At 38.4% G+C, this 72,089-nt stretch overlaps 2 protein-coding genes across 4 annotated transcripts; both read left to right on the top strand.

Moving 5' to 3' along the window:
- The first annotated feature begins 14,692 nt into the window (after positions 1-14,692).
- On the top strand, positions 14,693-32,274 carry LOC149532745 (F-box/kelch-repeat protein SKIP30-like). Of its 3 annotated transcripts, none has more exons than XM_089805653.1 (3): positions 14,693-14,971; positions 15,401-16,169; positions 16,248-16,830. In XM_089805653.1, exons 2-3 carry the CDS (start codon positions 15,429-15,431, stop codon positions 16,464-16,466), a joined length of 960 nt encoding a protein of 319 aa, XP_089661779.1. In that variant the 5' UTR covers positions 14,693-14,971; positions 15,401-15,428; the 3' UTR covers positions 16,467-16,830. The 3 variants fall into 3 exon arrangements, with proteins under 3 accessions (XP_089661779.1, XP_089661778.1, XP_089661777.1); XM_089805652.1 differs by adding an exon at positions 31,881-32,274 and having other exon boundaries at positions 14,695-14,971; positions 15,401-16,494; XM_089805651.1 differs by having other exon boundaries at positions 14,697-14,971; positions 15,389-16,830.
- On the top strand, positions 24,052-24,354 carry LOC149532746 (uncharacterized). Its single transcript, XM_089805755.1, has one exon. The coding sequence runs from the start codon at positions 24,052-24,054 to the stop codon at positions 24,352-24,354; it is 303 nt and encodes a 100-aa protein (XP_089661881.1).
- Positions 32,275-72,089: the final 39,815 nt, after the last annotated feature.

Genomic DNA, 72,089 nt, shown 5'->3' with positions numbered 1-72,089 from the left:
GAAGAAGAAGGCACGAAACGAGCTTGTCTATATGGTAGATGATCCATCTCATGGAAATGCATATGTAGCCAACCATTGCAATCACCTCGTATATAGGATCAACCACTGAATACATAGCTCATGCTATCAAACCATCAAACCAAGGAAGCATTAGAACACCAGAATAACCCCCCCTTAATGCAGATGGGGTGAGATGACAAACAATCGAGAAGGTGGGCCAATATCCTCTGTAGACAGAACCAAGAATGATGAAAGAGGTACAAACACCTATAAAGACATGGTCACATCAATGCTGCATGGGAAAACAAAAGAATGAAGACCAAATATAGCAAATAACTATCCCCCCATGGTGCTTTATAAAAATAGTGCAAGTACAACTGTCTCAAAACAACGTTCATGAACCCAAAATGCAAGAGTGGCACTTTATCTCAATGTGTATATATAAAAATGCTTACAAATGATGTCTACAATGATCAGAAAAAGAAAAAAAGCTGACACAAAAGATAGTACAGCCCAAAACAAAAGATTCCATGCCAGGAAAATGATCCTCGGACTTGAAACACCCAAGATATCCACCATAGAGCAAAAATACCAAAAATATGATAGAAAGAACATGGGCTAGAATCTAAGGAAAAAGACCACATTTCTAAAACGATGACAAAACCATCTTTCCAAAAATATAACATTTTCAAAAAACTGACATGGGATGCAAAAGATAAGCTTGCTAGAGTCAAAAATAGAACTTTAGACTTCAACTACAAAAACAAGCAACTAAACTACATCAAAACCTTAAAATACCTATACCAATGTCTCTATCTTGGAACTAGCTTTCTGACACTTCTTTTGGATCGAAAAATAACCTCTATATGCTCAAGATATGGCCAAAAAATTGCAAGTAGCTCAAAATGACCCTGGAGAGCCTGGAAGGGGTTCTTATGCAAGATGACATCATGTTGACATTAGTAGACTGCTAGAAAAAATTTGACGGCCCAAGAGCTGTCGCAACAAAAAATATACCACGTGACATGCCATGTGGTAGTGCCACATGGCAGGTGGCTGGTGACATGACAGGGTTCACGTGGCATCTGTGCCATGTGTCACCCACACAAACTACCAACTATGTTGCAAAGGTGTCCACATGTGCGCTGAATAGGAAAGTGGAGCTATAGTAGAGGAGTGGTAGAGGGTAGTGCATACATTGATGGAGGTGAAGAGATCTGGGGGCGTCGCCAAGCTGTGGTGGCCGGTGGGTGGCTCGTCGGGCAACAGTGCTGCCGCAGTGGCATGGCTGGCTATGACCACTCGTGGGTTGTGCACTGGCAGGGCTACAATGGTGCAACATTGGCCACTCAGTGGTGTGCTGACAAAGCACCTAAAATATAAATTTTTAAATTTTTTTTTGCTTAGATCGTTTGTACGACCATATAGCAGGGCCTGTAAGCAAATTTTTTTGCCTCCCGGAGCTTTGTCTCCAAAATTAGAAAGTTTTATATGAATCTTGACTGTAAACAACCTTTTGGATCTAATGGTAGCATTTTTTTAGGCCCAAAGTGCTCCAAAAAAATGCTCTTCCCTCGAATTGAAGAAAAATGCACAAACAAACTAGGGTTTGTGTCTCCAAATCACGGCTTCAAAAATCCTTCAAGCAAGAAGCAGCAGGGAGGCTCTGATACCATGTAGGAGTTGATGAAATCCAACTCCACAACTCACCAAGATCACCTACATGAAAATAACCTATCGAAGGGAAACCAAAGAAAGAAGAGGTGGAGCTTGGAAAAACCCTAAACGAATTTGAGAGAAAATATTGTAAAACAAAGAAAATGTATTTACAATGAAAATGAGATGAGAAAATACAATGAGAGAGCCTGAATATGAAGGCCTCATGTAAGCTTGTAGAACAAGCTGGAAAGTGTTAGAAGATAAGGTTGACAACTAAGTACTCTTCCACAAAAAGGTGGAACATTCTAGAAGGGAACAAACTCCCATGTTGTCAACAGCTCATCACTACAACAATTAACTAAATGCATTAACCTAAGTAAGCTTAAGTAAATAGAATAAATAATTAATAATTAATTATTTACTCTAACAATTTCTATGTATTGGGGGATTTGGTTTATGAAACCAAAATTCCAAAGAGATGGAATCCTAAAAAGTTTGACATTACTGGTCACAACCATCAGTTGTTTAACATTCTTGTGATTGTAGGAGCCTATACTCACTACCAAGTAGGTCTTTTGTACCTTGAGTATATTATAGTTCTAAAATTCCTCGCCACTACCCACTTGATCTTTGTGAAAATGTCATTGGATATGAGGACAAAGACCTACCTAGAAATCAAACAAATATTTCAAAGAATATTGAAATTTCTTCAAGATTTACCACATCAACTAAAGTTACATAAGTCAATTACATTTTTTTCGCTTCTGGGGAATTTTGCCAATTGTTGTGGTTAAAACATCCCATGAACGAACCTACCTCCTGTATTTTGTTTTTTTGGGGATGGCCCCTCTAATATGTGAATTTAATAGACAAGACAGTGGTGATCAAATGCAGGTACAATTTAGAGAACCTTACAAAATATGCACAATATATAACCAAAATACTTAGATTAAGAATTGTTAATGGAATACACAAACAAACACCTAACAAAAATAGAACAAGAAGATTTTGACCAATCCATACACTTATTCCCAACCATTGAACTTGTAATAATACACAACTAGAAAAGGTTGCAACAACTAAATGTACCTGTTGCACTGAGCCTTGTAGTAAACACACAGAGTAAATTAGGAAATGTCGATAATGATGAGAAACTACCATGAGAAGTATTACTAAGAAAATGATAACATTTAATACTAATGACAAACATATGGATTCAGGGTGGTCTTGTAAATGGGTCATTGAGAGAGGTAAAAGACATTGTCTACAACATAGGATCAAAATCACCTGAATTACCAACATATTTGACTATAACATTTGACAACTATAATGGTCCCCCATAGGATGAAACAAACCCCAAAAATATACCAATACAACCCATAACATGAGGGAATCATAGTCAAATTCTACTTTAAATGACATGGGCTATTACTATACACAAATCGCAAGGCTTAACACTCAAGAAGGCAACAATTGATATTGGTAAAGTAGAATAGAAGGGCCTCACCTTTAATGCAGTCTCTCAAGTCAAAAAGATTCAAGGCCTTCAGATTCAACCATCATTCTCTTTTGATCGCTACTCCAAAATGGAAAAGAATCCATACAACATTGTAAAGAAATAAGAAGCTTGTCTAGAACTAGTCTCAAAATAGCAAGGAAAATGTATGACCAACAATATCTACATTGCTCACACTAATAAAAATAGAATGGGGACTTCTGTAATACCTATTACTCACTTCAATTTGACAAATACTTTATTTTGTTGTGTATAGATCTACTACCATACAAGACGAATAGGAACAATGAAGACTTACATTGCTCCTCCCCCATAAAAAAAAATGTTTATTTTATATGTTATTCCCTCTTTATTGCTTGAAAAAAATTAATTCTTAATTATTCCAAATTAATTTCAATGCAAAAAATAATATATAAAAAAATTTATAACAAAAAAGAAACTAATGAAACAATATAATGAAGAAAGAAAAAGCTTCCACCACTATAACTTGAAATAGAAACCAAAGGTATGCACAACTATTTAGACAATGTTTATAGTAAGAAAAATAGTTGATTTCCTTTATTAATAAATTATGGCTACTAATAATAATCAACTACTACATTTTACCTTTTACAGATTGAATGGCCAAAAAAGGAGGCAATGAAGGTTTATGTTGCTTACCAAAATGAAAAGGTGATTTTTCTATACATAATACTATCTACTAAATATTTTGAAAAATTATATTTACTAACTTGTTGTAAATTGAAATTTAGTACAATGAAAAATGAAAGTGCCTTACATTACAAAGGGAATATGAAAAACTTAAAGAACCTTGATTGCCCACCAATGGGCATATTCTACAATGGCTAATGTAACATCTATAACACATTCTCAAGGTGAATGCTCCATAGCCAATATGGGATTAGTGGAATGACAATGAACAACCTTCTTATCTATCAAAGACAATTCAAAGAATGCCTTTAGATAGAAACATTAGACTCTTGTCCATGAGATTTTAAACTGCTAAATGCTTGATACAACACATCTATAGAGATAAAACCTCACCTAAAAATACCCTAAAAAAAAGGTAAGTCATGTGTGCAAAATTACTTCTACAATACTTGTGCTGACAATATGGTTTCATATTATTATTTGTGACCTACTATTGACTCCTGCTAATAATTATTAACTATAAGCTCCTCCATAGCAGGTCAATACACAATCTATATTAGCCAAAATTCTCATTTAATTGCTATATAGAGAAAGAAAGGGAGAAATACAAGGTACACTTGGCATCTTGAAGAAAAATATGTGTAGTACCTTACACATTAATGTCTTCTAAAAATATATAAGTACAATAGTTAAAATTGGTTACATTTATCACTAGGAAAAAATAAATCATAGGCAATAGATAAAGGGAAGGAAATAACGCCTAGTGCAAAGAGGCATTCTTTAGAAAGATGTGATTCTTAAAAAAAGAAAACCATATTTACAACATTCCACTCATTCCTAATACGAAAAATTGAGGGCGACAAGGGTGCCATAAAGAAGGTAAACCAAGTATGTAAAACTATTGTTCTAGTATTCAGACTATCAAGCTTGCATAATTTTGGCTTCTTTATTAAATAATAGTTATTACTTCTAATCAACGAAAAGGGTACCATAAAGAAGGTAAACCAGGTATGTAAAACTATTGTTCTAGTATTCAGACTATCAAGCTTGCATAATTTTGGCTTCTTTATTAAATAATAGTTATTACTTCTAATCAACTACTAATTTAAAACTTCTACAGAACAAAGTGAAAGAAATAAGACAAAAATAGTGGAGATCTACTTAGCGTCTTCGAAAAGAAAGGTATATATCCTTTACAAATAAATGCTTACTACAATTTTAAAAAAAATGAATTACTATTGATATTTTTTTTCAATGTAGGCAAACTTGGACACAACTTACAAAAAAGGGCAACAACTCACACTGAAAGAACTCCACTCTCTCATAATGCAAGGACACAAATCCATGCCTTCATACTCAAATAGGGCCTTGGATTATCTCTACAATATCCATAATTATTCCTCCTCCAAGTTGTGTGTGCACCAAAGAAGTGTCCTTTGTAACATTGTTTATGACATAAGATTTAGCTTGACAATGTTATCCAAAAAATTCTTACATCAATCGAGTAGACTAATTATGTGTTACACCAAATAGAATGGGCTTCATCGATTGCATCTTCAGGGAAATACATAACAAATACTTACAAGAGTTAGTGTGTCTCTGATCTACAAAATCAGACTAAGTAAAAAATCAAAAGCTCAATCCTTCACAAAATAATGGTTTCCAACCTGCAAATGACTTAGATGTTTGCATTTCTACAAGACAACTATCTAAAAAAGATAAGGTTGTAAAAAACCAGGTAATGTAGGGAAATCTACCGGGGCTATAAACACTTGATTGGTAATAGAGCAATGCCATGTGGAAGTTGAGAAAATACCATCCTAGGGCCTATTTAAGCCTTTATGGCAACAAGAACTATTCAATCTGATATTAGGAATGACAAAATATGTAGCTTATTATGACAATGGATTTTAGAACATGCTCTCTTGAAAGAGGAATGATTAAATCACATACACACACCATAATGAATGCCTGATTCAACTCCTCTGATGGAACGACATATACACTCTATCTCTTGATCTAAGAATTTGTATCACGATAATATCATTACTAGTCTTACAAATTGGACTTGTCAAATATTATGCATTGTCGTTACCATCACAGTCTTCCCTTCATTTGTACAACCATCTACCTTTTTATTCTTTTCCATACACCCTCGCAGTTTCTTGGTTTTTCAAAAATATAGGCACATCTTTCTTGTCATGCTTTCCCCATCCTTTCAAACTGTACATTCCTCCATCCAAGCCTTGAGGCTGCACAAATAAGAAAGAAAAAAGAGATTTTGTGAGTCTAAAAAAGGTGGTGTTCACTGATACATTATTCATATATTGGGTAAAACAACCCTTTGTAATACAATTTCTTATTGCATAATGATAGATATTATGTGAATTCAATAAAAATACATACAAATCACTATTATAAGATTTACTAAACTATTGCATAATCTTCTACCTACCAATAAATATATTTGGAATTATATTTGACTATAAAAAAGAATGTCATGTTCAAATTTTATACTTTTAAAATTACATTAAAAATATAATGACAAATGCATTCATATTAAATTAATGTTTACTAATATCACATGTATACAAAATGAATATCACAAACATAAATGATACTTTATCCAATTTTTATACAGAATTTAATTGCAAAAAAATCTCATAATAGTTATAAAACAAAGTTTTGTTTTCAAAGTAGTACAACATTAAACAAGTGCCACATAGTGGTGTGTAATTTTTTGTTATAGTTTAAAAATAATTTATAATATAATTTTAGTTTTGTTTGATCCAATAAAATTTGAGATATTAAAAATGATTAAAGTATTGTTAAAAATATAATTGTTAAACATATTAGACTAGTTACAATTAATTTAATTCATATAGTTGATAATAATAATAAAATTAAATTAAGTTAGAAATCTTATTGTTTATATTTGAATTAATTTAAATTATGATGTGTCAATTGAATTATAAAATGTGAGAATGACTATTGGTAATTAACGAATTGACTAATATATATATTCTTTAGAAATAGTATAGATAATATACAAGAAGAAAAGAGGAAATTGGAGCTTGGTTTGCATACGAAGTTCAGATTTTTGATCTACGATTTGACTTCTTATTTTTCTGGTGTATGATGCATCCTCCATTCATGTGCGATTTCAGGTGGATGGCGTCATTCTATCAATGGTGAGGTGGAGGAGATTCTCTCCCCTCCACGTGGTTTGTGTTCCTTCTACCCTTACGTTGTTCACTCATTTTTGCTTTTATTTTTTTCTTTTTGTTCTTCAGCCTCTCCCTTGTGCGATCAATGGATCCATTAATGGATCCAGTACCGCCTAACAGCCATCTCCCCAAGGCCCTTGACATTAATATTGCTACTTCTCAAACCCCATTCATCTCTCCTTCATCTGCTTCTTTGAGCTTTGCTGGAGTGTCTTTTGGTCCGACTTAAAAAAAATCCTTCGCCAAAACTATTGCCTTGGCCTCCGATGACATCTCCCTAGCTGCTCGATTTATTAAGGCTACTTGGGAAAAAAGACCAGTCGAAGAAGGTAAGACTTCTGTCTTTTCCCTGGCTGATGCTTTCATTGTTCCAAATGATGAAATGATGTAAGAAATTGCTCTTGAAAAGGTTCAGCTTTCAAATGCTGCCACTTTTCTTGCACGTGTTAACATTGATAAGTGCCCTCCGCGAAATTTTTTAGATGAATGGTTTAACAGTGTTTGGAACATAAAAATGGGCTTGAAAATCTCTTTTTGCAGGCAAATTCAGCATGGGCTTTTTATTATATTTTTTCAAAACATGAGTCTCAAGTGGAAGCCCTAAACCGACATTATTGGACAATTGGTAAAACTTTGTTTAGTGCTCTTCCTTGGACTCAAGAAGCCGTTGAGGATGAGATTTTAGCCCTATCATGCCTTAGGTGGTTGATTCTGAAAAGTGTCCCTCCCTCTTTGTAGAAATTTTTGCCCCAACTCCTTGAGGAATTCTATAAGATTATCCAAATTGATGAAACTGATAGATTGGTCCCCAATCTCGATGCAAGGGTTTTAATCTCGATTGACATTCCTACGGATTTAAAAGTTAATATCAATGATCATATTTTTTCTTGCCCTACTGAAATTTTGGGTGGACTAAATGCTTGTTTCCTCTACAAAAGGGAGGGACACCAGAGGAAGGATTGTCCTATCATTTCCAGTAGGAAAAAACCTTACACTAACTTGGAAACTTCTAACCCTAATATGGGAGCTGCTGGTAATACTACCTCAAATTCCAGAGATGTTAATTCCCAATCTCATACTGTTCAATTTTCCTCTCCTACCTCTTCGGTTCCCCCTCCAAAGAACCCTACTCAGAATGTTTTAAGTATGCCTAGTGGTTCACACAATAATGCCATCCCTCCAATTGAATCAAAGGATGGAAGCACTCTTGCATCAGCTTGCCCTCAATCAACCTATAATGAAGGTGTTTCAAATAAAAATGGTTGTTCTGATGAATTCCAACCTGTCATAGATAGAAAATGAAGATGTAAAAATGTTCAACAACTGGTGCTAGAACAAATTTGTTCTCGCAAGGCTAGAACAAACCCGCTTGAAATTTTTAATCCTAGCCCTATTCTATTGCTTGAAAATGCTCCTCAAGGTGATAATATTGCTGGGGATAATATTAATCCCGATATTATTTTGTTGGATAACCAAGCCTATATCCCTCAAGACCCAGGTTTAGATCCTACTCCTAACCTCATCACCTCTAGTAAGTTTAATACTAAGGATCCTTCATGCAAGAATTTGTTTTCAACTTTAAATGAAATTGAAGATAGTTCTGTGATAGAAGTTGTCTATGCTAATCACCTATTTAACAATAATCACCCTCCTTCTGATATGGATCACTTCATGGGTCAGGATTGTGAGGGATTCAATAGTGAAGAGGATGAGATTGCTAAGCTTCCATCTTCCAAAAAGAAGGGAAGACCTCTTGGATCCAAAAACAAAAAAAAGAATGGAGACCAAGCTGGTCTCCCTACTAGAACTAATAACACTTGTTCCTCATGAAGATCATGTCCTAGAACGTGAGAGGTCTCGAGTCTCCTGATTGCAAGTTTATTGTTAAAAAGTTGGTTAGCATGCATAGCTCTCTTGATTGTTTGATGCTGCAAGAAGTTAAAGCGATTGATTTTGCTCTTGATCTTGCCTTAAATCACATCTGGAAAGATGTTGTTAAGTTTTTTTGTAATCACTCAAAAGGAAAGGGAGGGGTTGCCCTTCTTCTTCATCTTAAATGGTCTAAACATATCCATGTCTCGGGTACTCCACTGTGTAATAGGGTGTCTTGGGTTGTCATCGATGATAATGACTCTTGTTTTAGGATCTGTACTGTGTACGTTTCCAATGATTATAAAGAAAGAGTTCAGGTGTGGGAATGGATGACTTCCTTTCTTAACATCCCCTGGATCATTGGGGGAGACTTTAATATGATTGCTTCTGATCTTGACAAATCTGGAGGTGCTCCTTTTGATTGGAAAGGTTCAGAGAAGGTTTATTGGGATAGACTTTTGCATCATTTCAATCTTATCAATCCTATTTTTGATCATACCTGTAACAACTCTGGTTTAAGATTCACTTGGTGTAATTTCCAATAGGGTCCCAACCGAATTTACTCTAGACTCGACAGAATATACGCTAATCGTGATTTCTTTTCTTTTTTTTCCTCCCCTTCTATGCCTGCTATTGTTGTTCATCCTTCCTCCTTATTTAATCACTCGCCCATATCTGCCATCATTAATCTTTGAAATGTTGTCCCTTTATCAGCCCCTAGTGATAAGAAGTTCATTCTTAACACTTCTTTGCTCAATGATCAAGATGTTCTAATTGCCATTAAAATGGTTAGGCTTTTGAATCTTAGTAATAAGCACTTATCCCACATTACCAGATGGAATACCAACATTTCTTCTTGGAAAAAAATCTTCCAAACCTTCAGCCAAAAGAAGGCCAAAGATTTTAGAAGAGTGGAGAAATCATTTTTTGAGCATCTTCTTTCCCTGGAAACTAGTATTCAATCCCATCCCACCTCTTGTACCCTAGTTGAGCAAGTCTCTCTTGCTAGGAACAAGCTTAGGAAGCATTAGCAAATTAAAATTAAAGGAGCCTCTATTAGGTCACAAAATCAATGGCTTCAATTTGGGGATAAAGGGTCCAAATTCTTCTTTAATCTCCTAAAGTAGAAATAGGTGAAGGAAAGAATAGACAGGATTGTTGTGGATGATAGAGAAGTTCTCTCTCCTCACAATATTATTAATGCTTTTTGGGACTTTTATTCTAATCTCTTCTCTTCTGAGGTCTCTTCTAACTCTGCTGATATTAGAGATCATTGTATGACCCTTATTTCCACTAAGATTTCTAAGGAAGACTCTATCTTGCTCCAAAATATGGTCTCTCCTTAGGAGATTGCTGATGTTATCCATAAACTCAAGGATGATAAAGCTTCGGTCCCTGATGGGCTCCCTGCTAAATTCTATAAATCTAATATTGGATGGATCATGTAGGACTTATATAATTTGTACACTGAAGCTTTCGAAAATGGCTCTTTGGGGTCCTCTATCAATACTAGTATCATCAAGCTTATTCCCAAGCCTGGTGACAAGGCCCTTATCAAGAATTGGTGGCCTATTACCCTGCTTAATGTTTCTTATAAAATTCTTGCTAAAGTCCTTGCCACCAGACTTGAAAAGGCGCTTCTTAAGTTTATCTATCCTACTCAAACTGGTTTCATTAAAGGCAGATACATTTTGGAGAACTTAATCACTAGTTGGGAAGCTATGGAATGGGCTAAGACGTCTAATCAAGAAGTTGGTATGTTGCTTGTGGACTTTGAAAAGGCTTATGATAGAGTTGAATGGGACTTTGTTATCAAGATGCTAAGAGCTTTCGGTTTCCCTCCTAATTTTTGTAGTTATGTTAAATTGTTGCTTGCTGGTGCCTTAGATCTTATTGAAATCAATGGTACTTTCTTTAAACCCATTAAGCTTTCATGTTCCATTAGGAAAGGATGCCCCCTTGCTCCTGCTCTTTTTGTCATTACTTCTGATGCTCTTTTTTACCTCCTTCGTGATAACTCCCTTTCTCCTAGAGTTCATGGGATTACCCTTCCTAATAATTCTGAATTATTGAACATTCAATTTGCTGATGATACCTCCCTTTTTTTGGAGCTTTCACAGCATAACATAATTCACTACCTTAATCAAAAGCTTGAAATATATGGGAGTGCATCAGGGGCTCGCATTTCTACTTCTAAATCTATTATGCTTGGTTGGAAAGCTAATCCTTCTGACTGGCTGGGTCAATTTGGTTATACTTGGGGGTAGGCCTAATAAGATTGTTAGATATCTTGGCATTCCCTTCTTTGTAGCCCCTTCTCTCAAAGATATGTGGGGATGGGTCAAGGATAAGATCCTTAATAAACTTAATAAATGGAATCATAAGATTCTCTCTCTTGCTGGAAGGGTTCAAGTTTGTCAAAAAATCTTATCCTCTTATAGCATTTACTACTCTTCTGCTTGGATGTTTAGCAATTACTAGATTTTTGAAATTCAATAAGCTATCCACAGCTTCCTTTGGTCAGATGGTAGAGGCAATAGAAAAGCCCACCTTGTGAAATGGAACTAGTGCCATTTGGACAAAAGAACTAGTGGCCTTGGACTTAAAGATCTCAGACTTCAATGAATTGCTCTTGCCTCCAAATAGATCTTTCAGGCTTTTGAGGGTGACGAGCCCTGGAAGGTCCTTATCAGAAATAATATACAATGTGGTGCCCCAAAGCATGCTAAATACTGGAAGGGTCTCCCCTTCTATGACTTGGTGGTTGGCTAATTTGCTGTTTCAGTCCAAGGGACCTGGGTTTTTAGATCCATTTGGAAGGCCTGAAAGACTGTTCTAAGATGCATTGATAACACCAGTTTTGATCATCAATATTCCATTCATGGGGAGCATTCTATCTAATGGAACCTTACCAATCTTGATAAGCCTCTTGCTCTTACCAAAGGTTGCTCTGTGAGAGCTTGGAATTCTAAGGGGATTAAATGCATTATGGATATCATGGAGCAGGATACTCTTATAAGTTGGAATAATTTATCTACTAGGTTTGATCTCCCTAATTCTCAAATCAGAACTTATAATTTAATCAAGAATGCTTGTGCTTCATTGAATCTTCCTAGAAGTGTTGATGTGGATTCACATCGCTATCTATCCTTCAGATGGAAGGATGGTATCCTACTGACCAAAATTAAAGCGAAAGACATATATAAGTTCCTCAATTCTGATAATTCTGTGATTGATCATATTAACAAAATTTGGTATTGTAACCTTAGTACTATTGATTGGCAGAAAACCTTTGATGAATTATGGAAGTCTCCTATTCCGCCTAAAGTTAAATGTTTTAAATGGTAGCTCCTTCTTGATAAGCTTTCTGTTAGAAATTAGTTTACCAGTTTTAACACTTGTTCTATCTGCAGAGTTCCTGAAACCATGAGGTATATTTTCTTTGGCTGTAACTTTGCAAAAGAAATCTAGTTACTGTTTAGATTTTCTATTACTAAAAATGTTTATATTATTGATATTATTACTAGTTTATACATGGATTGAAAAAAGATTCTAACCTTTTTTGGCATATTCTTTCATCTTTCATTCTTTGGTTCATTTGGAAATGTAGAAATAAAGCCAAATTTCAAGGCATAGATAGAAGTCTTACTGGGTTTTATAGAAAACTCACCCGTTTTAAGATTGCTTCTCAGGTGTACTGCATCATGAATTTGGAACGAGATAAGCTGCTGAGATTCCTTAAAGATGGGCACACTGCGATGTTTATTTATGAGATGAAGCATGGATATGAAATGGCCAGTATATTAGAAGACAAAAATGCCTTTGACAAAGCCCTGTACAGCTTGATTGAAGAGGTTAGACGCACTGGTGCTCCTTCTCATGACAAGCTAGATATGTATGTTCAATGTTTGGATAGGAGAAAGGTTGTTTGGATGGAAGGAGCACAAAGATGGACGACCTGGTTGGAGGACCGGGATTATATTCTTACTTAGTGCTCGCAGCTGCTCTTGTCTTTTTTGTATTATCGTGTTTCCTATCCTGAGATTTTGATGCTTTAGTTTGTTCCCTTGGGCTAGCTGTCTGCCCTTGGGTTATTGTTGTATTTTGATACTTTTGTTCTCTCGATGGTTAATATATAAATAAAATAGTATAGATAAATTAATGTCTCACAAATATTATTATTAGATAGAGGTTAAAATATAGTGAACAATTTTTAGAAATCAGTGAATATTGAGATAAACAAATCATAATTTGTTTAATGATATTGTTAATAAGTGACTATACATATCAAAATTGTATCAATGTTCATTTTGAAATTATTATCATTTATAATATAAAATAGTTAGTTTTAACATTTTAATTATTATTTATAAATTAAATATTTCATCAACCAATTAAGATTGAGAAATGAGATTGTAAAATTGAAATATTTGTAAATATAATTAATATGGTTAAAATCTATCACACACGTAAAAATTAAGTTTTAAAATTTAAACGTTCAAAACTTAAAAATGATAATTAAAAATTAAAATATTTTAAATAAAAAATATTAAGTACAAATTGAAGATATTTGATTGGGAGTGGAGATCAACTCTCTATTCTTGTGAAACCTTCTTAAACAAAATTAACTATTATTGTACTTGCTGTGGGCAATGTACTATTGTATTCAGTTCAACTCAAGTAATCAATAGTTTTGCACTCATCGATCAATCATAGATAAACATGTGTTTCTTAACTACATATTTCTAAAGTTTTCATAAATATTTATTAATTAGAAATATTATATAAATGACTTATTTGAATTATGATTGGCTCAATCAATTTGGTCTTATAAGACCCCTTTTTTCGGAGCCATACTCCATATTCATTTTTTCCAGTAAGATTTTAGGATTATAATCTTAAGATCAAATTTAAATATTTTACAAGATCAAATTTAAATATTTTACAAACTATTTATCTAATTTTTTCATCAATGTTTCAATTAATATGTGCTTTATTTTAATTAAGATATTTAATTCTTTTCAATGACACAAATTATATCATATTTTGAAATTTTATTTCTCTATTTCAACTTTGCCATTTAATGAATATAATCTATTTCTTAAATTCATTTATAAATATTTTCTTATTTTACAAATTAATTATTATAATATTCAACAGTTATTTCTATTACAATTATTTTAGAGCAAGTACATGCCATGGCACTTGTTTGTTTTAAAACTTAAAAAGTATTTTTTTTAATGCATTCGAAATATTTTGGCTAAAAAAGCCAAGGAGTCTTATAACACTAAAGCAATTCAACCAATAATATTTGAAATAAATATTTTTTACAAAATATAAATTGCACAAATAAATAAAAAACTATAGAATAAGTGAATTAGAAAATAATAAAAACTTGTGATTGGTGGAAACTAGTTAAGTTTTGAGTGAATACATTAGTATATTGCATAGGACAAATATAATAACAAGAACATTAGTTACATGTTATTTACTTGAATGTGTAGAGATGTTCCAGAGGATTAAAACTTTTGTTAAAAATTAATAATAACCAAAAAAATAAAAAATAAAAAAACACACAATTACCTATCAACAATTCCCTTGCACCTGCTATAACACAAATACTAGTTAATTAAATTGTTAAATACCCACCCAATCTCATTATCTCACACCTAAACATAAATCAACTCAAATTAAGTTACAAATAAATTGGAAACTCCTCCTCCAATCCCATAGAGTCCTTCACATCCTAATTGAACTCGTGTTAAGTGACAAAATGTCAGCTAAATGTTTGGTTATACTATAAAAGAAATCGACTATGAATGTCACCAGAACTTCTTAAAAACTGTAAATTTTATTCGACAACGCTAATCACAAGCAAAATTCAATGTAAGAAACGGTGTTGAGAGGTTTCCTTGCTCTGAAGGCTGCTGATCGGATATTTTTAATGGATCTCAGAATTGAAATGTAGCAGGAAATGCACAAAATCGAAAGAGAATACAGCAAATAGTTGGTAGTGACGAGAGATTTGTACCTAAAGAACAAGCAGGTTATCAAGAAACAAATAGAAATAGTTTCCTTTTAATGTATAATCAAATTAATGTTGTAATCGTTGATTACAGGTTGTAATTTGCAAGAAACATTTTAGCCTTGTTTAAGAAATTGAAAATGAAGCGTTAAATTCATCCGTGCGTTTCTTATTCTTCAAGGATTGTAATTTAATGCAAATGTAACTGTTTTTATTATGACTCTTCGTTTGAATTGTAACCTTCAACAAATGGAAATAGTTTACTTTTAATGTATAATCAAATTAATGTTTGCCTCCTGTCACAAGACATGCAAGCGACTGCATGGTTTACTGAAAATGTCAAAAAAGGTCTACATTGCTGAATGATATTTAAAAGAAAAAACTTTGTAGACAGAAAAAATAATAATAATTTGAACTCCATGCTTATATAGAGAGAAGATCCTGTTTCAGGTTCAAACCATTTTCTGCTATAACTGCAATGGGGTTTTTATTTCCTCGGCTTCCTGACGAAATTGGGAGTGAATGCTTGGTGAGGGTGGAGTTGAATTCTCATCACAACCTCAGGTGTGTCTGCAAAAGCTGGAATGCGGCTTTGAAAAGCCCCAGTTTCTACGAAAGAAGAAAAGTACTGAAAATATCCGAGCAACGGATTTGTTTCCTCGATAGAAAATATGGCACTTGCAGAAGTGTAGAGGTATTTGACCCAGAGACGAACTCATGCAAAAGCCTACTACCGATTCCTTTAAAACATGGTGCCTTTCGTTGCCATTTCGTGAAACAAAAACTAATTTTGATCCCGAATATGTTTACCGACCCTACCAGAAATCATGTGTGGTTGTACGATTTTGCTGCTATGAAATGGAAAAAGGGTGCCAAAATGACGAGATGGATGAATAGATTTGCCTCTGCAGTGGATGAACACGCGGGACTGATTTATGTTGCTGGAGGCTTTGGCAGCTATTACATTGATAGAGGGTGTGGCAGGATTGGTGATCTGATATCTAGTGCTTCAGTTTACAATGTGGAGGAGGACGAGTGGGAAGATCTCCCCGACATGAACGCCTGTATGGGTATCTTCCTTCAAGGTGTTTTTGGTGACGGCAAGTTTTATGTAATTAAATCTCTTGAATGCTTTCAGGTATTTGATTCCTACACGAGATGCTGGAAGACCATGGAGACTACATTCAACCTGGGAAAATCAGGCATCGTTGGGCGTTATGTAAGTGCATTTGGAAACGTTTATTGTTTTTCTGATGGGAGAGTGATTGAATATGATTGTAGCCAAAATAAGGTGCAGATTGTAGGGTCTCTTCCAGGAGAGGACTCTGACCGATTTGTTGAGTTCGCTATAGTGGTTGGCGATAAAATCTTTGTGAGGAAATGCGGTAATACTTTAGGTGTTTGTATGCTACCACTTCCAAGTGAGACGGGAGGAACGTTCAAGTGGATAGACATTCAGAGTCCGCCGAACCTCAATTTTTTGGCTAGAGATGCTGCTGCAATTCTGGATCTTTGATTGTTTTTGAGCCAAATGCTGAAGCCCGGTAATATACGACCAATCATACTTAGATGCCTCCGTATACATTTATATGCTACAGGAACTGTCATTATGTTGTGAACTTATTGGTATATGGGTTATGGGTTACATATTTTTTACGTCGGTGAAGCTTTTTTTTTATGTGTAAAGTTGATCCTATATTATTATAGAGACTAACATTCATTAGTGATTTTTATATTAGATGCTGTTAACAGCTAACATGAGCTTGTATGCAGGAGGAGTAGGTTCCGTACCAACACTGTTAAAAATATTGATAGTATTTTTATATTAATGGAGAATTCCTCTAAAACTACATCTCCAAGAATGAAGGGTGAAGCTGAAACTGTAATTGCAAAATTGCTTGCTTTATTTTAACCTGTATTTTATTAGTTTTAGAATTAGTTTGTCTAATTAGTTTTAAAATAAATGTCAGTAAATAATGTTCTCTTTAAAATTCTTGTCATTTGTGTTGGACGTATTGGGTAGCTTTTCCTAATTATCTGTCATTAAATGTGGAAGTGCTAGATAGCGTTCCCAAATTTTCTTTTGGATTGTCTATGGCTTTCAGTTTTGTTAATCTGCTATACTTTTGCCTTAGCATCAGAGGAATGACTGAAGAAAGAAGAATGGTTGAATAAATCCCAACAGAACTTGTGTACAATTCATATGGCATTTTAATAGATAAAATTACTCTAAAACAATTGCAAAACAGAGGGCTATAATTCGAGGTGGTTTATTGTGTGTGATTTATTTAGGAGATCTTGAATGAGCTGCAAATCAAGATGAGGGTTAACTATTAATCCTTGGAATCAACCTTTATTTGTAGCTATCAAAATATAGCAATTGAGGTGAAATTGTTGGTGATGAATTTTTTCATTACGAATGATGTGGATGCACAATTAACATTATACTATTGATCACTTGAATGAGCAAGTCTTTTTTATTTTGCAGTTTCAAGAGGTGAATCTTTAAGCCAAGTGCAATGCCCAAACTGCACTTTAAAATTCATTACTCTCAATTGTGACTTGTACTATCTAAGCAGGTTTCCTTGCTCTATGACGCATTCCCATCAATGCTATGTCTTGTTGTCTTTGTATTTACTTTTAGGTACTATTACAGCTATTATTTTGCTTTCACTTTCAGTAGTTAATTTAATGTTTGTAGAAATTGTTAGTTTTTGTTTCCAACAGTTTAAAAAAAGCAGAAAACTTTACTGGATAATCTTTTAGATAATTTTTTCTTGAAGTATCTAAATTCTAAAATGTTTCAAGTAGTCCCTTAAAGTACAGAAGCCAGGAGCACTAAATCCAAGCCAAAGGCTTCAATAATCTTTGCCTCAGTGGTATACCGTATTGTTTGGACAACAACCTTAAGTTAAACATCTAGAACAATCAATTGTGATGATAAATAGCACACAACAACCGAGTGTTTTTCACAACATAAGCTAAAACTTGGCTACCTTATATAGCTGTTGCCTTGCAGAATATTTTGGGGCATCAAAAGGTTGTATTCTCAAAGAGGAAAATGGTACTATTTTCTCAGTCTACAGATTGCCCTATCTTAGGTCACTGGCCACCAAATAATTTTTAGCCAATAGGCTATTTTGTAGGAAGATGATGGCCGGTTTTCAAGGTCTTATGCCGGTGGAAAAGAACCCAAAATATTTGATACATGAAATGCAATGTTTTTTTCCACCAGAAAAGAGTACTGAAAAAACAGGTAAAAATATGGCATGCTTAACGTTTTCCACCCATCACTATGTTGTCGTCTTCAAATTTCACATAAATGCTGTGATCTTGGGGCTGTCAATGTTAAAGGTGGCAACTGACAACTACATTAAATGCCACAATAACTGCACAACATAGATGCCCCCATCCATGCTGTCTCCAGGGGAAAACGGATAGGAATCGCTTGCATGTTTACCATACAGGTAAAGAAGTCAACACATACAGACAATAATAGCAGAATAGCAGAATAATATTCGCAATAGTAGATGATTGATGATTTACAATGATCCCAGACGGGATATAAATACTACTGCCGAACCTTCCCGAAGGAGTCCGTCGGCCACAATTATTCTATCCGTTACAAACTATTTACCGCCGGACCGTCGGCTACAGAAACACCGTCGGACCGTCGGCTACAGAATACAAAATACCGCCGGAACCATCCAGTCGGCTAACACCATCCCCCCCAAAAAGAAAAGTCGTCTCCTGACGACTGACAAAATATCTGAGACAAATTAATAAACAAAATACATTAACAGAGTGACTACAACAAGAGAAATCTGCTTCTGTCACATCACTTCCACATTCATCCCGTTACATCTGTAGCCTCTGCTAACACAATACTGTCTCCTCAAGCTGACCTTGATAGCCACCTGTGCTGCTTTCTCTGTTTTCAATTCCTCGGTACCTTAAGCCAAGTGTCGCTGCACTGCCTCCAACTGGATGATCAGCTCCTCCCGAGCTCTCTACGCATCCACCAAGACAACCTTACAGCCAACACTTGCTCCCACTGCCTCTGGTACACAGAAAGTCCATGCCTGTAGCAACTTCAACTCTTCTCAACTGGTCAGTCTCCCACGACTGATATCCGCCACGACTGGGGGTCTAGGGGGCAACTCCCCCGGTGGGGTCGAGCAGTCGCAGTACAGGGCGGGGCCAAGACCAATTTAACACTTCGCAACTCACACAGAAATGCACGGATCACACCATTTTTGTCATTTGCACTCTTTTTGGCAACCACAGATGCGTCCCTTTTCCTTTGGCATCATCTGTCACTCATTTTGAACAACTTGATTCTGTCGTCCTTTTTTTTTTTTTTTTTTTGGTAAATAAGTATCTTCCGTTCATTACAAGCACACTCTCTGCCGGAAAATAATGTTTGCTACCATGCTCACAATCAGCAAGAGATGAAAACAGCCTCCACGGATGAGCATAAGGCAAATCATGAATTGAAACCTGCACCACTGCTATAGATCAATTCTTCCCATGGCAATGACCCGCAACAACAACCCTCTGGTTGGACGACGGCAAAGTTTCGCTAGAAACCACTTCGCGGCAATTTAAAAAACTCCGCTAGACGCAACCACAACTTCGTCGCCCGTGGCCTTCCTGTTCTCCCCGCGGCCTTTCTGTTCTCCCCGCGGCTTTTCCGTCTTCACCCGCGGTCTTTCTTTTTCTACCTGTGGGTCTTTCTTTTTCTACCTGCGGCTAACTGAGCGAGGGTTTATAAAATGTTAAGCCCGCGGACATCTGCCCGCGGGGCTTTTAATAACCCGCGGACAGACTGTCCGCGGGGACCTCCGGTTCCCTGCCCGCGGGGCTTGTCTGCCCACGGACAACAGTTGCCCGCGGGACTTTTCAGCCCGCGGGTCTGTCTGTCTGCGGCCCCTCTTTTTCAGCCCGCGGGCCCTTCTGTCCGCGGCCCTTTTTCAAAAAATTTTCAAAATTTTTTTTTTTTTTTTTTTTTTCTTTTAAAAGAAATCAAATAACAGAGGTACCTTCATTTTGCCTCCAGGCGTCGCCATTCTGCAACGACGACGGAGTCAGCTGGCCATCTTGTGACAGCGATGGAGTCTTCCTAGCACCATATATTTTGAATTTGGATTTGTTGACTGCCGGAGGTACCTTCTGCCTGTCCAGAGTTGATAATCTGATCGCTCCATTGTCGCCGACCTTCCGAATTTGATATGGTCCAACCCAACTGCCCTTAAACTTTTTCACCTTGATTTCATTTTGACTGTCGTACGCCTTACATTTGTTCTGTGCCAACCCCGTCGCCCACTGTGCCTGCGGTCGTCGCGCAACTGGATTATTTCCTTGTTGGTGCCCTTCCACTAATTTTATGCTACGGTGTAACCTTTTATTTCCGCGCGGTCCATTCACCATGTACCGGACAGTGGGATTTTTCGTTTTTCTGTGTTCAGACTGTATGTTCTTCCCCTCAGCTTCAAGCATGGCAGCTTTTCCTTCTTCCACTTCCCTGCATTCCTCTGAACATTCGTTTTCCTCCTTTTTCTCATCTTCATCGACCCTTAGCATATTACAACTCGGAAAGAGTTCGTAGTCTTCTATCTGCCAGTGGTAAAGGCCATTTACCGAGTCCAAGTCGTCGTCGTTCGAGCCTCCGTCAAGTCTCAATACTCCTTCATCCGGTTCCATTCTCCTCTTTCCTTCGTCATCACTCTCGCCTTCACTGTTAGAATCTGACAATGCTGCCTCCTTGCCAACCATTTGCGTGTGCAGGTCAATTATGAATCTTTTGCCTCCGTGCTCCATTGATAGGGTATTGCGTTTCCAATCATGTTTTACTTTTGCTTGCACGAACCAATCCCGTCCCAGAATAGCATCATAGCCTTTTCTTTTTAATGGAATGACCACAAAATCCAATAAAAATGGTTGCGTACCAATTGTTACCGGTTGCGCTTTCAGAATTCCCAACGGTTTGATTCCATGTTGGTCTGCCGTGAGCAACTGAAATGCAGGTGGCCACAGCGTCGGCTTTCCCAACTTCTTCCAAGTATCCTCCGGTAAGACATTCACGTCGGACCCTCCGTCAACAATTGTCTCTGTCAAAACATTTCCCAAAATCCCCATCTCAACGACCGCCGGATGCCGTCCGGAGGTGAGTGCCAACAGCATTGGGTCTGTTGTCATCACTTCCCTACTATTCCTTCCTGTGTCCTCCGGTGCTTTCGAAAACGGTGTATGATTCAGAATAGCCATCCGTAACTGGGGCATTGTGAGAAGGAGGTCACTTATCTTGACCGGTATCTCCGTTTGTAAGATCTGCCGTACAATGCTTTGTTCTGCGAAGTTCTTTGCCAAGGTGCCGGTGTTGTCCTTCAACTGAGATGTTTCCGCCGACGATGCCTTTGCAATGTCCGCCTGCACTTCCCCCACTTTTCTCTTTTCCTCCGCTTGCCTCCGTGTAATTGCCAGAACCTCCTCTACATCCGTGCCGACAGTGATCAAGTTTACTCCAGCCTTTGGACACTTGGAATCTTCGTGATCGCCGGGTCCGCACCATCTGCATAATAATTTCGGTGTGTTTGCCGCTGTACAATCCTGTGCAAAATGACCCCACAAATTACATGCCCGGCATTGAACAATCAACCGTCCGTTTGCATCATATTGAGTTCGACTTTGGCTCCCATTATTATTGTTATTGGTTGCATTGTTGTTATTTTGCCCTCTGCTATTATTCCTGTATCCTCCAGATGTAGCACCGGCAGTATTCGTGTTTTCGCTACTACCCGACGGGAAAGCCTCCTGTGTGAGAAACACCTGCGGAGATCCTCTTGTCTTCATGTTAAAGGGACAGTCCTTTGTTGAATGGCCCATGATCTGACAGATTTCATAGAATTGGTTCGTCAGACACGATCCTTTAGTATGACCGTTGGTCTTACATTCCGTGCACCATAATTCACTACCTTTTGGCTCTTTCTGCATATTTTTAAATTCCTTCATCATTCGAACCATATCCTTCTGTAAGGCACGAACCTTTTTGCTACTACCTTCGTTGTCGCTGCTATCATCTCTAGCAGATTCGTCATCATCAGAGTCAGAGGAGCTAGTTTTCTTCTTCTTTGTCTTCTGCGCACTTTCAAGGTCCATTGCTCTATTATAAGCATCGGCATATGATGACGGTGGCACGATTTTCATTTTCCTCCGCAACTTCGAGCGTAGGCCATCCACAAACCATCTTTTCTGCAATCCGTCCGCTGGCTTGCTTTCCATTTTGTTTACTAAGTCTTTTAATCTCCTGGCATAGACGCGGACAATTTCGTGCTTCCCCTGCTTGGTATTGAAAATTTCCGCTACGATTTCATTATCATCCCGCAAAAGTTTAAATTCCGCCAAGAACTCCTTTTTAATATTATCCCATGTATCCAGCTTCTGCGGATCCATATCCGAAAACCAATCAATCGCGACACCCCGTAGGGTTGCCGAAAATTGCCTGGCCCATTCGTCGGCCTTTGTGATTCCATTTGCCCGCCAGATCGTCTCACATGTCTTACAATGTCGAAGGGGGTCGTCTGTACCATCGCCTTCAAATTTTGGTAATTTTTCTTTGGATCCCGCCATAACTCTGGAGGTCTGCACTCCTACAGTGGTCGGCACTCCCACACCGGCAGTCAGCACTCCCACACCGGCAGTCTGAACTCCCACACCGATAGTCTGTATTCCCACACTGGTGGACTGGTCTCCCACACCGGAGGTGTCGACCGCTGCAAACCTTGGTGAAGACGAAGGATCCTTCGAAATTGTTTCCCGCGGAAGTCTATCCTGGACGAAGAGGTCACTCCACGCTCGTGCTCCGTCGGCACTGCGAGCCGTGCGAGTTGATGCTCTCCCGTCTGAATTTTCTTCCCTCGGTGAACACAAATTCAAGAACTCCTGTGCTTCTTCCACCAATTCCACCCGTTGCCGAGTCTCCTCCAACAATTCCTCCGCACTTCGGTTTCCGTCGGCAATCCTCTGAAATCTTCGTCGGCGTTCGGCTTGCTGTGCTAGAATTAAATTCTCTTGTGCAATACAGATTCCATCTTTTCCCTTTGCCTTATTCCGATCCTTGTTAAGCTGATTTGGCATTAATCTTCATTCCTCCCACCTTCCAGATTCATAAGGCAACAACGCCAAATGTTTACTGTACAGGTAAAGAAGTCAACACATACAGACAATAATAGCAGAATAGCAGAATAATATTCGCAATAGTAGATGATTGATGATTTACAATGATCCCAGACGGGATATAAATACTACTGCCGAACCTTCCCGAAGGAGTCCGTCGGCCACAATTATTCTATCCGTTACAAACTATTTACCGCCGGACTGTCGGCTACGGAATACAGAAACACCGCCGGACCGTCGGCTACAGAAACATCGTCGGACCGTCGGCTACAGGAACACCGCCGGACCGTTGGCTACAGAAACATCGCCAGACCGTCGGCTACAGAATACAAAATACCGCCGGAACCATCTAGTCGGCTAACATTGCATATGAAATGCACTCAAGAGTAGGGCACCACAACAAGGAAGACAACTATTCACACTAGCTCCTACGGGAGTTGCTGCATTCAACATACATGCATTGACAATACATTCAGTGCTCAAGATTCCTATTAGAGAAATGCATCCATTGCAAAGCCAAGCCTTGACAAGATTCCAGGAAGAACTAAAGGACATAAGGCACATCCTTATCAATGAAATGAGCTTTATAGGGCTAAAATTACTATTGAAAATAGATAGTTGACTGCAACAAGCATTTCCTCAAAATGAACACATATGCTTTGGCGTAATCTCCATAATCCTGGTCAGTGACCTTGCATAGGCAGACAAGTAACATCAACGGAAGAGACTAATTTGACCAGTCAATGCACTTATTTGCTACCAATGATTTGGTCACTCTACACAACAAAGGAATGCTGAAACTATTGAACTGTCTGATTGAATTAACTATTGTAGCAAACACCAAGGACAAAATATACAATGCAATTGGTGATGAACAAATTGAAAAACAAGTCCTACTTTGTAAAGGCCAATTTGTCATGTTCACAATGAACATGTGGACACAAGCGGGTCTTGTAAATGGATCTCTTGGTGAAGTAATAGATATTGAGTATGGTCCCGGTTCCAAACCACCTGGCGTTCCAATGTATGTTACAGCAAGGATCAATAATTATAATGGACCCCCGTGGAACGAAGAGGACCCCCAACTTATACCAATAACTACTATATCATTAGGAAGTCGAAGGCAAATAGCACTTACGATGGCATGGGCTATAACCATACACGAGTCTCAAGGTCTAACACTGCAGAAAGCAACAATCAACATTGGCAAGATGAAAGGCAGGGGTTAACATTCACAACTATGTCTAGAGTTAGAGCAATGAATGACCTTCACATTCAACCGGTGTTCTCCTTCGAGAGATACTCCAATATGCAAGACAACTCAAACTCAATCTTAAGGAAGAAAGAGGAATTCCAGTTACAACAGTTCTCTCTCTAAAAAATATGAGCTTCACAGCTTGAGAAAACCATTTTAGACAAATGATCTCAAAATGTAACACCTCATCTGAAATTCTAATATTTATAGATAGTTCAGTTTCTGTATGTCTTGAAGGCAGCTATTCCTAAGCATGTTTGTACCGTGAAATATCTACGTCAAAAATCAAATATATTATGTAATAAAAAGACTGGCAACATTGAATGATTTGAAGAGGAAATTGTAAAGACATTTTGTGGAAGTGGAATAGTGTGCATGAGCAGGTTTTGTTTTGACAGCACCAAAATGAATCGAGGTAAAATAGTTGATATTTTTTTTGAACGTAAAAGAATATTGAAAGATGAGTAGAAAGTATTTCATATTGATAATGATTTGAAATAACTTTCGTCTCCTACTGTTTTTTACAACTATCTGATAATATGAAATGTATACTAGAACATAAAAAGTGAACTTCTTGACTCTTACTTATTGAATTGTTTTTCAATGATCTAATAGAATCATGCATAATATATGTTTCTATTGGCGTATCTATTGCACCTCCTTTTGGTGCAAATGCCAGTTTACAAGCAAACCCTTACTAATAATAGCATCAAGGCTCTTAGTTTCCATGAATCCCAAAGGCAGGAAAAACAATCCTATCCAAAATGTTGAAAAACACCATGAGAGATGAAAAGTATGAAAACAATGCTAAATGCGAGAAAATCCCCTGATTGTACCAAACACCAACTTGTGTAACAAACTTCAAACCAGGGCCTAATGCAGAGGAAATTATCCTTGAAATCTCATAGACCAGCTTATGGAAGTAACTGGTCATTGGTTTGGCAAACTTAATCATAAATGAACACCAGGCTCACGGATAAATACAAATTTCATCTTACATGTCCTTTTTCCAAAACTGAAAGGTCCATACATTAAGTTGCATAATTTTTTGCGATTTCATCTTACATGAGCTTTTTCCAAAACTGAAAGGCCCATGTATGTAACTTGCACAAATTTTTGCCATAACTTTGAAAATCACATTGTGCTTGATAGATGTTCTTTATAATGCATTAGGTATTCTTCATGATGAACTACCTCATCATTCAATTTAGTTTTTGAGGTTTCAGCAGAAGCTTGGAAGTTTGTTGGGGTAGTCATACACCCTCTGGTGTTTACCGTACTGGTAAAGAAATCAACGCATACAGACAATGGAACACAAACACGAACACCAGAATTATATTCGCATATGCCAGACATACATTATGCTCCCTAAGATCAATGATAATAGATGATTGATGATTTACAATGATCCCAGACGGGATATAAATACTACCGCCGAACCTTCTCGAAGGGTTCTGTCGGCCACAACATTACATCCGCTACAAACTATTTACCCGTCGGCTACAAAATACAAAACACCGACGACAGTCAATCCGTCGGCTACAGAAACACCGCCAGAACCATCCAGTCGGCTGACACCATCCCCCCCAAAAAACACAGTCGTCTCCTGACGACTAACAAAATATCTGAAACAAATTAACAAACAAAATACATTAACAAAGTGACTACAACAAGAGAAATCTGCTTCTATCACATCACTTCCACATTCTTCCCGTTACATCTGTAGCCTTGCTAACACAATACTGTCTCCTCAAGTTGAACTTGATAGCCACTTGTGCTGCTTTCTCTGTTTTCAATTCCTCAGTACCCTGAGCCAAGTGTCGCTGCACTGCCTCCAACTAGATGATTAGCTCCTCCCGAGCTCTCTACGCAGCCACCAAGACAGCCTTCCGGCCAACACCTACTCCCAGTGCCTCTGGTACATAGAAAGTCAATGCTTGCAGCAACTTCAACTCTTCTCAATTGGTCAAACTCCCACGACTAATATCCGCAACGACTGGGGGTCTAGGGGGCAACGCCCCTGATGGGGTCGAGGGGCAGTGCCCCCGCGGGGTTCTGGGGTAGGGTCGAGGGGCAGCGCCCCTCGTTGCCAAGACCAAATTAACACTTCGGAACCCACAGAAAAATGCACGGAACACACTATTTTTGCCATTTTCTGCCAATTCCAGACTCTTTCTGGTAACCACTGCTGCTTCCCCTTCCCTTTGGCATCCTCTGTTACTCATTCCGAACAACTTGAATCTGCCGTCGTTTTTTTTTTTTTTTGATTACTCGCCCGTTGCTGTGCCTCTTCCCTATCCTGTTGGTCTCTACCAAGAGAATGATATTAATTCCTCTGAGTTGAATGTGTCCTTCAAGTTGAACTCAACCACCTCCGTGAGAGAACTAAGAAAAACCCGCTTAAAACCATCCGCAGGACAAGAAAACTCCGAAGAAGACAAGCGTCTGCTGCGAACAGAAAAATCCTTACAGTAAGGATTCGTATGTCGCCTCTGCATAGATCCACTCCCAACAGCCCGATACTGGAGTATTGATGCCAACACCCACAACCCTGCCCCCGACCTCGTCTATGGATTTGCGGAACTATCTACACCAACAATATCAACCACTATGGAATCGCAGAGTACTATGGATGGAGAGAAATATTGCCCGAGTCTGCAGCAAGAACAAACGCCGGTAGCCAAAAAAAATAGCCTTCTGTAGGAACATTAAAAAACTCTGTGGGAATGCTCTGCGGAAAGGTTCCGCGGGAGGTTCGAATAGCTCTCGCGGGACAAAGTCCGCAGACAAGCTGCCTGCGGGACATGTGTCCGCGGGACATAGTCTACGGACAGCTGTCTGCGGAACCCTGTCCACGGCAATTTTTTTTTTTTTTTTTTTTTCAAATTTTTTGTTTTTTTTTTCTTTTCTTCCTTTTCCTTTTATTTTTAATATTATATTTCATCAAAAAAATATACAAAGCACCTCAAATTTGCCTCTGACCGTCCCCATTCGGCAACGACGAGGGAGTCCCCTTCTGCAACAACGACAGAGTCTTCCTGGCATCATATATTTTGAATTTGGATCCGTTGACTGCTGGAGGTACCTTCTACCCGTCCAAAGTTGATAATCTGATCGCTCCATTGTCGTCGACCTTCCGAATCTGATATGGTCCAACCCATCTGGCCTTAAGCTTTTCCACTTTGATTTCATTCCGACCGACGTACGCCTTACGTCTGTTCTGTGCCACCTCTGTCGCCCATTGTGCCTGCGGTCATTGCGCAACTGGATTGTTTCCTTGCTGTCGGTGCCCTTCCGCTAATTTTATGCTACGGTGTAACCTTTTCTTTTCATGCGGTCCATTCACCATGTACCGGACAGTGGGATCTTTCGTTTTTCTGTGTTCAGACTATATGTTCTTCCCCTCAGCTTCAGCCATGACAGCTTTTCCTTCTTCCGCTTCCCTGCATTCCTCCGGACATTCATTTTCCTGTGTTTTGTCACGTTTGTCAACTGTTAACATATTGCAACTCGGAAACAGTTCGTAGTCTTCTATCTGCCAGTGGAACAGGCCATTCACCGAGTCCTGGTCGTCATCATTCGATCCTCCGTCAAGTCTCAATACTCCTTTGTTTGGTTCCATTCTCCTCTTTCCTTCGTCATCACTTTCTGAATTTGACGATGCTGCCTCATTACCGACCATTTGTGTATGCAGGTCCATTGTGAATCTTTTGCCTCCGCACTCCATTGATAGGGTATTTCGTTTCCAATCATGTTTTGCTTTTGCTTGCACCAACCAATCCCGTCCCAGAATAGCATCATATCCTTTTCTTTTTAATGGAATGACCACGAAGTCCAATAAAAATGGTTGCGTTCCAATAGTTACCGATTGCGCCTTCAAGATTCCTAATGGTTTGATTCTGTGTTGGTCTGCCGTGAGCAACTGGAATGCAGGTGGCCACAATGTCGGCTTTCCCAACTTCTTCCAAGTATCCTCCGGTAACACATTCACGCTGGATCCTCCGTCGACAATTGTGTCTGTCAGAACCTTTCCCAAAATCCCCATCTCGACGACCGCCAGATGCCTTCCCGTTGTGAGTGCCAGAAGCATTGGGTCGGTTGTCGTCGTCGGACTACTGTCCCTTCCTGTGTCCTCCGTTGCTTGCTGAAATGGTGTATGATTCAAAATGGCCGTCCGTAATTGGGGCATTGTGAGAAGGAGGTCACTTATCTTGACCGGTATCTCCGTTTGTAAGATCTGTCGTACAATGTTTTGTTCGGCGAAGTTCCTTGCCAAGGTGTCAGTGATGTCCTTCAACCGAGATGTCTCCCTCGACGATGCCTTTGCAATTTTTGCCTGTGCTTCCCCCAATTTTCTTTTTTCCTCCACTTGCCTCTGTGTAATTGCCAAAACCTCCTCTACATCCGTGCCGATCGTGATCAAGTTTACTCCAGACTTTGGACACTTGGAATCTTCGTGATCGCTGGGTCTACACCATCTGCATAATAATTTCGGTGTGTTTGCCGCTATACAATCCTGCGCAAAATGACCCCACACAGTTACATGCTCGCATTGAACGATCGACCGTCTGTTTGCATCATACTGGGTTCGACTTCGGCTCCCAATATTATTGTTATTGTTCGCATTTTTGTTATTTTGCCCTTTGTTATTATTCCTGTACCCTCCGGATGTGGCACCTGCGCTATTCGTATTTCTGCTATTGTCCGACGGGGAAGCCTCCTGTGTGAGAAACACCTGTGGAGATCCTCTTGTCTTCATGTTAAAGGGGCACTCTTTTGTTGAATGGCCCATGATCTGACAAATGTCACAGAATTGGTTCTTTGGACACGATCCTTTAGTATGACCATCGGTCTTACACTCCGTGCACCACAACTCACTGCCTTTTGGCGCCTTTTGCATGTTTTTAAACTCCATCATGCGAACCATATCCTTCTGTAGGGCACAAACCTTCTTGTTGTTGCCTTCGTCGTCGTTGCTATCATCTTCGACAGGCTTGTCGTCATCAGAATCAGAGGAGCTAGTTTTCTTCTTCTTTGTCTTCTGTTCACTTTCAAGGTCCAGTGCTCTGTTTTACGTGTCCACATATGACGACGGTGGCACAATTTTCATTTTCCTGCGCAACTTTGAGCGTAGGCCGTCCACGGACCATCTTTTCTGCAATCCGTCCATCGGCTTGCTTTCCATTTTTGTTTATTAAGTCTTTTAATCTCCTGGCGTAGATGCAGACAGTTTCGTGCTTCCCTTGTTTGGTATTGAAAATCTCTGCTATGATTTCTTTATCATCCCGCAAGAGTTTAAATTCCTCCAGGAACTCCTTTTTAATGTTATCCCAGGTATTTAGCTTTTGTGGATCCGTATCCGAAAACTAATCAATCGCCACACCTCGTAGGGTTGTCGAAAATTGCCTGACCCATTCGTTGGCATCTGTGATTCCATTTGCCTGCCAGATCGTCTCACATGTCTTACAATGTCGGATGGGATTGGCTGTACCATCGCCCTCAAACTTCGGCAGCTTTTCTTTGGGTCCCGCCATCACGACTGAATTTGGTAGAGAGGCGTTACTAGGTCCTGCAACACTGGCACTGTTTACTCCAACACTGGAGGGTTGCACTCCCGCACTGGAGGTCTGCACTCCCACACCGAAGGTCTGCACTCCCACACTAGTGGTCTCAACTCCCACACCGGAGGTCTGCACTCCCACACCGGCGGTCTAAACTTCTACACCGGAGGTCTGCACTCCCACACTGGTGGTATGAACTCCCACACCAAAGGTCTGAACTCCCACACCGGAGGTCTCAACAGCTGCGAACCTTGGTGAAGAAGAAGGATCTTCTGAAGTTGTCTCCCGTGGAAGTGTATCTCGGACGAAGAGGTCACTCCACGCTCGTGCTCCCTCAGCACTCCGAGCCATGCGAGTTGATGCTCTTTCGTCTGAATTCTCTTCCCTCGGCGAACACAATTTCAAGAACACCTCCTGTGCTTCTTCCACCAACTCCACCCGCTGTCGAGTCTCCTCCAACAATTCCTCTGCGATTCGGTTTCCGTTGGCAATCTTCTGGAATCTCCTCCGACGCTTTGCCTGCTGTGCCAGAATTAAATTAGCGTGAGCTGCGCGAATCTCATCTTTATCCTTCACCGTGTTCTTATTTTTATTCAACAGATTCGGCATTTAATTTCCATCCGCCTGCCTACGTACCAAGTCCATCGGGCAACGGCGCCAAATGTTTACCGTACTGGTAAAGAAATCAATGCATACAGACAATGGAACACGAACACGAACAGCAAAATTATATTCGCATATGCCAGACATACATTATGCTTCCTAAGATCAATGATAATAGATGATTGATGATTTACAATGATCCAAGATGGGAAATAAATACTACCGCCGAACCTTCCCGAAGGGTTTTGTCGGCCACAACATTACATCCGCTACAAACTATTTACCTGTCGGCTACAAAATACAAAACACCGACAACAGTCAATCTGTCGGCTATAGAAACACCGCCGGAACCATCCAGTCGGCTGACATCTGGTACTAAAATAAACCTTTTCTATGAAAGTGGTTGCACAATATTGATTTGCGACCATTATATTTAGAAACACAATAACATGTTTAGAGGGTGACAAGATAGAGGCAACAGAAACAACCCCAATGCTGGAGGAACCTATTACATTAAAATTGGAGTTTCCATGAGCAAATTGTAATGGTAATTTGACATGTACGTTGACTGATTGACGTGGCTCACTATCCCAATGAGATCCACCATTTTTCCAATGAGTGCTGTTGAAGGGCTGCATCCACCTAACGAATGCTTAGAAAATGAAGCAAATGGCGAAAACGAAAGCATGAGAAAAATCTCATATTACAGTCATGCAATACAAGGAGCCGAAAGCCATTGCAAAATTATCATCTGGGGCAGAGCAAAGCAAAGTAAATATCAGCAATTTAAGCTTGTTGATTGCCAAAAAGCTCAAGAGAAGTTATATAGTATCAGAGACAACCCACAATTTAAATGAGTGAACCAAAAGATCTATGGTACCCTAAAGAAAGCTCAAATTTATGCAACAGAACAAAAAGAATCCTAGAGGTATTCTGATTTTAATTAGAACTTGGTGTTATAATAAGCATATTGCCTTGAAAACCAGTACCTGAAGTAAGCATCACCCCTATTAAAATGGCTTCTCTGGTATGCAGCACCTGATAAATACCTGCATTCACAGAGCACATACCCCTTTTAGGTTTTCACTCGAACAACAAACAAAGTTATTTTATGTAGTTTTTCTTTTGTTTTTTTTCTGTTGAACATTATAATGTAATTGAACCATTTATTTATTTTTCCTTACAAATATTGCTAGTATTCTTTATATATTTTGTCTCTGGCATAGGGATTCCAAAGTTTTATTGTGAGAATTTCCATGTTTTGTCATTTACATTTTAATAAAGCACTTTCTTGAAGAATCACATCGTTAATGCAGAGGGATACTTCTGACTGCAGATTTATATTTTAAGGAACAATGAGTATTGGATATACAGCGTGTACACTTTCGCTCCGAAAAGTCTCATGACAAAAGCTAGTTGCGAACTTTAAGATAGTACCAGCAGTAACAATTACTTTGTATACCCATAAGGAATTTGGCAGACAAGCAGTTTATGAAAAGGCTGGTTTGTGTGGAATTTGGGGACATTCTTGATCAGTGTTTTTATTTAGAGCCTGATAAAGAAAAGGTAAAATAATCCAGTGTTTTGGTAGCTCTTAAGTTTCTTTTCCCAGTAAATGATTTCTGGGTTGATATTTAAATTTATGAAGGGGTGACTTCACCCTTTGTTAATGTTGTAGCCTCAGTCGAATTGATTGATTGTGAGATAAATTGCTACGATTACTAGTTTAATCATGTCTCTGATTTATAGTTGACGATTGATATATACTAACATATATATTCAAATGTATTGATGATTGTCTAAACAATTATCAATCATAATTATCCTAAACTGATTGGATTAGTGATATATTAATGCAGATATAACATTCAGATTATTAATAAACAAATATTCGATTGAAATCACACATTTTAAACAGTGAATATGAATGAAGGATCTGGCACCTTTAGTATTTGTTTATTATGTATCGGTGAATGGTTATTAAGAGGTACAGCCCTTGTAGGGACATGAATGTGGCATGTACCACATAGAGTCATGTCCCTAGATGGGGCATGACTCATCTAAAGGATATATAAACTCTAAGATCACTGTTTTGGAAACACACATACATTCAACGCTGCTATCATGTCCAGCGATCTTCTTCTTCAGTTTCACTACAAAAAATATTACCTTGGTTACAATCACATTTGCAGCAGTCACATCGTACTTGCAGATTTCTTTGAAGGGAAGGTTGAAATACTTACAAGCCATCAGTTTATATTCAAACCTGAGATTTATATTATATCAGATCCATCATTAAGAAGATTGAATTGAAAGTACATTAACCATATTACAAGAGAAAAGAAAACAGTAGTATATCTGATCCTACAATCCTTAAGAGAAAAGAAAACAGTAGTATATGAATCTGATCCTACAACCCTTAACATGGTATCAGAGCAGGTTCGTTTACTGTGCCTGCCTTTTAAGTAATAAGCCAATTTTGCACTCCTATTTGTCTTTCCTGACACACAGGATATGAGAGACATTTAAGCTGCATGCTTGTCCTGGCAGATGGTATTACAAGGACGAGGTATAAATACATCCATTGATATTGTCCCATTCCGTCCTGGAGTTAAGTTGTGAAGAAGCAGACGTCACTAATTTTCCTACCAACTCTGTTCAATATGTAACCATAGAACAAGTGGCAGAAGTTGTATGTGTCAATGTCTACAATCCAGTGTCGAGTAATATTACTCAGCAGCAACCACTCATCAGCAGAATGATCATATCAGAAACACAGGAGTTTGTCATATCTAGCAAGAGAGGTACGTTACACAGATGGGAGAATCCATTAAATCACGACATTTAGTTAATCAAAGCAGCACAAAGGCTCTGCAGAAATCATAGTCGCTGTTATATTCAAAGTGAATGAACGAATATAAAAGTGGCCTCTAGGATTGGTGCGATTACCTTCCAAACCTTCAAATTGGGAACATGATCACTTAAAAATAAAATTGGAAGATTTATGTGATGAATTGGCTCTGGTTATGATATCTCTCAATTGGAGATTGAGAAGATTTCTAAGTGGCATTTCACTCAACTTTGTGGCAATAATAAATCAGTTTGACATGATATATTTTACCATCTAATGAAATGCTGAGCACCATAATGAGTTTACTCTTGTATAGACACAAAAGTAAGAAGAATAATACTAGCGTCCACGGATCAGTTTCAATGAAAATTGATTAAGAGATGAAATTAATTGTCATCAATGAATTATGAAATGGCATGTTATGAGGAGATGCAATTTAATAAAGGACACGTTTTAAGAAATCATGTTTGGTGAGGGCAGATATATAAGGAACACTGCTCATTCTTAAATCAGGATGGAAGGTGGTGTGTGTGTGAGAGAGAGAGAGAGAGAGAGAGAGAGAGAGAGAGAGAGAGAGAGAGCACTATTAAGAAACACAGCTCACATAAATAGAGAAATGCCAATCAAGAATTGTGGAATAACCGATCAGCGTTATATCAGAAACGGTGATAGGACAAGCTTCAGATTGGTCATTCTATAAAGCCATCATTTGATTATGATATGCGACCATTGCACACATGAACAAGAGTGGATAATGGAATAGTATCTCTGCTTCCTATTGGGAGTTTGTAATCAGACCCAAGGTGAATGTTTTAACGGAAGTAATCAAATAGGAGATTAAAAAGGACATAATTTATAATAGATATATTGAGCCAATCTGAAGACGAGAAGCAGCATCTCATATTTATATATATTGGCATAAGCATAGAAGCAATAATGATAGATGCTGGCCTTCTCTGAGGAAAATCGAGTGTCTTTATCGCTGAGCAAATTTCATTTTTGAATTTGACATCCAACTTATCTAGTTGGTTCTAAGGGAGTTGAGACGTGGAAGCATTAATGCTCTACTTTGTCTGGAAAATTCTTATGGTGTTACGCCCCTATTACTTTGGAAGTATTGTTGGTTTCATTCAATGAAGGGAGACTTCATATATGCCATCACTATACCCAATAATGATCTACGAAGACACTACTCTCAACAAGTACAAGGAAATCATCAACAATGATGCATCTCTTACAATCTTCCATGCCTATGAAAATAATGGAGACAATTGGCTGGCCTGCCTTTACCTCCTTGAGTGACGTACTTGCCGACACCCACGCGGGAAGCAGTTCTAGAGAAGAACCCATTGCAGACACAGGAGGTTGGGCAAACACATGCTGAGGGATTACCGCATAGCACTATTAAGCGTATGGCGGAAGCAGTGGAGAGGGCTATGGGTATGCAGCAGGAACATCTAGAAGTGTAGGAGGTAGGGATGAGAGACATTTCTTGCTATATGCGTGAATATGTGGCCTCTGCTAACACACACACTTCAACACGGTCATTGTATGTGGATTCATCCCGAAATGAACGTTGGATTGTTCATCCGAAAATCAGCCGGCAAAGCGACCTGTTGCCTTCTATCTAAAGGGATTTTGCCTGTTAATATCCTCAGAATCAAGGTGCAGGCAACCAGACCCTGTAGGAACGAAGGATTTGAATGCAATTTAAGCTATATGAATGTGCAAGTAATCTAGATGAAGTACAAGCAATTAATCTAAGAAATAAAAGACATTAAACTAAAAATGTATGCATTATTAAGCTAGATGAATCTAAACTAGGAATACAAGATGTATGTAAAAATATGAGCAAATGTGAGTATGAATTCCAGCAGTGATTCGACGCAAATTCTTGAAATTCATCCTCTCAAAATGAAGAGATGAGGGTCTTTTAAATAGACTTTCCTAGAATCCATCAACGGTTGAGATCGATTTCAATCAACGGTCAGGATTAAAGGTGAAGTTCAGTCATAAAGGGAGATTCCCAAATTAAAGGGAGTTAACAGATTTAATTTGAGTAAAATAAAGAGTTAACTGATTCAATTTGAGTAGAAAAGGAGTTAACTGATTTAACTCAATTTTGATCAATAGTGAACTGGAAATTTCCCTTTTTGAACTGAAGAGAGATTTTGTTGAGATATTTAATTTAATAAAATGAGATATGCTCTCATAATTACTTTTTCTATTTAATTAAATAATTTTTAATTAATTAGAGACAATTTTCTTATTTAATTAAATAACTTCATTTAATTAATTAGGAATGGCTTCCCATTTAATTAAATAACTTTGTTTAATTAATTAGAAGTAAGTACTCCGTTTAATTAAATAATTTCGTTTAATTAATTAGAAATACCTTTCTCATTTAATTAAATAATTACATTTAATTAATCAAGATAGGCATATTTATTAAATTAAATAAATTTAATTCCATAGTACATTAGCCTTAGGATATAATTATAATTTAATTAAAGTATAAATACTTAATAATTAAATTATAATTAAATCAAGTAGGTTTAATGCGACTAATATGAGTGCGTACTATAGGAATTAAATAAGAAATATGATGAATGCAGATTAGGGTTTTCTGCATTTGACAATTAAGTCAAGTAGCGAATAGCAGAATGAGAATTGCTTATTAGAATAGGACTTAGAAATTATCAGAAATAGACCAGAATTGGTATAATGGCAATGAGCCAATTTTGGGGTATTACATTTTGCCCCTCTTTGAATGAATGTGCGAGCAGCATGTTCAATTCAAAGATAATCAGAAAGCATGATGCAATCATGAGATTGGTTCCGAAGTTGATGACACAGAGACCAATTGATAAGCTTTTAAGGACTATCTCTAGAACAGAGCTTAATCCTAAGGAATCCAAGTAGAGCACTTAGACACCTAAGATTGATAGCATTTAATAGACTATCTCCAGAACGAAGCGTAATTTTTAAGGATCCAGACAGAACATCTAGATACTTGAAATTGATAGCATTTAGAAGATTATCTCCAGAACGGAGCTTAACCTTCAAGGATCCAGATAGAACACCTAGATACCCGAGAATAATAGCATTTAGAAAACTATCTCTAGAACGGAGCTTAACCTTCAAGGATCTAGATAGAACACCTAGATACCTAAGATTGATAGCATTTAACAGACTATCTCCTGAACGAAGCGTAATCTTTAAGGATCCAGACAGAACATCTAGATACCTGAAATTGATAGCATTTAGAAGATTATTTCCAGAATGGAGCTTAACCTTCAAGGATCCAGATAGAACACCTAGATACCCGAGAATAATAGCATTTAGAAGACTATCTCCAGAACGGAGCTTAACCTTCAAGGATCTAGATAGAACACCTAGATACCTAAGATTGATAAAAGATAACAAGGTCCCATCGTGAGTCATAGAATCATCCCCAGAATGAGGCTTGATCCTCAGGAGTTGGGGTTTAGACTGTCCCAATACCTGTCTATCGAATTCTGAGAAGAGTTGTTATAAGGTTGATCAATTGATGAAAAGATAAGATAGATGGCAAAGATGCCAGATAGAAGGGAACAAAATGCCCCAAGTGATTAAGACATAGGATGGGAACTAGATGCCCCGAGCAATAAGTATTTAATGATGTAATCATCCTGCCCCCTCGGGAGCAAAATCGAAAGATGACACACTAGAAATATGATTTGAAGCAGTATATCATGAGATATAGAAGAAATTTGAGATTCAATAGAATCTAAAAGAGATCAGAACGATCTGAAGAAGATTCAGGGTTGATTTGAAATGATTGCGAAGTCGCAAAGATCGAGTTTGACCAAAAGTTGACCAAATTTAGCCACAGTTGACTTAAGTTGACTATTTTCAAAATGAATTTTGAAAATATGGAGAAAGTAAAGTTGAAAGGATTCCAAGAATCACAAAGTATCAGAAAGATTTGGGCTGAACAAGCGTTCGATCGCATCGGTCCCTAAAATTTTAAAACGCATTTTTGAGGCTCTTAGGTGTGTCAGATTTCGAATTTGATCTCGAAAATGGATCCAGAATGGTCCAATTAGCCAAGGGTGTGATTTTTGCGCAAATCCGAACACTTTGAAAATTTTTGTCAACACCTATATAAGGGCTTGAAGGGTCATTTTCAATTTATTTGTGCTTTTGTCTTGTAGTGATTTTGAGCTCTGATAGAGACATGGCAGTGAATGTGAGATATCATCGTTTTGAGCACTCCTGACGACACAGCCGGCCGGTAGACTACGGACCATCGGTGAGTCGTCGATTTCCCATCTTCGTACTTTTGTTTTCACGCATTTCGAGGTCATTGCACGTTTTAGGATTGTCAATTCTTTCTTTGCGCGAGACCGATGTCTTCTCGCGCGAAGATCTTCTTTCTTCGCCCGAAGAAACAGGATGCGCTGTTTCTTCGCGCGCGGCCGGAGGATCTTCGCGCGAGACAATTTTGGTTTCGCGTGAGGATGGGGATTCTTCGTGCGAGGCGATTCGTGTTTCGCGCGAGAATATCTTTTCTCGTGCGGGCAGATCTATTTTCATGCGATGGAGAGATTTTTCGCACGAAAAAAGAATTATTTCGCGCGGGATTTCATGAATCTCGCGCGAAATTCCGTGACAGTTTTGTGATTTCGCACTTTAGAAATTGCACTTTATTTCGTTTTGATGCTTCGTTTCGACTTGATACTGATCGTTTGTTTGTCATTTTTTTTTTGTGCGTGCAGGAGGTCTTTGGAGACGTTTCATTTAGATCTCATTATCCACCATATGGAGATTTATTAGGGAGTTTGGATGATGCAGATCGGGCACACATTGCCCGATTGGGTTTGTCTTCTCTTTGCCGGATTCCAGCCGTGATGGTGAATCACGGCTTACTCACAGCTTTGGTGGAGCGTTTCCATTCAGAGACGAACACCTTTCACTTGCCGATGGGTGAGATGACCATCACACTAGAGGACATCTGGAGGATCTTGCGGATTCCTTTCAACGGCGCTCGGGTGGTTTATGATACAGTGCCTCGATTAGGGATAGAGGCACTATCCATTGTATTCAGGAGAGAGCTACCGAGAGGCAGGGCCATCAGCTGGGATGAGTTGATGCATACTTATGGATCCACACACAGGTTGGCATCCGTGCTAGGTATATTCTTGAGCTACTTCCTATGTCATGACAGGGGACAGCATGGGTTGGAGTGTGGATGGGGTGTCATGCTTCGCAGGATGCTGGAGGCACTGGAGATCTTTGGATGGGGTCAGTGCATGTTGGCCCACCTTTTCCATGAGATGCACGAGGTCGTCTTCCATGAGAAGAAGACCATGGCAGCAGGAGTTTATCTTCTACAGATCTGGGCCTGGGAGCATCTCCCTGTATGTAGACCGATTTTTGAGGATGCTCGAGAGCCTATGGAGCCCTACATATGCAGATATTGAGGGCATATTACCCAGGCCCACCTGGGTAAGACTGAGCACTGGCGGGCACATCTTGATGACCTAGTGTCCGTTGTATGGCGACCCTGGAGAGAGACAGAGGACTAGGATGATGCCCCCAGAGAGCTGCCATGGATGTTTAGTTCTCGACCGCTGGCGGGCAGGACGACATCAGTGATCGAGAGATTTGTGATCTCACGAGTGTGGCGGCAGTATGGCCGACTACAGGACATTTCACTTGAGTACTGTGCCAATGCCAGGGTACAGAAGGATATTGAGCAGGGATGGCCTCCACGGATGGATCCAGGGCGATCCATGATAGATATCCGCAGTTTAGCTGTTGTTCAGTGGGACTACCTGCCAGTGGTAGTAGATGCAGGGATGACGCTTGCATATCAGGCATTTTTGATCAACCATCCATTCCCACGCTTCACAGATCCACTAGGGATGGCAGGGCAGGTACAGGGACAGGGACAGGTGCCCCAGCAGCAGCAGGCACAGCCACAGATGCCACCACAGGTCCAGCACCGGGTACAGCAGATGCCTATTCCCCCACGTCAGATGGGATCAATCCCAGGTGTTGGGGGCAGTGGGGCAGGACACAGTCAGTGGAGGAGGCAGAGGACAGAGGAGCAGGCCCCTCAGCAGGAGGTCCCACAGCAACAGGTACCTTAGCCACAGGTACCTCCACCGCAACAGGCACTTGAGATGGTAGATGAGGACATGCCAGATCAGCCGGCAGGTGGGGTGCAGGACATGGTGCGGTGGTATCGCGAGCGGGTTTGTCAGGCCTCCCGACAGTTGGGAGAGTTGCAGATTGTAGTGGCGGTCCGGGATGCGCAGCTGGTAGAGCGACAGCGGGAGATATTTTCAGAGGGAGCGTGCGGAGACTGCAGAGTGGAGGCTGGAGCTGGCGCAGGATGAGATTCACTTCCAGTCTGCTCGGGCTGCATATTATTATGCTGCATACACCAGTGCCGTGCCAGATGAGACATTGCAGGTTAGTACCCGCGAGAGTTCGGAGGTGCACGACCTCCTGTCAGGCCGAATATGCCACCACCGCCTCCGCCACTTGCTGCCCCTGCTCCTCCTGGAGGCGAGGGTTCGGGACAGAGTTAGATTCTCTGTGTCTGATTTTTTTTGATTTTTTTTTTTGATCTCTAGCTATGTATCGATTGGTGTGCCAGCACCACATGTATTATTTTTGATTGATTGCGCTCGAGTAGCGCCCATTTTGTACTGACCCATTCTTTGATACATATATATACGAGATTTTGAGCCGAGTATTCTTGTGTACATGTCATTGTCTGTTTTGTTTTGCTTTGATGTACATGAGATGTATGTTGTACTTAGATAGAATGCATATGTATGAATTGACATCTTACGTAGTGTTGCGTGTTTTTGTTTGACGGTCACAAGTATTCCATTGAGGAGCGTGAATCGACAAACCAAACGCTTGTGCAGCCGTAGAGGAATTTGATGCATGTGGAGTATGAACAGAATTACCATCGAATTGCGTGCTAATGCAAATAAAGTATGTAATGCAAGACTATGTTAAATGCAACCCTAGGTCTGGTTACCAAGCCTCGACAATTTATCATCATTGGATATAAAATAAAGCTCGTATGTTAGACAACTCCCACTGACATTGCAATCATGAAAATATGAATATAACATACATTATTGGGATGTCAGGATTAAATGTAAGCATTCGAGGCACAAGAAGCCAGAATGACCAGAACATTTGTCCCTTTTAATGTAGCAAGTTAACATAAGCATCAGAACATAAACACTAGGATGACCTGAATGTTGCTTGCATGATAGGTACACCAAACACACGGGAGATTCCTCTTATGCTAAGTATTCAGTATTCATTCTGTCCGCAACGACCCTTGCGTTCGTAACCTGAGACAGAAGTGTGCTAGATATACTCGCAATGACCCGTATGTTCACTTAATAGGACGAGTATTAGTATGTACTATAGCATGAAGAGTTCACTCCAACAAACAAGGAGAAGAACCAATGTCATTTACGTATCTGTATAAAAGGAGTCGAGGTACACACGGCCATCCAATACGAGATGGAGGCTCTTATAGTGGACACCCCTCTTATAGGAATAGATCAACTTATTAGAACTAAACCGCAAACAGAAAGCAAAGAAAAAGATCATGCCCCCAGTCATTACTTCTCTAGTCGAAGATGACATCATCGAGTTGCTCGAGGAGATATGATAAAGAAAAACAAAGCAAACAAAGAAAATGCTCAGCATATCCAAACAAGTATATCATTTTTTTGAGTTCAATGTTTTCGGGATTGATGTCAAGTGTCAATGTCTAGAATACATTCGAAAGAAATCTCTTCAGTAGGGTGACAACAGTAGGCAGACGCAGTCAGAACGACTGGTTACTGAGGTCAAAGAAGAATCTTCAGGATGAAGAACCTAAGAAGGACTAAGCGATAGTAGACAGACATAGCTAGGACGACTAGTGACTGACACAAAAGAGATCTTCCATAAAGGAATCTTGAGACATGACCCGAGCAACGGTAGGCAGACACAGTTGAAACAACTGGTGACCGTTGCGAAAGAGATTCTATGAGGAGAATTGCGAAAAGAGTGACACTAGCGATAGTAGGCAGACATAGTGAGGACCACTGGTGACTGTTGCGAAGGAGATTCTATGAGGAGAATCTCAAAAAGAGAGTGACACTGGTGACAGTAGGCAGACACAGTCAGAACGACTGGTGACTGTCGCGAAGGAGATTCCATGAGAATCTCGAAAAGAGTGACGTTAGCGACAATAGGCAGACGCAGTCAGAACGACTGGTGACTATCGCGTAGGAGATTCTATGAGAATCTCGAAAATAGTGACACTAAGGGGGAACGCCCCCAAGCTGTGACAAGACTCAATCCATGGATACATGAGCAGGAAGCAGGAAAGCAAAAGCATGAAAGCAACTATACAGAATAGCCAGAAGATGTGCTGCAAGATGGAGCATTGGAAACAAAAGGCGCTTGTTTACCAGGTTTTCACCTTCTTGGCAAGTTTTCTCTTTTTTTAAAAAATAAAATTTTCAAGACTTTTTCTGATTTTTAAATTTTTTTCAGGACATTTAGATATGTACAGAGAGCTTGCTGAGATTAAATCAACTGTAAAACCGCTTCAGGTGGAGAGTGTTCATAGGCTCTTTAAGCACTTTTCCTTCGGTTGTGGAAAGCTGATAAGCGCCAGATCCATATACTGCAGTAATGATGTAAGGACCTAGCCAGTTTGGTTCAAACTTTCCCTTTTGCATTCGTTGTTGTTGATTCTTAGGGTTCTCTCTCAAGACGAGATCACCAAGCTGGAAGTCACGTGGCCTGATCTTTCTATTGTAGCTTCGTGCCATTCTTTGTTGATATGCTCGTAGATGATCACATGCCACTTGTCGTCGTTCATCCAGCAACACAAGCTCTTGAAGCCGAGCTATCCTATAGTCATCATCAGTGATAAGGCCTTTCATAGAGATTCTCAAAGTAGGAATCTTGACCTCTATTGGAAGCACAACATCCGCCCCATATACCAACGCAAAAGGAGTCGTGCCCATTGGAGTTCTAATGCTTGTCCTATATGCCCACAGGGCTGGATTGATCTGGAGATGCCAGTCTCTCCCTGACTTACTGACTGTGCCATGAAGAATTTTGAGGATCGCCTTATTGGATGCCTCAGCTTGGCCATTACCGTGAGGGTAATAAATGGAAGACCAATGTTGTGTGATCTTGAATTTCTTGCACAGTTCATTAAGGTCTTTATTTTTGAACTGTCCTCCATTGTCAGTAATGATTGAGGACGGTATACTATATCTACAGATGATGTAGTTTGTGATAAAAAGCGCTACAGTTTTGCCATCAGCAATTGTGAGAGGGACTGCCTCTACCCATTTCGTGAAATAGTCTGTAGTGGTGATAATGAACTTATGGCCATTAGAAGAGGTTGGGTGAATCTGTCCCACCAAGTCAAAGGCCCATTGTTGAAATGGCCATGTTGTAGTAGAGGGAATCAGCTCTCTAGCTGGAGCGTGAATGAGATTCCCGTGTAGCTGACACTGCTTGCAGGACCTAGCATATTTAACAGCTTCTTGCTCCATTTTAGGCTAGTAGTAACTAGCACGAAGGAGTTTGCAAGCTAGTGTCAGGCCATTGGAATGAGATCCGCAAATGCCTTCGTGAACGTCAATTAATGCGCGTTTGGACTCGTCGGGTTCTAAACACCTAAGGAGTTTCCCGTCGAGACCTCTCCTATACAGATCGTCAGCAATAATGACAATGTGAAGCGTTACGGATTAGGTAATGTTTCTCATTCCGGGTTAGATCTTTCGGAATGGTTTGATTACGAAGGTAGGAATAGATGTGATGGTAGCGGGATGATTCTTGTCCTATAATAGAACAGATCATCCTGGAATCAGGTGTGTCATAGGCTGGGTAGTGTAACGCTTCCACCAAGAACTCGTGTCGTAGATCATTTTCTGGCATTTGTAGAAGGGAGGCCAGAGTGGCCATGGCGTCAGCTGCTTTATTATCTGCGCGTGGAACTTGTTGGAAGGTGATGTGTGCAAAATATTTCGTCAAGTCATCAACCATGCATTTGCAAGGAATTAGTCTTTCATCCTTTGTTTGATACACATCATTTACTTGGTTGATGACAAGCTGAGAGTCACCGAAGATATCCAACTGATCTACTCTCCATTCAGCTGCAATTTTCATACCATTGATCAAAGCTTCATATTCAGCAATGTTATTTGTACAAGGAAACAGGATCTTGTACGCTTTGGGCAATGAGTATCTCTGTGGTGTGATGAAAAGTAATCCAGCACCTAATCCTTGTTGTGTGAAGGACCCATCGAAGAACATAACCCATGTATGGTGAGTGAGTGTTAGAATTGACTCATCTGGAAAATCAATGTTTATTGGTAGAAGACTTTGTATGGGTGCCTCGGCCAGCTGGTCTGCAATTGCCTATCCCTTTATAGCTTTGTGTTCAACATATTGGATGTCAAACTCACTTAGTATCATGACCCATTTAGCCAATCTTCCTGTGAGAGCTGCCTTACTGAGCAAGTACTTTAATGGATCTATTTTGGCCACAAGCCATGTAGTGTGGGCAAGCATGTAGTGTCTCAACTTTTGGGAAGCAAAGACAATTGCCAAGCAAGCTTTTTCAATAATGCTGTAGTTTTTCTCATAAGAGACCAATGTTCAGCTCAAGTAATAAATAGCTCTTTCTTTGTTGTCATTGTCTTCTTGAGCCAACAGGATTCCCAAAGATGTTTCAGTGGCTGAAATGTATAAAAGCAAAGGCTTCCCATGCATAGGAGGCATTAGGATTGGTGGATTGACAAGATATTGTTTAATCTATGTTAAGCTTTGCTCACAATCCTGGCTCCAATTGAATTTCACACCCTTATTTAAGGTCTTTGTGAAGGGTTGTGATTTATCGTCCAATTGTGAAATAAACCTGCGAATAGATTGAAGCCTTCCCTGTAGTCCTCTCATCTGACTGATGTTTCGAGTTGGTGGCATGTCCATTATTGCTTGTACTTTTTCTAGATCTACTTTAATTCCCTTTGTAGAAACAATATATTTTAATAGTTTTCCTGATGTGACACCAAATGCGCATTTCTTAGGATTGAGCCGAACACTAAATTTTTTCATACGATCTAAGATGGGTCCCAAATCGTGCAAATGAGTATTGCGTTTAGCGCTTTTGACCAAGGTATCATCAACATAGTCCTCCATGGTTCTATGCATCATGTCATGGAGAATTGTAGTAACAGCCCGCTGATATGTAGCTCCAGCATTCTTTAAACCAAATGGCATCACATTCCAACAAAAGGTACCCCATGCACATGTGAAAGCCGTTTTCTCTTGATCTTCTGGCGCAATTTTTATCTGATTGTATCCAGAAAAACCATCCATAAGTGAGTACATCTCATAGCCAGCCGTCATGTCCACGATCATATCAATATTAGGGAGCGGAAAGTTGTCTTTAGGACATGCCAAGTTAAGGTCACGGAAGTCTGTACAAACTTTGATAGACTTATTGTGCTTGGACATAGGGACAGTATTGGATATCCATTCAGCATAATCAATTGCACGAATGAAACCAGCCTTTAGAAGTTTCTCCAATTTGGCTTTGACTAGCAATGCAACATGAGGATGCATTTTCCGAAGCTTCTGTTTAATTGGTTTGATGCCTGGTGCTATGGACAAGTGATGCATGATAAGATTAGGATCCAATCCTGGCATGTCAGAATATGTCCAAGCAAAATTTATTTTCTTCCCCTTGAAAAAAGCAATGAATTGTTCCTTTTCTTCAGTTGACAATGATTGAGCCAGATGTATCACATGAGGATGTTCTTCTGTGCCCAGGTTAATTGGCTGTGTCGGCTCTATTAACACTGATGATCTCTCCTGAAAGTGACTGGGAAGGACATCAAATATCTCATCCGCGGGCGCCTCAGAGAGGTTTTCACCCTTGGATACGTCTTTTGTTTTTACTTTTTTGGGATCCGACACTGCCACAATGTGGTTTTCACCATCGGACCTATTGCATTTTTTCTTTTTAATTATGTGACTGAGATATTTGATGTCGGCCTCAGTCATGTTGACACTCTGCTCATTGGTGGAAGACGTTACAAGTTCGATAGCGTTTAGGTAATAGGCAAGAGCATAGTCATTCTGGAACGTGGGGACTTCGTTAGATGCATTGGGGTTCCAGTCTATAAGCTCGGGATGTGCGAGTGAGAGAGTAGTGACTGGTTCAATTGCGTTCACAGTATAGTCATTAAATGCGTGGACCAGCAATTCGAGACCTACGGCGACCTCACCCACAGGTGTATTCAAACGCCTCAGAATACTAACGTCAGGAATTGACGACTCTAGGACACTAGTTGGATCAGACCCCCATGACCTAACCCTAGACGTTTCACTCACTTCGATTTGATTTTCATAGACATGCACTTGGTCAATGTCTTTATCAGTAGTCGCTTTTGAAAGATTGTCAAATTCATATTCATGAGAATCGGTGCTACATGGTGAGAGACTATAGAACTCCCCAACAGTGATAGGGACATACTCTCCTTCAACCTCTGGATTCTTACACAAATACTCAATATGGCATAATTGACTAGATTCTCCCTTTTCTGAATGATATTTGAGTTGCTCAGCATTGTCCTCAGAAGAATCACTAGTATCATCCACAGTGCTAACACGTGGCACAAAGTCATCTGGCTCAGCAAAGAATTTAGCAAGATCATAAAGAATAGGATGAGGGTAAGAATCCTCATTATCAGATTCTTCCTCTCGAGTACCTGACTCAGATTGTGACTCATTTTCATATGAACTCTCAGGTACGGGTATGAGTTTATTCGATCCCAAATGGAAAGGGACCTTCTTAAACCCTAGGCCAGTTGTGTCACTGTTGCTTCGAGCTGTTGCTTTGATAGGATCTATTAAACCATTGTTATTGCACCCAATAGGGCCGGTTCCCTTGTAACCAAAATGCTTCATAAGCTTAAGACCAGGCCCATACTTCTTAGGAGTGATTTCTTGAGCTTGTTCTTTTAGGTCTACTGGAGCCTCTTCTTTGTAAAGCCATGCAGCAATGGCTCTGTTTTCGCTTTCATCTTCTAAGGGAACTGTAGCTTTGACAAAAGAGCCATTAAACTTGGTCTGAGGTGTTAACACGAACGGCTTCTTTGCTTTTGAGAGTCTCCCAAAATGTCGAGGGGACTCTGGAATAGATGTTAATGACAGCACTGGTTCCATGTGGTACTCTCCCATACCAGTTTCTTTCAATTTAAATGACTGCTCAATTTGTTTCAGCTTATTGTTGTGACAATCAGTAGACTCACGATTAGCAGGGACAAAAGAATCAACAGCTTTGAGCATATTGCAGTTGTAGCTAGTAGTGGCAGGAATAGTAACTTCGGAGCCATGAAATGGGAATTTAATGCATTGGTGGTATGTGGATGGCACAGTGCGCATCTCATGTATCCATGGCCGTCCCAACAGAATTTTGTAGGCTAAGGGAATGTCAAGCACCTGACAGGTGACATCCCTTTCAACAGGACCGACGCGAATTGGTAAAGTCATAAGACCTAGTGACTTTCGTTCTACTTCATCGTACGCTTTAATAGTGATCTTTTGTCGAGGATCAACAGAGTCCTTAGAATAATCCAATTGTCTAAGCAGAGCAGCAGAAACAATATTTAGGCCAGCGCCATTGTCAATGAGTACCTGACGAACACGTGTCTGGTGGATCATAACCTCAATGTGTAGAGGCTGATTGTGTGGGTGATTTAGTGAGTTGTCATCATCCTCCGAGAAGGTCATAAGATGAGGTGAGGTCAGGTGACCTACCATGGATTGAAATCGCTCAAGATCAAGATCTTGAGGAACGTTTGCCTCAGTGAGGGCTTTGTCCAGAATTTGCCTATGAGCAGGCGAGATTTTAAGCAGCTCAAATATGGAAATGTGAGCATTAGTTCGTTTCAATTGATCTAGAACACTATAACTAGTTGCAGTCAAGTTCGTTGTGTGTTTTGTACCTTTACCAGATGGACCAGCAAGGGTTTTGTCCTTGTGTTGTTCAAGATTTGAAATAGGAGGTGTAGGGCCTTTGAGTACCAACTTCGCATGAGAGCGAGTAACAGCGTTAGCACAGTGTTACGAAGACGCATTATCCATGTTATTGGAAGTAGGGCCTCTCAAGACAAATGGTGTCTTGGGTTTATCGTTATCTTGCCTCCCCTTTATGGTAATAACGTCGTAGTATTTAGAATCTACAGGTTCAACCATGTGAATGACATTGTCATCATTGGAATAAGTATAGTTGACCTTATTGTAGGGTTCTGGTTTTGAAGTCTCTCCTTTTTCATAAGTTGGGAAAGGCTCTTTGAATGCCTTGTGGTCCGAGTTTTTGTTATGTCCATCTACCACAAGTTCACCAGCATCAATCATGTCCTGGACTTTATGACGTAAGTTTATATAGTTGCTGGTTTTGTGTCCCTTGTTTTGGTGATACTCACAAAATGAGGTCTCATTCCACCATGGTGGACGTGGTTGTGGATCATAGGGACGAGGGTTATCCATTGGTGAGATAAGCTTGTGTTGTAGCAATGTTTTGTAAACCACATCCAAAGGTTCTCCCAAAGGCGTATACTCTCGCTTGGGTCGTGTTGCCCATGAGTTTCTCGGTTTGTTCCCAGACGCTTTATTGTCAGGAGGAGGCTTCTCAGCATTTTTGGCCGCTTTGAGGCAGTTTGTGAGATTAAATGCTGCTTTAGCAGATTTTGGTGTGACATTATCAACAACCCCATCATGTACAATTTCTCGGTTCTTGTTGACATGTTTGGTTTTATCCCTATTAGAAGTGGAACCTTGTTTTGTGTCACTCTAAAGAGTGAGCTCACCTTTCTTTACCATAAATTCTTCGATATGGATAGCCTGTGTAATCATGTCTTCAAAGGTACGTGGGCTTTGTAGTTGGACTCTATACCCGAAATCAGGTAAGAGGTTATCAGTGAAAATGTCGAGCTTCTCCGTTTCTGGGATTTTACGGGAGTACTTAGTGTAAAGTTGTCTCCACCGTTGGAGGAAAGTGAGAAAAGGCACACCAACCTTCTGTTTAAGGTTGCATAGATCTCGAATATTTACAGGATGTTGAATGTTATGAGAATATTGCTGAACAAATGAATTAGCAATTTCGTCAAACGTCTTGATACCAGGAGGTAAATGTGAGAACCACTCCAAAGCCTGACCACCTAGGCTTCTAGGGAATAAACGCATGAGGTACGTTTGATTGTGTATAAACTCCATAGACAAAGCACCAAATTCCTGCAAGTGATCTTGGGGATCAGCAGTACCAAAGTACTTGTCATATCTGGGTAGTTCTACGCCTCGTGGGAAAGGCGGCATGTTTATACTTTTGTCAAATGGGAATGAACAAAGAGCGTCCAATGTGTATGTCTTTGTGGGTTTCTCTTTCTCATGCATCATCTGAGCCACTTGGTCTTGCATAATTTTCAGTTTTTTTTGGAGTTTAGCGGTCTCAGTTTCTTCTTCACGTGTGATAATGGTCTCCACATTGAAATGTGTGGGCAGTTTAGCTCCCTCTTGGGCGAGTTTGAGAAAGTACTTTTCTTTCTCTTCGTTGAGTAGGATTCCCATGACCTTCTGAAAGTTTTTGTCTCTTCGACATTTTGCTATGTGTTTAGGAAGGATTTCCACCTCTTCCTGTTCGTCATCAGTGTCATATTCTTTCTCTTTCTCCTTGTCATCCCTAGGTTGTTCTTGATATCGACTATGACTACCCTGTTCAGGTTCACGATTAGTCATTATAGGAACGTGTTCAATTTTTGTACGTTGTGTTTCAAAAGGGTCTGTGGAGAAAGGATCATACATTGTATTCGGGAATGTAGGACCTCTACCTGTTTCAGTATCCTCTCAGTAAAAAGGATTCCTAATTTGTTGCAAATTGGAAAATGTTCGTTGAACTTGAGATGACCTGGTAGGTGAGGAAGACTGTGAAGATGCCTCACTAGCCAAACTGGATACAGATTGCGTAGCGAAAGGTAAGCTACCTCTACCGCAATTACGACCCCTAGCACGACGACGTCTAAGGTTATCGGGATAAAACACGTTGCTGCTTCTAGTTGTGACAGTCATAGGCAAGGACAAGAAGCTAGAACCTGGACAAGGACTACACTAAGACTGAGTCTCAAAAAGGACAAGATAATAGCAAGAATGTTGTTGACTAAGGCACAAATGGTCTGATTTAAAGGCTAGAACAGCCAGAGATTATGACCACTGCGACACAAAGTATGACAAGCATTAAGACGAGGACCAAAATTACTTATGAGACGAGACTAGTCAAGGTATAAGACACAAGTCTTCAGCTAAGCGAAGTGACGCTGTTTCAAGGCTGTTTGCAAACAGAGAGCGATAAACGGATGTAGAAAAGGACAGCGTGCAGGCCGCAGATAGCTAGAACAGACCCAAATTGGTAATGCTGATACAAAGTCTCGCGCGAAAAACCTTTACGGGTCGCGTGAAGAAGTTTTACGGCTCGCGCGAAGATTAGTAACAGTGGTTTAATTTCGCGCGAAAGTGTTCAAGGATCGCGCGAAGATACACAACAGGAATTTAATTTCGCGCGAGGACAAAATGGCTTTGCACGATTTCCAAATGATTTCGCGCGACACCCAAATGATTTTGCGCGAAAGGACAGAACAGTTTCACAACAGCGACTGATTTTAACAAAATTTTTGATCGTTCCAATAACTAGGCAGATAAACAGGCACGTAGAACAGCAAGCAAGTGATTTCAAGCACGTCCGAAAACAATGAGCAAGGGCAAAAGCAACCTTGCGCATGAACAATCAAGTGACTTAGTTTGTGCTAATCCCTAAGAGAGCTATTTGTGTATGTTTTCAAAGAGTTTCGCAATCACGCATACATCTCTAGAAAATAAAAGTTGGCCTCTCTAAGGTATTTAGTAATGGTTTGACTCTGCAACTTTTATGACTCACAGGGGTGACCTCCAATCCCGGTGCACCGAGGTTTTGACACAGTCCGAGAACTTAATCTTCAAGAGCTGCTAGGGAGATCTGACAACCCACAATGAACCACACCTGTGGAGATTTCTTCCACAAGGACATTTATATAGCGGTTGTCACTACCATGGCGAAAATGGCTATTACCGCTTGAGGTTCCGTCATCACAGTTTTTCCTGTAGAGGGATAGTCTGCTACGGTTAACCCTCTCTAAAGGTGACCGACTCACAACAGTGTACCACAAGGGGACTTAGCTTCCAGATTCAAGGTTTTGACACCTTTTCACCTTTGGCCCAATCAAAGCAGACAGATTAATCCGACACGCTAAACTAAGATTATCTCTTAAAGATCTATGATATCATCTCCCAATGATCTATCAACCTCTCTAGAGAAAGGATGCCTTAATCAACAAGTTGAAGATTCATCTATCTGCGAGATGCTCAAAGTATCCTTCCCACCTACAAGGAATCCGTCTTAGAGAGGAGTTTCACTAGGAACCCACTCCCTCAAGATCCACGAATAGTGTTCATGGGGGCTTAATTACTATGTGTGTACAGATGTTAATTTCTAAAAGCAAATCTATCCAAAAGCAATCAAAGAGCACAAGGTGGTACACTTAACGCTTTGACTAATGTGAGGTGAGTCCAAAAATGTGGAACATTTAACCCCTCACACAAGCTAACACGAGTCCACAACTCAGAAACTAGTGAGTTCTAGAAAGCACAAAAGGGTTGCCTAGTGGAGCCTTAAACGCTTCTGTCCTATAGACCCCTCCCCTTTAATGTGGTGCTGATCTTGCAACCATAGAGTGGAACGAGGGGCCGGTGGATTAGCGAGGCCAATAACCCAAAATAGCTATCTAAATCTATCACTAGTACCTAAGCCTGCTAAATGAATACTAATGGAGATCACACCCTAGTATCAAATTATGCATGTGTTGTAAAATGAAAATACGGAAGGAAACACACACAAGCTCGACATGAGAGATGTTTGTTTTAGATCCAAATGAAGTGTTATCAGATGAGGAAGGTTACCTGATGATCCTCGCAACGCGCTTAGTAGATTTTACTTGTTTTTAGTGACTTTATCACGCTTTTCCAATTGTCTCGCAAACTGCTGTTATGCTGGTCCAAAAAAATATAAAACACAGAAACACTAGAAACTGCGAACAGTCAGCAGAAAAATCAGAAAACACGAAAATCAATGCAAAAAAATGCCTCTGTCAGCAGAGTTTTGCGCGAAATCCCTGACAGCCCGCGCGAAGAAGTTTTACGGCTCGCGCGAAATTATATTCGGCTCGCGCGAAGAAATAGGTTTCGCGCGCCAAAGAACTTTCTCGCGCGATGCGGAAAGAATCTTCGCGTGAAGATTCTGGATCCTCGCGCGAAAATGAACAGTCTCGCGCAAAGATTCCCAAATCTGTACGGAATAGTACGAACAAAGAACAAAAAAATGATTAAAAAAATATAGAAAGAGGCCAGAAAAATTGATTTTTGGGCCCCACGGTGGGCGCTAGAAATGTATGCGTGAATATGTGGCCTCTGTTAACACACACACTTCAACACGGTCATTGTATGTGGATTCATCCCGAAATGAACATTGGATTGTTTATCCGAAAATCAGCCGGCAAAGCGACCTGTTGCCTTCTATCTAAAGGGATTTTGCCTGTTAATATCCTCGGAATCAAGGTGCAGGCAACCAGACCTTGTAAGAACGAAGGATTTGAATGCAATTTAAGCTATATGAATGTGCAAGTAATTTAGATGAAGTACAAGCAATTAATCTAAGAAATAAAAGACATTAAACTAAAAATGTATGCATTATTAAGCTAGATGAATCTAAACTAGGAATACAAGATGTATGTAAAAATATGAGCAAATGTGAGTATGAATTCCAGCAGCGATTCGACACAAATTCTCCAAATTCATCCTCTCAAAATGAAGAGATGAGGGTCTCTTAAATAGAATTTCCTGGAATCCATCAACGGTTGAGATCGATTTCAATCAACGGTCAGGATTAAAGGTGAAGTTCAGTCATAAAGGGAGATTCCCAAATTAAAGGGAGTTAACAGATTTAATTTGAGTAAAATAAGGAGTTAACTGATTCAATTTGAGTAGAAAAAGGAGTTAACTGATTTAACTCAATTTTGATCAATAGTGAACTGGAAATTTCCCTTTTTGAACTGAAGAGAGATTTTGTTGAGATATTTAATTTAATAAAATGAGATATGCTCTCATAATTACTTTTTCTATTTAATTAAATAATCTTTAATTAATTAGAGACACTTTTCTTATTTAATTAAATAACTTCATTTAATTAATTAGGAATGGCTTCCCATTTAATTAAATAACTTTGTTTAATTAATTAGAAGTAAGTATTCCATTTAATTAAATAATTTCGTTTAATTAATTAGAAATACCTTTCTCATTTAATTAAATAATTACATTTAATTAATCAAGATAGGCATATTTATTAAATTAAATAAATTTAATTCCATAGTACATTAGCCTTAGGATATAATTATAATTTAATTAAAGTATAAATACTTAATAATTAAATTATAATTAAATCAAGTAGGTTTAATGCGACTAATATGAGTGCATACTATAGGAATTAAATAAGAAATATGATGAATGCAGATTAGGGTTTTCTGCATCTAACAATTAAGTCAAGTAGCGAATAGCAGAATGAGAATTGCCTATTAGAATAGGACTTAGAAATTATCAGAAATAAACTAGAATTGGTATAATGGCAGTGAGCCAATTTTGGGGTATTACACTTGCTGATATAGTAGCTCTAGCGACTCGAACTCACTAGGTGTTAGCTTCTGCAGAGACTCAAGTGTTGGACTTAGTAGTGAAGGAGCTGGAGGGAGTGATATCCTTTATGAGATTAGGATGCCCGACTGCCTTTATAGTCTGTTTCGAGGAGCAAGGATGGCTCGACGTGGAGACTCTAAAGATGCAATAGGACTGGTCCACGACAAGAGATCCTGGTATGGAGAACCGAGTAGAGGCTTTCACTCATGAGATAGTAGAGATACACAGGAAGGCATACTACACTCTGCGGAGGAGCCAGGCGGATCAAGTAGCAGTTGAGAGGGCTTGGGAGGAGTTAGCTGCCAGATTAGCCTCAGAGAGGGCAGCCTGGGAATCCGAGAGGGCAGCCTTGTTAGATAGACAGAATCAGCTATAGAAGTTGGCAGCGGAGAAGGAACAAATAGTGGCAGAGAAAGAGTAGCAGAGGAGAAGGAGAAAGAGTTGGGAGAAATTGCAGGGATGATGCAGTCAGCTTTGGAGCTTCAGATGGAGGCAGAAGCAAAACTGAAGGTTAGGAAAGAGCAAGTTTACAAGCTACGAGCGGAGTTGAACGAGTTGAGGGTGCGAACGACCACTATGCTAGGGACGCATCCCTCTGTTTAGTATTTATGCATTGATGTACTTAGTTTATTTAGGATTTTGTTGTATTGTCGTCCGGAGACAACTTTTCTTTTGGGGGGGATGATGTTGTCGGTAAAATCTATATTGTAGCCGACAGGTAGAATTGTATCCGAACGGGCGCATGACGCTTGAGTCACCCCTTTGGAAAGGTATATGTACACTGTTCGAAATAGCCTTTGAATCATCATTGTAATCGTTGTAATCATTGGATGCAGATTGTAAGTATTAAGTGCATATTGCATAAATGAATAAAGTATTTGTTTTGGTTATATCGTGCTATACTACATGTGTTAATTAACCATTTACCCTGTATGGTAAACAAAATGGAGTGCCATAGTGAGAGACTAGACAATATCACCTTGCCTGGTATTTTGACCGCATTTTGCCATGGAGGCTTTGTACTACAAATAGAGAGAAATCATATTGCAGAGATTACAACCTGTATGAACTGTTTTGAGAACTATCTCTATACTCCTCATTTCATTTCCTTCAGTTTACATGACTATGAAAATAAGTATCTAAGTTATGATTGAAGAAGAGCATAAAGCTCACTGGGCTTGAAGAATATCGGCCGATATTTGCATTTTGGGATATCGAGATTGCAAGATGTGCATGATATAGATTTGATGGAAAGGCTTGGAAATTCTTTTAAACAAATACAATCTACAAGTTACGAGGCAAATTCCACCCGTTTGTCAAACATTCCTCACAACCTATGCATAAGGGAAGCCATGAAACAACATATTGTAGATCAAACAATTATCCTTGCATGAACAAAGGACATTCGAGCTGTAATTATGAGAGTTTGATGAAGCTTTTGAGAATTCATTTTGAACCATTTGAACCATCTACAAGTCTCACTTTGATGAACAGAGCTCATAGTAGAGTTGCAAATACATTCTTGTGGCACATGCATTCTTAGTCAAAATCTTGGTATACCACGGATGGGTTTAAACAAATGACAAGACATATTAGTCATTGTTAGTAAGTTTAATGAATATTTGGACCTTTATTGGATGAAAGGACAAAATTGGAACTTGAAGATGTCTAATACTCATAAAAGAAAGAGTTGATTACATCAAGAAGGATGTTGATGAGTGTTTGCTCCAGAATAGCAAGATAAGTATTCTCTCTTGAGTCCAATTTTGTAGATCCCTGTATGGGCTACAAGTGTCATTTTCCTTGTCATACTATTGTTCTTTTTTGGGGGTCCCCAGGGATGATCTTGCAGGGAAAGAAGAATGGTGCATTGGGAATGCAGCTTAGGCACTTGTATGAGTAATGGTAGCATTTGGGATTTTGGAACAAAGTTGAGACAAAGGGGGCTCTTTCATTGAAAGGGAGCATACTATAAAGAGATTTTTTTCAAACCCCAAGATGGGCATATAACTGTCTGATCTAGGGCTTGATCTTATAATAGTAGGTCCAAGCTAGTATTGGATCTAGCACTTTAAACTATATGTGAACCAAGTCAAATAATAAGAGTCTCTCAGAGCAAGATATCTTCCATGATTGGGACTATGTGAGCAATTTATCCTTCCATGACAGAGGGAGAAACTAGAGGATTTACTTTATTTGATTGTTGAGGATCTTGATCATATTAATTTAGATGGAGCAGACCTTGTCAAGTTGGTTTTTCAAGTGATTGGGAAACTATAGCAGTCAAAGGCTATGATTCATGGGAAGAAATTCCATGAATGTATTCTAGAAGGTCTCTTATGAGGATATCTAGAATATAACATTCCTAGCTAGATGGATACTTGTTTAATCGAAGAGCATGACACAAGTTACTGCTAAAAGGTCAAAAGGTAGATATTAGATTCAGAGGGACTCTGACACTTCATCAAAGGCAATCTTGGGCAAGGAGGTCAACAAATTGATATCTGTGTAATGGGTCCTGATGGAGCCTGAAAATTCGTGCTTCCAAATATGAGATTATGAAATGGGTCCTTTTCACATCTTGGTGAAGCAACAATGTGTAATGAAAGCAAGTTATTGACATTGAAGTTTCAGATCAACCATTTAACTGAACATTATATATGAAAAATGCAGCAAAGTTTCAAGCAAGTTCTGACTGTTCATATATTTTGATTTTGCAAGATATGCAATGTTTTTATTTAGCAGCGGCAGAGAGAGTCAGATATTGTCTGATTTAATTAGCCAGAATTATAAGGGTCTATAGATTCCTTTTTGGGATCAAAGACAGTGCCGTCTTCAAACTTTTGATCTTTTGTTGATGAAGATACAGGGGCAGAATATGTATTCGGCATAGATAAGGAATGACAGGTCAAGTGAATGATAAATTAATTTTGTACAGATATGACACATATATTGTACAAAAACAAGGTCTCTATGCAAGGAAAACATGATTGGAGAATCATGTATATGAAGATGTCTGAAGATTATAATAAAAATGAATATACACAGTACTATTCATAGATAGTGAATGAGAGATTATTTCATACTGGACGTTGAACAGTTGCAAAAATGTAAGTATATATAGTCAATGATAATAATGAGCAATAGTGTTATTTTTCTAAGGATACTATCAGACATTATAGACCAGTATTGTTGTTCAATTGCTGAGATTCAAGAATCGTGAAACAAAGTGGGCTGTTGAGTTTGCCAGTTTCCAAGATATATGTTCATTTTTTCAGAAATGGAACTAGTCGAGTGGGTAACATAGTGATCATCATATCTTTTCTTGTGCCTTGGAAATATTATAGAAGCATATGCAGGGATCTTGGTTGATGGATGAACACTGTATTTTTATGCATAGCCAACATTAGCAGGTGTCTAAGAGCTATATATCAATGCATCTATCTATCAGGACTATTGTATATTCATCCATGGGAGCAATATATATGATACGGAAATCTGTTGAGCGGTTTGAGAAATTTACCATTGTGCCTGATGAAGAGCTCCTTATCTTTCATAGCTGCCTAATCTTGGAGTTTTCCTTATTTAATGCCTTCTTTTTTTTTAAAAGAAAAAAGAGAATCTTGTTGCAGGAACGCACATGAAACCAGTACCAATTTAGATGGTGAAAGTTTTATAAAGGAATCACCAAATGCATTATGGGAACTGATCAACCAATTTTAATATTTCCGTCCTGAAGACATTCTCTACCTTTTGGCAAACATGCCTCTCAAGCGGAAGAGGAAATGATAAGGAGGAGGAGTGAGCGGTGATAGAGGAGCCATCGGAATCTAGATGAAATAGACACCAAAGCATCAACATTTTTCATAGGGTTGTAAGTTTCGTTTATTATCAATTATCATTGATATAGTTTACTTATGGTGTTTTGAATGTTTATGATGGGTACATTTTGGATGAAAGATCACCATAGAAGCAAAGCCCAAGAATCAAGCCGGATTAATGAGTGATGATCGATTAAAATCAATTTATTCATGATTCCTGTCGATGGTATATACACCCAGCTATAGAAACCTTGTGATATGATCAATTTTGGCATGCAAAAGATTGCATATGACTGAAGCATCACCATGGAAAAAGGCGCATATGAGGAAGACTTCTCAGAGTTTTGTGGCATAATTTCAGCCCTGCCAGATGTGGTCATTAGAGTTATTTGATATATTTGGATCAGAGCAAATGCATGTGATTCGATTGCAGGATGGAAGGGCTGTCAGAAAGCAAAAAATTTACGGAGAGATTGAAAGACAAGAAGACTTTACATTAGCAACATATTCATGTGCTGGGTTTCGTCTTCAGTCTGATATGTGTTTGTGGTACTATCAGGAGTTTACATACATACACAAAATAATTAAATGAAACCTTTGGTCTTTGCTTGTCGTGAGTGATCGGGATGGTTCTTGAGAAATATATTTCCTTGTCTAGTTTGCATATAACAGAAATGAAAAACAGCGGATGCAGCGTTTGGAGAGGTCCACACGGATGACGTGTTCAATATTGCAAATCCTTGGCCCCAATTCATTGTTAAAGAATGGGAGTTCCATCAATTACTATGAGCCGCAGGACAAATGCAGTTGCCGGCTGTGATTAGATAGCCATTTAGTCATATTTAATTATTGAGTAGTTTTTATTTATGAAAGGTTGTAACGCTTAAAAGGCAACTAACATCTTCTCAGCCTTTATAAATATGTGATACAAAATCAAACAAGACACTACTGCTCATTTTCTTAAAAACAACTTTCTACATATTCTGAAGCATATGTGATATTTGAACTCCTCTCTTGGAAGAGCCTGAATTTTGAACCAAGTAGGTGGAAATTGAGATTTTTTGGGCATAAACTTCAATATTGTCTGAGATCAAGTTGTGTTGAATAGAGCATTAGCAATTTGAGTGTCTTCAATACAAACTTTCCAACAATAAAATCAGTAAGAGTTTTATTTGTTCTAGAGTTAAAAATTATATAATTTGTCCTTTGTGATCATCTTATTACTTATTTGTTTATAATTCATTGTTACGATAAGTGGATCAAATTGTTCGCTCCTATTTAGATCTGATAAGTACAAATATTGTAAATATTATTGTTTTCTTTATTTGTATTTATTTTGTCCATTAAATGGTTAAAATATTATAGATTGATTTAAATAAGTGAAAAAGCGAAACAATTTGAGGCATCGTAATAACTGAATCATTTCTAAATATAATATAACCAGCATCATAAAGTTGTATGTGAGGATATATATATATTTGACTCTATTACCCAATTAAACTTTGGCACCGATCATAAAATTTGCTCATAATTCTCAATCTGTGTGCTGACAATATTCTAATCTTTTTCTTTTAAGGGTTTGATATCTATTTGTTTCAATAATTCACTTTTAATCTTATTTCAGCATTCACAAGTTTATTAAAATTCGAAGAATAATACTCATTACTCACAAGCCAGAAGTTTTCCTTAAATTCTTGCCACTTGAGGAAATTATTTTTTTTATAATCTATTAGCTATAAATCATCTTGGATCCAAGTTTTGCTATCCAGGATCAGGTGTATAGGCCTTGGTTTAGCGGAGGCAAAAGCGCAGAGGATTCGAATCAATTCGATTGATCATGTCACGTTGGCCAAAATCGATTAGATACCCAGCATCGAGTAGGCAAGGCTCGTAGGTTTCTAATCAATGATTTTGATAACCAATAGGTCCCTCTCTATTAGGGAGTAGTGCAAGGTGAAATTCCTTGTAATTTTTTTTTTTTTGTGAGAGAGAAGTTTGAAGTGAAAACCTAGGTTCCACCCTCTAGGAGTAGTTATGGTGAATCCACCCTTTGATATGGTTCACGGTGGATATCATGTGAGTTACTACGTGATTTTATAGAAACATCATAAAACGTGACGATCTCTGATTGATGTTTGATTATGGTTGCTATTGTGAGGAGACGATCTTAACAATAACCTACTATCATGATAGATGTCATTTGGTTGATGTCCTAGAGATCATGATAGTGCATGTCTCACAAATAATTCTTGATAGAAATATCTCAAATTGACTTGTTGTGGTATCTCCTACTTATCAATTGGTGAGTAAAAGGGTTTTTCTAATGAATGATCCATAAGGCACAATACTGGGTGAAGGTTTTGCAAATGGGGTTGCAAGCAAAGTGGGTTTAACCATGGAGGAAATTCTCTAGTTAAACGCACTCAAGCTGGAGTACTACTGGGATGGGTGACCTCTCGGGAAGTCCTGGTGCTTCACTTCTATGAGCTTCACCTAGATCCAATGAGCGCTAAGTGTTCTATTCATTCTCATGAGGGATGGGTTCATGTGAACCACTACTCATAAAGAATGGGTCAATGAGTTTGACTCAAAAACCTCACAATTAAATCTTGATAGAAATATCACAACTTTTAAGTTGTTGTACTTAGATATGACATGGTGTATACTATGAGACATAGTATTGGAGACACCATGTGCAGATATTTTCTTCTTAGGCATCATGAGACTTGATTCTAGTGCTCATACCAAGAAAATATTAGTATGATAAATATCATATGGTTGACATTCCTTGTTGAATCATACTTCTGATGATACTGAAAGATAACATATAAATTGTTAGGTATGTGTTGCTATCCTTAAATATGTCATTTCCAAGAATATTTTTGAGATGATCTCTCTCTATACTGCTTGAGATCATAGTGTCTTGATCCTATAATAATTCTCCCTAGCTAAAAGTGAGTGTAAATAATTTAGCTTCATTTGGATTAATTGATCATGAGATACCTTGATATGGTTACTGGTTAATCATATGTCTCTGATTTAAAATTATTAGACAGCTGATATGTGTGTGTGTATTTTCTCAAATGTATTGACAATTGTGGAAACAATTAACAATCGTAATAAATCCTAAACTGATCGGATTAGTGATATATTAATGTAGACATAACATTCATATTATTAATTTATTAATAAACAAATATCTTATTGAAATTGCACATATTAAGCAGTGAATATGAAGGAAGGGAAGTATTTATTTAGTATGTATCGGTGATTTGTTATGAAGAGGCACAACCCTTGTAGTGACATGACTGTACGTGGCATGTGTCATGTAGAGTCATGTCCCTACATGGGACATGACTCATCTTAAGGATATATAAACACTAATATTGCTGTTTTGAAAACAAACATACATTCAACAGTGCTATTACCTTCAGTGATCTTTTTCACTCCAAAAAATATTACCTTGGTTACTATCACATTTGCAGCAGTCACATCATACTTACAGATTCCTTTGAAGGTAAGGTTGAAATACTTACCAGCCATCGGTTGATATTCAAACCTGCAATTTGTATTATATAAGCAAAATGCTCGATTACTATCCTCGGATTTCAACTTTCATCCCCATAGGAAAGGATTGCAGACATTCTAGAAGGTTCATAGTATTTTTATTGTGAGAAATATGCATAAAGGTTGACTACAGTAATCAGATCTCAAGAGAAAGAAGTGAGTGCATGTACATATTATCTATCTCAGCTCAGCCTTCACTACAGATGACTTAACCTCATCCACCCTAGAATACTTGACATTATCCGAACTATCTCTCCGATCTGAGTCCTTGGCATCCTCTTCTGCTTTTTCCTCCATCATCATGACATGAAGGATGAGCAATAGTTCCAGCCAGCCTCATATTCCTAATACAGCACTACCCTAACCAGTTTCTCAGAGCAATCTGTTACTATCATCATGTGTAAAAGAAGATTTCCGTTTCCTGCAAATTCCTCTTCACCTACTAACTTCTGTAGATTTTTCTGAGTCTATGATTAGACTCCTGGCCATCAAGGCTTCCCCGATTCCACTTGTTCTTGAGACATATTACCAAGGGCAAACAACATGCAACAAACCATGCACACAGACACCTCAGACATCCACATCTTCAAGAAGAGTGCCACCCCAAAACTCCTCACATGAGTTATACCCTTTGGAAAACCTGTTACAACATGGGGGATAATGGACCATTGAAATGGAAGCAATACATGTGGCAGCAATATTACACCTTACCAAGCTGCTCTAAGCTTACTGGACACGAGCAAGACATCAACTGCATACACAGATAAAGGGACCTTTAAGGAAAGTCAAGGAGGTTTCTCATTAAGGATTATGTCATCCATAAATGTGCAATTCTGTTTCAATAGAATTATTTCAAACAGCAGTAGATTAAAGATTTGGACACAGTTTCTAGAATGTTGATTAGTTGTAGAAAAGCATACGAAGACATTAGTTGCGGCTTTATAAATAGTCGGAACTAATAAAGAGATGAATATAATATACCAGCCTCTACCCTAGTAGAAAAAGAACAAAAATAATAGTGCACTACAGCCAGCCACCAGTTTCACTACTTTTAAGTCTGATGTACAACTTTATAGATCTGAAAGAAAATATTTTTCTTAACGGCAATGCTTCTTGTTACTCTAATACATTTTATCAAAGTTGGCTCTTCTCGACTGTCAGAGATCAAGTCTAGTGATCACCAGCTCAAATCTATTCTTACTGCTGTGAGTAACCTTGCCTTCAAAGGAATCTGTAAGTATGATGTGACTGCTGCAAATGTGATAGTAACCAAGGTAATATTTTTTGGAGTGAAAAAGATCACTGAAGGTAATAGCACTGTTAAATGTATGTTTGTTTCCAAAACAGCAATATTAGTGTTTATATATTCTTAACATGAGTCATGTCCCATGTAGGGACATGACTCTACATGACACATGCCACGTACAGTCATGCCACTACAAGGGTTGTGCCTCTTCATAACAGATCACCGATACATACTAAATAAATACTTCCCTTCCTTCATATTCACTGCTTAATATGTGCAATTTCAATAAGATGTGCAATTTCAATAAGATGTTCTATTGTGTTTTTAGTATCAATAAAACATAAGAGGACCTTAACTTCTTAGTAAATCTTTGTTTTTTTTTTTCCCCTAATATTTTTCTAATAAAGCATATATCTCATCTTTGAGGTAGCAATCGTAGCTTTTTGACTTGTAGTGTCTAGTGAGGTCATATTCTTGATTTCGAGTGATCTTTTTGCAATTTTAATAATTTATCTTAATAAGTTGTAGTTCGTTGAAGAGTAATCTTATATTTTAGATTCAATCCACCTTTTTAACTTTCTAAAATGAGGATAGTTTCAGCCTGCCAAACTGTTGAAATCAAATAATCAATGTATAATTTATAAACTTGATCAATGTTTTTGTTTGTTAAAATCAAATTTATTTTATTTTCATTATAACACTTCAAATTTCATTTACTTTGGATAGCCCTTACATTTTTCATTTTTGATTACTTTTGGCTTCAGGTATTACATTATTGCTAATCTAAATTATATGAGTGTACAATATAAAATGGGAAGCAAGGTGGTTTATTTGATTTCTTATAGCACAATCAGAAAGAAGATAATTCAAGAGGCTAAAGATGAGTCTCCATTGTCAAGTGAGTGCAATTATCCTTTCCTATAGATGTGAAAAGGAAAATGGAATGTTATTTGAAAGAAATATGCAAAATAGAGGGCTCAATAGACCAATATAGATATATTTGGAAGCTACATATTGATAAGCAACTGTGAAAAATGTGCAATGACTTGAAACAATATCTAGATTGTAGAATCAACCTTTGATTTTAGTTTGAGCTTGAAGTACATGGTATAATATATTTCAAACATTATGTACTTGAGAACTAAAATGTTCGAAACTTTTGGTTACAAGTAATTTTGACTACAATTTGTAGGGTATCTTTGACAGCTCTTGATAGGCCCAATAAAAGTTCTAACAACTTTATCACTCGTTCCTACGCAGAAAAATGGAGAAACATGTTGGGTAAAGGGGATTTCCTTAGCCAAACCCATATTTAGGGAACAAACCTTGAAAATGAAAGGAAATTGCATAAAGAAATGATGAAATATAAGTTAGATATGAATTGTAAATCACCTTATACCTTGATAGTCCAATGCTTCTTTTGATGTACTCACAAGTGTTCATGAGAGAACTTGAGCTCCAAAAAAACCTAAAAATAAATGATGAAAGATAAGTCTTGTAACAAGCCTTGCAATAACCAATGTTTAGCACTCATTGATTTATGATCAACTAATTGAATTTAAGAAAATCATACATAATTCATAATGTATTTGGTAGTTAGTATGTTTCAGCCTTGATTCCTCCTTTTACTTCCCTACTAAAATCACCCTAAGAAGATGTTGGATTTACTTGTCGAAGGGCACTTGACAACAATATACTCTTTGGATTACTTCGCCTTTCCCTACACAACACAAACTATCAACTTTTAGAATTATAGAGAATAAGAGGTTTCACTATAAACAATCTAATCTCCTTTTGTATTATAAATTATATATGTATAATATTTATACATATGTATCTAATTACAAAAATACTTCCAAAATATAATAGGAATAATAGGAAAAATAGGATATATATATACACTCATTATTTACTTAATAACATTCTATTTAAATGATTCATATTTGTCATAAACTATTTCATATAATCCAATTTAATTTATAAATAACTATCACATTTGTTAATTCTATTTATAGAAGCATTATATTTAAAAGAACATAAATTCAAAAGATAACCAACCATACATACCTTGTAATAAGAGAGATCCTTATTTTAAATTATAATCTTCATGAAATTGCTCAATTAAATCACATGCTAGAGAAGGGAAATCGCTCTGGTAGGGTTTTGTATGTATCATGAATTTCCTTTTGGATTCATCTATAGGTATTGCACCTGTCTTACTACATTTATAACTAGGTATTGTACCTGGCATAGTGCATTTATTGTGGGAGCACTAGGGGTTTTTAATATGGCTTGGACCAACTTTAGCTTAGTAGTTGATACAAGTGTTGGAGTTGCTACGACAAATGCTCATGGCGCCTCCATCGAACAAACACCCTCACAAGTTTGTTTGGAAAGTGTTTCACGAGGTAAGGCCTTCCTTGATATTCTTCTTAAGATTCAAGATTTTATAATGCTTGTGACTGGTGGTTAGAAAAACATATCTTGATAAGGTATTTTGTGGGTAGAACTCCACCTAAAAGCATGCTTAATGAATGGGTTGTCAAGGCCTGGAATCCTCATAGAATCTAGCTTGAAGGTGTTCAAAGCCTCACCAAGGGCTTTTTTTTGTTTCAATTTGCAAACCCTTTCTAGACTAACACAATTTTTAACCACGGGCCTTGGATAGTTAGGTCTTTGTTGCTTGTTTTTAGCGTTGGTCCCGAGACTTCTCTGTTGGATACAATTGTTCAATTGTGTGTTGTCTTTGATGTTACACAAACGTCATATCAGTTATCAGACAAAGTCTATCGAGCTCAGTTGGTCAGCAAGGCAATTCTCGGTGTCTACCAAGCTCAGTTTGTCAGCAAAGTGAATTATAGAGTCTACCGAGCGTTCTTGGTAGTTACACTATGGAGACAGTTTCTACTGAGCTCACTCGGGCATTGAAGGTTTCTGTGATAGAAGTTAGTTTCTACTGAGCTACAAGGTCATCGAAGGAAAGTCAGTGTTTATCGAGTTCACTCGGTCTCCAAAGGATTTTGCAGAATTCACTATGTTTACCGAGCTTCAGTTGGTTAACACTAGAAATCATTTTTGAGTAGTGTTTACCGAGTAGGGTCGGCCAATGAAGGATTTCATTGTTTTGAGAAATAAAGTTTAATTGTTTCATGTAATGCTTAAAGCCAACTGATGTATTGATTATTGGTAAATGTAACTTGTAAATGAGCCGACTTGATAATTTGTAAGGTATAAATAAAAGGTTAAGTTGTGAATTCAAAGGTGTATGAATGGATGAGTTGTTATGAGTGAGCATGCAAGTGAGTTAATTGCGTGAGCAAATTTTGAAGAAGGATCAGATATCCTTGAGGAGCAGCAAAGATTTATTCGATCAGAGAGGATCTAGTGAAGCAGAACAGAGATCTGTAACAACAATATTAGTTGCATCTCATTCAGGTCACTCATTGTTACTTTCTCACAATTGTAGCAGTGATTTTCTAAATCTCTTAATAGAGTTGGGTTAACAACCATTTTGTAAATCCTCTAACAAGGTGGACAGTTCTATTGAATTGTTCTTAAGTCCTCTAGTAAGGCCACTCCTAGCAGGGTGATTAAATTCTCTAACAAGGTCACACCTAATAGTTTGTTTTGTAACCTTTAATAGGGTTGGCTCCTAACAGGGTTCACTTCAGAAGAGTGAAAATTGGTAGCTAGTTACTTGGTGGTTTTTCCCATATTGGGTTTCCACATTAAATCTGGTGTCTCTTGTGTTGATGTTATTTCTTTTATGCATGCATGTTAAATCTTTGTGAATGCTTAATAAGTTAACATACATCTACCGAGTTACAACATTTTTTTGTGTGGCTACCAAGTGATAGCAGTAACTAAGTTTTAAGACATCTAAGGGATTTGTGGATTTGTTTTTGTGGTAACTGATTCACCCCCCTTCTCAGTTACTCCATCTATATTTCCAACAATTGGTATCAAAGCTTTTGGTTCTTGTAGGAAGGATTTCAAGGATCTAGGCTAAAGATTAAGATGTCTTACAAGAGAGAAATTCCAAGGCTTAATAGGGATAACTTTTCAGCATGGCAAGGTCTCATGAGACTCCATCTGGCTTCCATTGGAGATATATGATTGAAATATCTTGATTAAGAATATGTGACTCCTTCTAGTACATTATCTGTCAATGACATTGTTGAGAGGAAGACTGATAACACCATGATGATAGACATTGCATCTGCCTTAAGCAATGAAGAATTTGATCATATCAAGGACTGCAAAATTGCATTTTAAATGTGGAACAAGCTGAAAGATATCTATGGAGGTGATGACAACGAGGAGGGCCAAAGCAGAAAGTCTAAGAGGACAATTTGATCAGATGAGGATGAGAGAGGATGAAAACATTGCCAAATATGTTGAAAGAGTCAAGGTAGTTGTTAATACAATCAAGGCTTTTGGAGGAGACATTGAGGAGCAAACACTTGTAAGTAAAGTTCTTAGAACATTACTTCCCATTTATGCAATCAAAGTTTTTGTAATTCAAGAAAGAAGATATGAAGCAAATCATAAGATAAATTTAGAGGCCATAGTAGGAAGATTGATTGCATTTGAGTTAGATAACTATGATAGCTATGTTCCTACTTCCAAGAACATTGAATCAACATTTGAAGCGAAGCTTTCACTCAAAGAAAAGGGCAAGAAGATAAAGGATTCTCAATTGGAAAGTGAAGAAGAATCAGAACAGAGTTCTAACAGTGATCTTGAGGTGGTTGAAGCTCTACTAGCAAGGAAATATTCTAGAGGCAAAGGAAAATACAAAGGTAAGGTTTCTCTAATCTATTTTTTATGTGAGGAAATTGGACATATTGCTGCTAGGTGCCCAAACAAGCAAAATAAGGATGAGAAGAAAGGTCACAAGTGCAATGGCAAGAAAGATTTGAAATCATTCAAGGACAAAGGTAAGAAAACATGTTTCATGGCTAAAGATTCTAATGATTCTGATGATGGTGAAGATGAGATTGTTTACATTGCTATGAAAGATGAATTTGATAATGATGAGGAAGATAAAATGACACTTATCTCTCATGTGAGCAAAAATGATACATGGATCATAGATAGTGGTTGCTTTCATCATATGACTAGTGATAAAACAAAGTATTTGAGAGAGAAATCAGAAGCATTTGAGAGGTTCAAATGGTATTTGGCTAGAGTAGAGAACGAAATAGGGAAACAATTAAAATTCTTGAGGTCAGACAGAGGTGGTGAATTTATCTCCCATGAGTTCAATAACTTTTGCATTGAAAGAGGAATCAAAAGACAGGTATCAACACCTAGAACTCTTGAGCAAAATGGAATAGCTAAAAGAAGGAACATGTCTATCATGGAATATGCAAGAAGTCTAATGATTGAAAAGAACATTGCTATCAAATACTGGAAGGAAGCTATCAACACTACAGTTCAATAGCTAAAGAATGACTCATTCAAAATCCCCTACGAGTTATGGTATGGCTATAAACCTAATGTAAGTTACATAAAAGTATTTGGAAGTAAATGTCATATTTTGAAATAATCTAGAAAAGGTAAATTTGATGTGAAGGGTGATGAAGGCATATTTTTGGGATATTCTTGCAAGAGTAAAGCATATAGATGTTTGAATTTGTCTACTCACAAAGTCATAGAAAGTGCACATGTGGAAGTTGATGAGTTTGCAGAAAGGACTGAAGAAGAAAGCAAAAAGAAACCAGAAGATTACAGGAGATTTATTTTCATTGAACTTGATACAGTGCCAGATACATTTGTCAATCATGAAACTTCTACTCTGAGTCTTTAGTCACCAAGTTGCAAGAAGTTCAAACCGAGCTACAGGAACCCAAGTCACATTCAGATGCTACTGAGCCAATGCTTATTGAGTTTGAAGGATCCAAGCAATAGACAGAGTAGCTCGAGCCAGAAGTTAAAACTCAAAACAAAGACAGTGGAACTCAGTCAAAAAGAAAAGAACCTGTATTAGCCAAGTATGTCAGGAGTCATCATGCTCCAGATCAGATTATTGGAGAAAATTTTGAAGGTACAATGACAAGAAGTAAGGTAAAAGGTATTGTTTACTTGCTGATTTTGAACCTAGAAATGTCAAAGATGCATTAGAAAATGAGAGTTGGATTGAGGCTATGAATGAAGAGATAGAGCAAATAGAGAAAAAAAAAACATGGACTCTTGTACTCAGACCTAAAGATAAAAATGTGATTGGAACTAAGTGGGTATTCAGAAATAAGTTGAATAAAGATGGTAAGGTGTCAAGGAACAAAGCTAGACTGATATGTAAAGGTTACTCTCAAGAAGAAGGAATAGACTATGGAGATACTTTTGCTTTTGTTGCAAGATTGGAAGGTGTCAGGACCTTACTTGCATATGCTGCACACAAAAGATTTAAGGTATATCAAATGGATGTCAAATCCACATTTCTCAATGGTATTTTTGATGAAGAAGTCTACATTGAATAGCCTGAAAGTTTTGTTAATCTAGACAAGAAGGACATGGTCTACAAATTACACAAAGCATTGTATGGTTTGAAACAAGCCCCTAGAGCATGGTATGAAAGATTGCATAACTATCTTATTTAGATTGGTTTTCAGAGAACTAATGATAACAGTAGCTTGTATATCAAGGAAGGACCAGATAACAAGATTGTCTTGGCAGAAATATTTGTGGATGATACTTTGTTTACTGGGAATGATGATTTATGCAAAGAATTTTCAGTGCAAATGAACAAGGAATTTGATATGTCAATGTTTGGTGAGATTAAATTCTTTGTTGGTCTTCAAATTCAGTAGAGTAAAAATGGTATCTACATCATTCAGTCTAAATATATCAAGGAGATACTCAAAAAATTTGATATGGAAGATTGTAAAACAGTTGGGACTCCTATGTGCATTGGACTAAAGCTTACCAAGGATGATGAATCAAAGAAGGTAGATCAAACATTATATAGATCAATGATTGGAAAGTTGCAGTATATAGTTCATACAAGGCCATATATTACTCTTGCAATTGGTATTGTAGCAAGATTTTCAGCAAAACCAAGAGAAAATCACATGATGGCAATCAAAAGGATTATGTGATACTTGAAAGGAACTGGAGATTATGGATTGTATTACAAATTTGGAGGTAATCTAGATTTGAAAGTGTTTACTGATGCTGATTGGGTAGGAAACATTGATGACAGGAAAAACACAAGTGGAGGAGCATTCTTTCTTGGAAAGAGGTTGCTTTCTTGGACAAGTAAAAAACAAAATTGTACATCCCAATCTACAGTAGAAGCAGAGTATGTTGCAGTAGCAGTGAACTGTTCTAATATTGTATGGTTTAAACAATTATTGAAAGGCATGAAAGTGGAGATCAAAGAACCTATTGTTATGTTTTGTGACAATACAAGTGCAATCAATATATCCAAAAATTCAGTGATGCATTCAAAAATTAAGCACATTGCAATAAAGTATCACTTTGTGAGAGAATAAGTGCAGGATAAGAAGATTAGATTAGAATATGTCCATACAAAGAAACAAATTGCTGACATATTCACCAAGCCATTACCTAAGGATGCATTCTTATATATAAGAAGTAAGTTAGGGGTCATTCACCTATCTGAGGCTCACTAAAATGAAGTTTTAGTGATGCATCAACAGGTACCAAGTTGAAAATCATTCAGTTGATGCAACATAATCAAGGGAACATTGCATATGAATCAGTACTTAAAGTACATTGTTACTCATTTGGTTTGTGTTGTCTTTGGCATGTGTTGTCAAAGAGGGAGAGTGTACTATAATATCTTTCTGAAATTTGAATGTATATGAGAGAGAGTTTAATTTTTGAAAAGAAGCTATGAATTCCTTCATAGAGGGAGATTTCTATATTTGAGAAGTTTGTGACATAAAATCTAAGAGGGAGAAATATTCTATCAGAAAAAGACTTGTTTTCAAATTTTATTCTGCTATGACATGTTGTGTTGCCATCAATGCCAAAGAGGGAGATTGTTGGATACAATTGTTCAATTGTGTGTTGTCTTTGATGTTACACAAATGTCATATCAATTATCAGACAAAGTCTATCGAGCTCAGTTGGTTAGCAAGGCAATTCTCAGTGTCTACCAAGCTCAGTTGGTCAACAAAGTGAATTATAGAGTCTACTAAGCATTCTTGGTAGTTACACTGTGGAGATAGTTTCTACCAAGCTCACTTGGGCGTCGAAGGTTTCTGTGATAGAAGTTAGTTTCTACTGAGTTCACAAGGTCAGCAAAGGAAAGTCAGTGTTTACCGAGTTCACTCGATCTCCAAAGAATTTTGCAGAATTCACAGTGTTTACTGAGCTTCAGTTGGTTAACACTGGAAATAATTTTTGAGTAGTGTTTACAGAGCAGGGTCGACCAATGAAGGATTTCATTTTTTTGAGAAATAAAGTTTAATTGTTTCATGTAATGCTTGTAGCTGACTGATGTATTGATTATTGGTAAACGTAACTTGTAAATGAGCTGACTTGATAATTTGTAAGGTATAAATAAAAGGTCAAGTTGTGAATTCAAAGGTGTATGAATGGATGAGTTGTTATGAGCGAGCATGCAAGTGAGTTAATTGTGTGAGCGAATTTTGAAGAAGGATCAAATATCCTTGAGGAGTAGCAAATATTTATTCGATCAGAGAGGATCTAGTGAAGTAGAACAAAGATATGTAACAACAAGATTAGTTGCATCTCATTCAGGTCACTCATTGTTACTTTCTCACAATTCTAGCAGTGATTTCCTAAATCTCTTAACAAAGTTGGTTTAATAGCCATTTTGTAAATCCTCTAACAAGGTGGACAATTCTATTGAATTGTTCTTAAGTCCTCTAGCAAGGCCACTCCTACCAGGGTGATGAAATCCTCTAACAAGGTCACACCAAATAGTGTGTTTTGTAACCTTTAACAGGGTTGGCTCCTAACAGGGCTTAGTTTAGAAGAGTGAAAATTGGTAGTTAGTTACTTGGTGGTTTTTCCCATATTGGGTTTCCACGTTAAATCTGGTGTCTCTTGTGTTGATGTTATTTCTTTTATGCATGCATGTTAAATATTTGTGAATGCTTAATAAGTTAACATACATCTACTGAGTTACAACATTTTTTTTGTGTGGCTACCGAGTGACAACAGTAACTAAGTTTTAAGACATCTAAGGGATCTGTGGATTTGTTTTTGTGGTAACTAATTCACCCCCCCTTAGTTACTCCATCTATATTTCCAACATTCTCTTTCTTAGATGCCAAGAAACGAAAGGTCATTGTGTGGGTTGAGTTCCTAGGTCTCCTTGTGCCTTATTGGTCATTTATCCATGCAATTGCACAAACCCTTGGTAAGGTGGTGTGCATGGAACTTGAGAAGTTTTTCAATGCTCGCCTTTAAAGGAGGGTTTGTGTTGAAGTCAACCTTTCCTGTGATCTCAAAAGAACAATTGACATTCAAGTTGGGGCTCATACCTTCACTTAGAAAGTGCTTTACTTGTACTTGCCAACCACCTATTATCGATGTCAATTGACTGAGCACAAGATCAAGGACTGCCCATTTCCTGTGCCGCACAAGTTGACTCCTAGTAAGGAGACATAGGCTATTCCTATCAAGAATGACAAAAAAGATGAGTGGAAAATTGTAGTGCATAAGGGTAAAACTTCCTTTCCTTCGAAACAACCAGTGCCTTCTTCTACCTAGTATTTGCTGGAGATTGTTTTGATGACTTCTACTGCTGTGCTTGTCAAAGTGATGATGTCTCTTATGCCAACACCTATTTCAAACCTTGTTGGATAGGGGAAAATGGCATCTACGAGTGTCTCTTGGCCCACTTAGGTCCACACTTTGCAGAAGGCTTCTATGGTTTCTTGCTAGCCCTTGCAAAGGTCCCACAACCCAAATGGTCATGGATAAGATTTAGATGGTGGATCTCAGAAGTGGAGAATCATTTCCGACAGAGACTTTTCTCCTAGCTTCACAACCAAATCCTCCTTGCATAACAATTTCTTCTCTCTTGGGGATGAGGATGACATGCAAGAATTTTTATCATAAATTTTTTTCCACGAAATGTGTAGGGTCTTATAGACCTTCCTCACAAGTACTATGTACATGATACCAGATGTCGACTTGGATTCCTGGATATTTTGTGTCTCCAAGAAGTTAAAATTTTAGGCTTTT

Source organism: Cupressus sempervirens, chromosome 10, assembly GCF_028749045.1.
Source record: "Cupressus sempervirens isolate cs-2001-9-10 chromosome 10, ASM2874904v1, whole genome shotgun sequence".
NCBI classification, from domain to species: domain Eukaryota; kingdom Viridiplantae; phylum Streptophyta; class Pinopsida; order Cupressales; family Cupressaceae; genus Cupressus; species Cupressus sempervirens.
This window is presented reverse-complemented; position numbering and strand designations above follow the sequence as displayed.

Excerpts from the sequence above, each read along its gene's own strand:
- LOC149532745 (XM_089805652.1), top strand. The coding sequence starts at position 15,429 with ATGGGGTTTTTATTTCCTCGGCTTCCTGACGAAATTGGGAGTGAATGC.
- LOC149532746 (XM_089805755.1), top strand. The coding sequence starts at position 24,052 with ATGAACATGTGGACACAAGCGGGTCTTGTAAATGGATCTCTTGGTGAA.